Source organism: Apium graveolens, chromosome 8 (assembly GCF_009905375.1).
Source record: "Apium graveolens cultivar Ventura chromosome 8, ASM990537v1, whole genome shotgun sequence".
NCBI lineage: Eukaryota > Viridiplantae > Streptophyta > Magnoliopsida > Apiales > Apiaceae > Apium > Apium graveolens.
In genome coordinates this window covers 204771063-204843151 of record NC_133654.1, presented here as the reverse complement: position 1 = coordinate 204843151, position 72089 = coordinate 204771063, and the positions used below count along the sequence as shown (strand labels likewise).

At 34.7% G+C, this 72089-nt stretch overlaps 2 protein-coding genes, 2 non-coding genes and 1 pseudogene across 5 annotated transcripts; 2 read left to right on the top strand and 3 right to left on the bottom strand.

The window, feature by feature from the left end:
• Positions 1–18659: 18659 nt before the first annotated feature.
• LOC141677682 (actin-related protein 9) lies at positions 18660–39441 on the top strand. 2 transcript variants are annotated; one of them, XR_012557504.1, is made up of 20 exons: positions 18660–18804; positions 18878–18950; positions 19043–19161; positions 19249–19308; positions 19636–19701; positions 20806–20908; positions 22202–22410; positions 22484–22604; positions 30786–30850; positions 31394–31483; positions 32298–32348; positions 32747–32878; positions 33707–33796; positions 34307–34377; positions 34472–34671; positions 34753–34796; positions 34876–34925; positions 36413–36464; positions 38178–38223; positions 38391–38441. XR_012557504.1 is itself a non-coding variant. In XM_074483718.1 (20 exons), the coding sequence occupies exons 1-20, from the start codon at positions 18802–18804 to the stop codon at positions 39217–39219; spliced, it is 1788 nt and encodes a 595-aa protein (XP_074339819.1). In that variant the 5' UTR covers positions 18660–18801; the 3' UTR covers positions 39220–39441. The 2 variants fall into 2 exon arrangements, 1 of the variants encoding a protein (XP_074339819.1); XM_074483718.1 differs by lacking the exon at positions 36413–36464 and adding an exon at positions 39076–39441.
• Positions 39442–39627: 186 nt separating this feature from the next.
• LOC141681897 (U11 spliceosomal RNA) lies at positions 39628–39754 on the top strand. The gene has a single exon (XR_012559315.1). It is a non-coding gene; the product is annotated as a U11 spliceosomal RNA (small nuclear RNA).
• A 3795-nt stretch (positions 39755–43549) lies between these two features.
• LOC141678249 (enoyl-CoA delta isomerase 2, peroxisomal-like) lies at positions 43550–45693 on the bottom strand. Its single transcript, XM_074484515.1, has 2 exons — positions 45207–45693; positions 43550–43962 (listed from the first exon to the last, which is right to left on the bottom strand). Exons 1-2 carry the CDS (start codon positions 45659–45661, stop codon positions 43695–43697), a joined length of 723 nt encoding a protein of 240 aa, XP_074340616.1. The 5' UTR covers positions 45662–45693; the 3' UTR covers positions 43550–43694.
• Positions 45694–46582: 889 nt separating this feature from the next.
• Positions 46583–48139, bottom strand: LOC141680270 (CENP-B homolog protein 2-like; annotated as a pseudogene).
• Positions 48140–53554: 5415 nt separating this feature from the next.
• On the bottom strand, positions 53555–53661 carry LOC141682244 (small nucleolar RNA R71). Its single transcript, XR_012559646.1, has one exon. It is a non-coding gene; the product is annotated as a small nucleolar RNA R71 (small nucleolar RNA).
• Positions 53662–72089: the final 18428 nt, after the last annotated feature.

The window sequence follows — 72089 nt, the reverse complement described above, 5'->3', positions numbered from 1 at the left end:
ACATGCCGATATATGGATTTGCTGGAGTAGAATGTCCTGTGGAAGGGATAATCAAATTGCCAACCACCATAGGTACGGAGCCGAGGCAAGCAACGCAGATGCTGGATTTCGTGGTAGTAAAGGCTAGTTCAACTTATAATGCTATCATGGGGAGAACAGGGATACATGCCTTCAAGGCAGTCCCCTCTTCCTACCATTCAGTCATGAAGTTTCCCACCCGAAATGGGATTGGAGAAGAAAGAGGAGATCAAAAAATGGCTAGAAGCTGTTATGTGGCCTCTTTGAGGGCAGATGGAGTCGGGGGGCAAGTTCTTCCTATTGAAGATATGGATGTTCGAGAAAATGATGAGAATAGGGGAAGGCCAGCAGAAGAATTGGTCTCGGTTCCTTTAGACCCCGAGAATCCTGAGAGGACGACTTTCATTGGAGCCACATTAGAGGAGCCCCTTAGAGGAAAGTTAGTGAAATTTTTGCAAGAAAATAGTGATGTGTTTGCATGGTCAGCAGCTGATATGCCAGGCATAGACCCGGAGTTAATTACTCACAAGCTAAACGTAGATCCAAACCGGAAGACAGTGAAATAAAAGAAAAGAAATTTTGCCCCGGAAAGACAAGAGGCTATAAAGCAGGAAGTGGAAAAGCTCTTAGAGGCTGGTTTCATTGAGGAGATTCAATTTCCGGAGTGGTTAGCAAACCCTGTAATGGTGAAGAAGGCTAATGGAAAGTGGAGGATGTGTATAGACTTCACCGATCTGAATGATGCATGCCCCAAAGACTGTTTTCCGCTGCCTAGAATTGATACTTTGATTGATGCCACCGCTGGACATGAGATGCTGAGTTTCATGGATGGGTTTAGCGGATACAACCAGATCAAAATGCATAAGGATGACATTCCAAAGGTATCATTTATCACTGACTTTGGTGTTTTTTGTTATCTTGTTATGGCGTTTGGTCTCAAGAATGCAGGAGCCACCTATCAAAGGTTGGTGAATAGAATTTTTAAGGATCTTATTGGTAAGACTATGGAAGTCTATGTTGATGACATGTTAGTCAAGAGTCTAGTAAAGACTGATCATATAGCCCATTTAAGGGAAGCTTTTGAGGTCCTGAGGTACCACAAGATGATGTTGAATCCTACGAAGTGTGCTTTCGGAGTAGGATCTGGAAAATTCTTGGGACTGATGGTCTCAAAGAGGGGAATTGAGGCTAACCCGGATAAGATAAAGGCAATCCTGGACATGGAACCACCAAAAACTGTTAAGGATGTTCAGAAGCTTACAGGAAGGGTTGCTGCTTTAGGACGATTCATCTCCAAGTCAGGAGACAAGTGCTTGTCATTTTTCAAGTCACTAAAGAACATCAAAGACTTCGTATGGAGTGAGGAAAATCAGAAGGCATTTGAAGAGTTAAAGAAGTATATGGGCCAGGCCCCGTTGTTGGCCAAGCCAGTTCTGAATGAAGTTTTATTCTTGTACTTGGCTGTTTCAGAGAGCGCCTTGAGCGCGGTGTTGGTTAAGGAGGAACTGAAAGTCCAGAAACCCGTATACTATGTCAGCAAAATTTTGCATGGTGCTGAGTTGAATTATTCAGCCATTGAGAAATTCGCTTTAGCCTTGGTAATGGCTTCAAGAAAGCTGCGTCCTTATTTTCAAGCTCACCAAATTGAAGTGCTAACAAATCAGCCACTGAGAAATATCATTCACAGTCCCAAGGCAAGTGGGAGACTGATTAAGTGGGCAATAGAGTTGGGAGAGTTTGATCTCAAGTATAAGCCACGTACGGCCATAAAAGCCCAGGCACTAGCTGACTTCGTGGTGGAATGTACCATACCCAACCAAGAAGTCGGGGGGCAGGAAGATACCATACCTCAAGACAAGAGAGTCGACAATGGGGACAGGGAGAAGAATGACAAGGAGAAAGAATATTGGGTTCTCTATTTTGATGGAGCATCAAAAACAAATTCCAGTGGAGCAGGGTTGGTTTTGCAAAGCCCTGATGGGTTCTTAATTGAGTATGCTATGAAGTTAGATTTTCCAACCACAAACAATGAGGCTGAGTATGAAGCCCTAATAGCTGGCCTTGGTCTAGCTGGGACACTTAGAGTCAAAAACTTAAAGGTCCGTGGAGACTCGAAGCTGATCATATCCCAGGTAAAGGGAGAATTTGAGGCAAGGGATGATACGATGGCTAAGTATGCTCACCTAGTAAGGGCTGTGATGACCCAATTTAATGAATGCCATGTTGAACACATTCCAAGGGAAGAAAATGCTAAAGCAGATGCGCTATCAAAGTTTGCTTCATCTGAGATTGAAGAAAGTTCAGGAAGTGTGTACTTCCGTGTTTTGAAGACACGAAGCATAGATGTTAAGCTTGTGGCTCCCGTAGGCTTGGGGACATCGTGGATTGATCCCATCAAGGCTCACATTCAGACCGGTTGGTTGCCAAGCGATGCAATTGAGGCATGAAAGTTAACTATTCGAGCACTAAGGTACTCTTTGATAGATGGGATTCTATATAAAAGATCTTTCGTGGTTCCTTACTTGAGGTGTCTCAGGCCCGATGAGGCACGCTTAGCTCTTGAGGAAGTGCATGGAGGTATTTGTGGGCAACACTTGGGGGGCAGGGCCTTGGCTCATAAGATAACTCGTTTAGGCTTCTATTGGCCAGAAATGATGGCTGATGCCAAAGAATATGTAAAGAAGTGTGATCGCTGTCAGAAGCATGCACCAGTCGCTAGACAACCCCCCGAGATGCTGACCTCTATCAACTCACCTATTCCCTTTGCTATGTGGGGGATGGATATTCTAGGGCCTTTTCCTATGGCCACAGCACAAAGGAAGTTTCTGATTGTAGCCATTGATTATTTCACCAAGTGGATCGAAGCCAAACCTTTGGCCAAAATCACAACTAAGCAGGTTGCACAATTCCTGTGGGAAAACATTATGTGCCGATATGGAATTCCCCGTATCCTCGTCATTGACAATGGAACACAATTCAACAACGAGGAATTCAAGAAGTATTGCGAAGAAAATGAAATTGAGTTACGGTTCACCTCTGTGGCTCACCCGCAAGCCAATGGGCAAGCGGAGGTAGCAAATCGGATAATCCTGGATGGACTAAAGAAGAGGATCGAAAAGTCAAGAAATAATTGGGTGGATGAGATACTTCCCATATTATGGGCCTATAGGACTACCTGTAGAGTCACGACAAATGCAACTCCTTTCATGTTGGCATATGGGGCAGAAGCAGTAGTTCCCGTGGAGATATCACATTCCTCTCCAAGGATTCAGGCTTTTGATGAAAAAGAAAATGAAGAAGGGCAGAAGTTAGCCCTGGATTTAATCGATGAAGTGCGAGATAAAGCACATGCAAAGATAGTAGAATATCAGAAAAAAGCTTCATTCTACTACAACCTAAGGGTTAAAGAGAGGTTTTTCAAACAAGGTGACCTAGTCTTGAGAAAAATAGAGGCTTCTGGTGTCGGACAGAAAGGAAAGCTTGCCCCAAATTGGGAAGGGCCGTATAGAGTCAAGAGCGTTCAGGGTAGAGGAACCTACAAGCTGGAGACTATGGATGGTTTTGAAGTCCCGAGAACCTGGCACGCACAAAACCTGAAGGTTTACTACGTGTAAGATGGTCGAAGTACGATTCTCACTTGTCATTATGACAAGTAGGTTTAAAAGCACCTTGAAGCTTTGTTTGCATAGTATTTTTATTTTTTAGCTATTATAGATCGGGGTCGAACCCATATTATGTAAGGTTTTGGAAAACCAGACTTGAAATTGAAGAGTTCGAAATTATTTCAACCTATGGATGTTTGAGTTGTGATAATACTTGTGTGGCCCATTAAGCCAAGTTTGAATATTAAAGTATCGGAAAAATGAAGGAGAGAATGCAAATAAGGAAAGTAGCATAGCCCCGCAGGGTAATAAGTTTTAATACAAACAAAAGTCCAGACATAAATTAAGGATAAAATTACAGAATAGAAAAACTACTCCTCCATGCGGGAGCCTTCATTCTCTTTCTCCTTATCAGCGCCTTCAGCGTCCTTCGCAGGAGAAGCGGGAGGAGAAGCAGTGTTAGGATCCAAGATGCGATCATCTGGCTGAGGAGAGTCGAAGAGGGCGTCTATGCTGTCCTCTGACTCAGCCTGCTCAGGACTTATAAAGTCCTTAGGGTCGACTAAGCCCGGGTACTTCTCAAAAACAGCCTTCACGGCCGCATCCCATCCCTGAGTGAACTGTAGGGAATAAAGACCCTCATCATGAATCTCCATGAGATTCTTAAACTTGTCAGAATCCATGTAGTCATCAATGAGCTTATCCTTATCGCTCCTAAGTTTCACCAGCTCGGAATGAGCCTTAGCCAGCTCCTCTTTCTTCGTGTCCAGCTTCTTCTCTAGGACCTTGGCTCTCTCCTCCCACTTCTTCATCTCCTTTTCAAAAACATCAGAGTTACCCTTCCAAGATCTAGCCTGATGTAGGGCCGCCTGGAAATAGGTATTACTCTGCAAAGAAATATGTATGAGTTGGCGCAAATTCATTGGGATACAAGAAAAGTTGAAATTCACAAAAGGAAGAGAAGAAAAAAGAAAATTACCGCAGCTTGGGCTTGAGAACCCAGAAGCTCAATAGTCTCGACATCACTCCCCGTAACAATGTCAGTGAAATCGTGGGGAGTGATGGAATGATACGACCAATCCTTGGCATGTTTGGTGGATCCAACCACCGTATCGCTCCTCTTGAAGCCCCAGTTAGGCCTGAAGGAATGTGCCTTAAGTGGAGGATCCACATCGTCCCCCAGCTCGACCACCGGGACGTGGGGCTTAAGGAAAGTAGGACTGTCAGGTTTGCTCCTGGGATCCCTGTTTAACTTGGCCCTCTTCTGGCGGCCAGATTCCCCCTCCTTGGGCCTATTGACATTATTAATAGCCTCACAAGCTGAAAGGAAAAGCAGAAGGAATATTAAAATCCAGAAAAAAGAAAAAGTACGGTTAAAGAGAAGGAAAAATAATTTCGCAGGTATAAATTTACCCTTATCACTGGCCTGGGAGAGACCAACTTTCTTCAAAGAAAACTCCTCTAAAAGGGTCCAGGTGTCTGTTTTCCCATCGTCTGAAATTAAGGCTTGGTAGGCCACCTCCTCCTCATCAGTTAATCTGATGCTACCAGGACTACCATCTGATACTTTGCAAAATGGCCTACGGAAGAGTGTGGCCCAATCACCCCCAGCCCAGGTCAGCCTAACAAACTCATCCCTCCATTTAGGGTTGTTCTCGACTATAGAGTTACTATCAAAGATATGGGGAATTTTGGGCCGTTGGCGAATTAAAACCCAGCCCGGCTGACTCATGGAACTATTATAGAATTGGAAAACTTTCCTAAAGACTGCTACGGAAAGAGGGAAGCTATTCCTGAGACAAAGGACCATAAAACAGATAATGTTCCTCCAGGCGTTAGGAGGGAGTTGACAAGGGTTGATTCGTACATCGGCTAGTAAACGAGGAATAAATTCGTGAAATGGGAACCTAAGACCTGCGGTCAGGGCTCCTCGATAAATGAACAGGGTATCCCCCTCCCAATTACAGGTCCTATCCCCAGGGGCGGCTGGAGTGATCCTAAGGTGGGGTGGAAGTCTGTACAGGGTGTTCATAGACTCTATCCTACCATCTAACTCATGAAAAGTGTTACCATGATTATACGAATCTAACTCAGATAGAGAAGGATATTCATCACCTCTCGAGTTAATCATATCAATGAGGGAAGTATATGGAGATTGAATTTGAATGTTTGTACCTCTTTTAGAGACATTCATCTTCTGCAAATGAGCCAGGTCACGGTCCGCCATTGATATGCTTCGGTTGAAGGCTTGAAACCCAGAAATACTTGAAAATGGTGGAGCTGCGGTGGCTTTGGTAGCCGGAAATCGCCTTCTCAAAGGGAGAACTCTAGAGAAAATTGTGAGAGAAAATGAGAAGTGGGAAGTGAAGTGAGGGTTCTCACTCCACACTACACTTATATAGGCGAAAAGCTCGGAATACGAGGCGTTTTTAGGCCCATTTAGCCAGGCCCAACCTAGAGGCCCATCTACAAGAAGTATCATGAACAATCTAGAAGCTCCTGTGGAATTTAAAAAGTCAAAAATCGACCAGAACCTTAATATGGTTCGATCAGAGTCCTGATCGATGCAAAAGAGGATCCTGATCAATATCTTATTCGAACAGGAGGGAAGAAATCCCCTAAGATCGATCAGAGTCCTGATCGACACAGAAGAGAGTCTTGATCGATATCTTATTCGAACAGGAGGGAAGAAATCCCCTAAGATCGATCAGAGTCCTGATCGACGGAGAAGAGAGTCCTGATCGATATTCCATTCGATCAGAATGGTCGAGAGCCATTTAATTCGATCAGAGTCCTGATCGAAATCGATCAGGAATCCTGGTCCATTAAGCCCGTGTAGCAATCGACTAGGGTGTCACTTTGAAGGCCAATTCGGTCAGAATCCTGATCGAAATCGATCAGGAATCCTGTCGACCAGAGTGTAAGATCCTGAGCTAATTCGATCAGGATCCTGATCGATTTTGGCTGCATCATGATCGATTTTGGCTGCATCCTGATCGATTTTGTCTGCATCCTGATCGATTTTGAATGCATTCTGATCGATTTTAAGCCAGAAAATTAAGGATAAGTCCCGGGAAATTAGGGAAAAATCCAGAAAATTAAGGATAAGTCCCGGGAAATTAGGGAAAAATCCAGAAAATTAAGGATAAGTCCCGGGAAATTAGGGAAAAATCCAGAAAATTAAGGATAAGTCCCGGGAAATTAGGGAAAATCCAGAAAATTAAGGATAAGTCCCGGGAAATTAGGGAAAAATCCAGAAAATTAAGGATAAGTCCCGGGAAATTAGGGAAAAATCCAGAAAATTAAGGATAAGTCCCGGGAAATTAGGGAAAAATCCAGAAAATTAAGGATAAGACCCGGGAAATTAGGGAAAAATCCAGAAAATTAGGGAAAAATCCCAGAAAATAAGGGAAAAATCCCAGAAAATTAGGGAAAAATCCAGAAAATAAGGGAAAAATCCCGGAAATAAGGGAAAAATTCCTGGAAATTAAGATAATTCCTGAATAAAAGGAAAAATTCATTGTAAATGTGTAGGTCGCTCCACACTTTACGGAAAAACGAAACCACAAAAGTTGGGGGGCAAATGATAGGGATAAATAAATTATGATTGTATAATTAAATACTGCATTAATTGTACAAGCCGTGGGCTGCTAGGCCCAATAAAAAGATATATGACACTCAGACCAGAAAGGTTAAGCCTGATGGACCAGATCAGGCCTGATGGAATAAAAAAGGCCCAAAAGCCCTAATTATTAATTAATTTCGTAATTAATTAATAAGGGAAAAATCAGCTATTGAGAAAAGTCCCGATAAGGATATAAATCCTTATAGATTAGCCTCAAGGGGACCTAAAAGGATAAGGAATCAGCTTCCTACTTCCTAGGACTCCTAAGTCTATCCTAATTCAGAGGCTTGTCCACCAAGTCTCCTATACCAAGTCCAATTCAAGGACTCCCACATCTATATAAGGGGCCTCACCCCACAAATCAGAACTACGTTTTTTGGCTTGATTCTCTAATTCACAGAGATACGTAGGCATCTCGTAAAGGCAGAATTAAGCTACGATACACGAGAGCAGCCATTAAAGGCCTTGAGCTCCCGAATCTTAGTAATAAATACAGCAAATAATAACCTTCATTTTTTATCCACAACACTGGTGGAAACAACAATCCACCAGAAAGTTTTTAAATATACTTGTTCATTTACTTTGTGTTTGAATACTTGAATATTTCTTCTTCACACTTAGCATATTCATACACAGTTATATTTATATTTGTAAGAAGTTTTAAAGATTTGAAGAAACCAAGAATTACATTCACCCCCCCCCCATTCGGTAATTCTACTTGTTAGATTATTTGGGAATAACAATAATTGGTGCAGTAAGTAAAGTAAGATAAAACTGGTGCAATAATGTAAATGATAATGTTGAAAAGGAAAGGTACTGATATATACATATATATATATATATATCAAAGTTTGGTAGTACAAGCGTGAAAACGCTTCAACAAAAGTAAAAGGTACAACAGGCCTACCCACTAGGCAGCAAGTCTAGTCTTATACAAACCAAAAATCTGCCGAGACACACTACACACTAATATACATATAACAATTATCACAACAACTCTGTATTCTAGCTCCATGGAAACTATGGTCCCCCGATCTCCTCTAAAACCCATCTAGCCCACTCCACAAGAAAGTCAGGAGTGACATCCTCACTGGTGGCTCCATATAACCTGACAGCAGCTGCTCTCCAAAATACCTGAATCCTCTCTCTAAGCTCTCTCTCACCTCTCCCGATATCTCTGCTACACATGATATGCAGTAACTCCTGGATCTGTCCTTGTAGGTGTTGCTGCTCCAAAAGACAAACCTCAAACTGATGGTATGGAATAGGGCGTGGAGTAAATTGGAAAAATGCATCCGTAATTGAATGTTCAGTAGAGTCAGAACCAGCAGGAGGGGGTCCTCGAATAGGTGGTCTCATACTAGGGGGTGGAATAGCTCGCAGTGGTGCAGCCGTCACAATAGGAGGTAGTATAGCTAACACTGATTGAAGAGCAGGGCGTGGATCAGATGACGGTCCTCGAACTAAAGGCTCCGAATGATCAGATGGTACAAGAATGATAGGATCTGCCATCGCTGCTGTCTGAAAATCACATCGCTAGATAAGAATATCGAATCACAACACGAATAATATCAAAACCTACTATATAACCTCCTATCTTTCTATTTCTTACTCCTAATCCTAACCCTCTACCCATTCCCGACAATCTAGGCTTGTGTCAATGACTTATAATATGTAGCTCTGATACCAAACCTGTGATGCCCTCCAAACCCGGGTCAGAAGTTTGGGGTTCACAACACACACAATATATAAACTTGTTTATGAAAATAATATATGCAATGACCCTACTTAACACAACCATGGATTGTAACAAGTTAAAGTAAGATGAGTCACATTGGACGATTATTAAAATTTCATATTTAACAAGGTGACGTTAAGTACGATTAAAGTGTAACGGAATGATAATGTCCTTGTTCATAGATTTCCTGACCAACTCTCGTGTATCCTCCACCTCGAAACCACCAGGAAAGTTTAGGAACCCTACTTATGATTACTATTGTGTTGTGGAAATGAATTTCTGTATATATGCATGATGTCATGATTATCCTGAATTTTAATTATGAAATATTATAAGATGAGATTGATTATGATATAGTAAAGTATTGTATTATATATGTTAAGCTAGCGAGTAGCGTGATATATATATTTTTTAGATCGAGGGTCAGTCTGCATAATTTACTCAAAAACTCGGAAGTATTCCGGAGACATTTAGGATTAATAATTCCTTATCTATTATGTGATCCCTCCAAACCCGGGTCAGAAGTTTGGAGTTCACAACACACACATAATATATATATAAATCTATTTATGAAAATAATATATGCAATGACCCTACTTAACACAACCATGAATCGCAACAGGTTAAAGTATGCACACAAGCCACAACCTTATTTACATTACAAACGTACCAAATCCCAACTAGTTTAACTTACATCTGAAAATAAAACATTCTTACCAACTTTCAAACTCAAAAATAAAATAAAAGTCTTCAGCTAGCTTATTCCGTCTCAACCTGGAATCCTAGCTCGCACACTTGTTTGGGGATCCTCGCTACCAACAACTTCCTTCTTAACTGGAAAAGAACGTAAACAGATTCGCAAGAGTGAGCTAAGTAGCTCAGCAAGTCACAGTGACAATACTGAGATTAAACAATGATCAAATAAAATGTTATAAAGAATCAAGTTTCTTGTTAAGCAATGATTAGAATTGGATATTTACTTTTTATTTTAAAAATCAAGATTAGGCTGTTGATCAGTCACGCACTAATCCCGAGCAAGGCACACAACTCTGCTCTATATACTGGATCCAAGGCTCACATTGGCCTAATACGACCACGAATCTGGTCCACTTTTAGAAAATAATCCAATTCTATAAAAATAATAGAATAAATAATGTAAATTAATAAGTAAAATCATAAACAATATTCGTCTCAAAGTATATGGTGATTCGTAAACACCATAAAGGTATAACAAGGTAAGTATAAAGATTGGCTTCGAGCCTGTAAAAGAATCGGGTAATTGAAGAATGAGGGTTTAATGGTTACAAAGATTAGTCTTCTGATGTATAAGGTATGAATTTTCGTATGTTAAATAAATCCATGTTGGTAATCAGTGTATGGTATATATGTATTTTTGGAGTACTATCGTATATTTGTGGTTCGTATCTGGGAATTCAACAATCGATGGTTTACAAAGAATAAGGCTAATGGCTCAAAGATCAATAAGATGAATCAGGGTTTAGGGTTAAGTATTTCAAAGCACTTGCAATATAAAACAAAAACTATTTGGAATACTAAGTAACATATTTCAAGAAAGGTTCAGAACACTTGCCTTATCTCGGTTGACCTTCACTTTACTTGCGCTCGTCGGTCGATTCTTATCTACCGACTACTTGTTTTTCTTTTCTACGCCTCGCTTCCTCTGTTAGACATTACAAGTATCTATCAATACTTATTCTCATCTTATTATATTCGTTACAAGCTTCTATCTACCCTTCATTTCACCCGAATCCGACGTACGGATTGAAAGTTATGACAAAAATTGTCAAATAATATACACATAAGCATATTATACATCAATCAGATCACATATAGCACATAAAAAGTAAGGTATTTGATAAAAAAAACTTTTCAAAGAAGATTCGGGGTTAAAATGATTTTCTGGGTATTAAATACGAATTTTTGAACATTTTTCGGGATTAAAAGGGGTAACAGAATCATTTTATAAATAAATAACATGGTTCGAATACCCGAATATGACTTTAAAACCCTTTAATAATAATTATCGAGCCTTGAATATAATTTAGAATAATATTTTTAAAACTCAAAATTATTTTTCGGAATTTTAAATCAAATAAAACAATTAAATATAATTAAATAATTAATTAAAATCAATTAATAACTAATTAAATCAATTAATATTTAAAATATTTGACCAATTAAATAATTAATTATTGACTAAAATTAGTTAATTAAATAATTCTTTTTTTTTTGAATTAAAAATAATTTTCGGAATTAAAATAATGATTTTTGGAATTTTTAAATAATAAAAATTATTTTTTGAAATTAAAGTAAAAAGGAAATATAATTTTTGAAAGATTTTAAAAATGAAATCTTAATTTTACAAGTTTTGAAAACTTTAGGGCAATTTTTACAACATTTTACAACTATGGGGGCGAAATGGTAATTTACCATCTTCACCCCCTTAATCTCGCTGGCGGTCGCCATTAACGGCGACCCCGAGCTTTCCGGCCACCAGAAAACCCACCCAGAACCACACCAAAATTACAGGGGCTATTCCTTTTGCTTCCAGAAATACATCCATACAATCATTTTTATCAAACAACTCAGAATTTGGCCGGAAAATCTAATCAAACTTTCCTGCCGCCGTCGAGTTCTAAACTCCGGCGAGCTCGAACCCGTTATCCTCTGTTCTCCAAATTTATACCAATTGATTCCTCTGTAAACGATCTATCAACTGGTAACCTTCAATTCAACTAATAACCCTCAAATCAAAAACGCCCAAATTCAATTAAGAACATTCAAACTAATTATAAACCCTAATTTCAATTATCAATAATCAAACTCAAATTCGAACATGTTATTGAACTCCAAAACACTATTATGATATACCAAAATGACCAGGATAATTTCTCTACAACATGCAAGTATCAAATCATACAAACAACATTAAAATTAAAATTTCATAATTAAATCCAAATTAATTTGAAATTAAATAAAATTATAGAAAAATACCTAGTGATTCTGCAGTGAAACAAGTTGTGGAATCTGAAATTACTCTTCACAAGCTTTGTTTTGGTTACTCACACGTTTGATTTTGAGTTCGCTAACGCCTTCGTTTTTAGGTTTAATTCTGAAGAACAACTTGAATTCTAGGGTTTTTCTCTGAAAATTATATAATTTTACTGTTTAATTATGATAATTTGTACAAAATAAAATACGATAAGGGTTATTTATATTTACGGAATATTGGTACCCGTTGGATCATATCGGATATAAAAATAGAATATTTAATCATTAAGTAATAATAAAACTGATCCAATTCGGTACCGGTTTTAGGATAATTATCAAAACCGGGTTTTTTTCTAAATACAGTCTTGGTTTGGGCGCTTTGGTTACACGAATTACAAGAAGATAATATAATAGTTTAATCAAAATATCTCGTTTCTCGAAAATACGGGTTTTATCGATTTACCGAAACGATAATTGTATCGTAAAATTTGCGCCGGGAACCGCACAGGTAAAACCGTACTCTGGATCGAAAAGGTCAAAATACTGAATAATCAAATTAGGTTAGAAAGGAGTTTTCCCAAGACTTCCAGTTTGTAAAGACGTAAAAACAATTGAAGTTGAATGATTGCCGATTATTGAAAATAATTTATAATTAATCTGAAAATTAATTTATTAAATCTCTAAATCCTTTATAAAATCATATAACAACATATAAATTAATAGAAAAATATCAAAATTATTTATACTTTATTTAGACATTTAAAATTAAAATTCTCAAATTTTATCATATTTAAACATCCAAACACAGATACCAATTAACAGATAATTCACCAAAAATTCATATAATAATCACAAAATATTTATTTATTAAGAGAAATAATTACACTTCATATCCCGGATATTACATATTATATTATTAAGTAAATATTCCAAGGGACTTGATGCCCTCTTGCAGTTTATTAAATATCTCGAACTTTTATTAAATGATTTCCAAGAATCTTATTCACTCAACTTGTATATTATTTAGACAATTTCAAATATTCATTTAAAAGAGAAAATATTCATAACCGATTATTTAATTATTAATTTCAAATATTTAATATTTATTAACGATCTAATTGATTTTATTCAAACATAAATGAGTTGAGGAATATTATTTCAAATATTCATTTCAAAAGAGAATTATTCGAGATTTTATAATTTAATAATTATTATTTAATTATTAAATATTTATTAAAGATTTATATGATTAAAAATCATAAATCTTATTTTACAATATTTTCTGAATTCCTGAAAATCATTCAAGTACCTTCCAATCTTCGAAAAATATTATTTTTTCCTTATTTTAAATAATTTGACGATAATGTTAAAAGAAACTACCCCTTAAATATATATTTATTGACAACGGTCAACCCGCATTATCTACAGTACTTCCCAAAAAAATCCTGGAAGTACATATATATATAATGAGTTGTGCCTATCAATAAGCATTGCGCTTGGGGCACTCTGATATAATTCAAGTTCTGAGTATAGGATAGGATTCTTTAAAAAGACCGGGAGGGGTAGACTATAGTATTACGGGTATTAGGGAGACTACCAATGTCGTAGGATGAAGTACCATGCGTACTTAAGGACCTGCGAAATATGTGTATACCTAAATGGGACATATAGCTCGAATGCGGCAAGGGTGATAACCGGGATAGTAAATGTGTTGTCCTTCTACTAGTAGAAAAGGTTACAGATTTCTGTTATTTGACTGATCATTATATACGGTGGCTCCAATATCCATCCTATTTCTTCCAATTGGAATTGCTACGTAATACTGTAACTCAAGCCTATGTGTTGGGTTTAGTAAAAGTATTTGTAAGATAATCTAATAATAAAAGATGTCATTTTTGAAAAAGGTGTGTAACACCAAGAAAATTATTCTGGAAAATATATTATCATACAAGATAATATAATTCTTTATAGTCTTTTCATATTGTTGATTATTATGGCTTATCAATATAACTCACACTTGTTTTCTTTAAAAATGTCACAACACAGCAGTTAACCAAGATGTCGATCCGCAAGTTGACAGCCAGGAAGCGCGTTGGAAACACTCAGTTTTTCCGTGGACTGTTTGGTGCGATGCACAAGTAGAACTTATGAGTTGGTTCAGTTTTCAGTTGTTTTTTATTTGTCTTATATATAAGTATGACTTATGTAAGATATCCATGAACAAACATTTATATGGTCGTCGGTCTAATCTCGTATAGAGGTTACACCCGCGACATAACTTAATTACTTTTAAATTGTAATAACTATCATTTTGTGGATTTACAACTCTAGTAATGTATTGATTTCTTTTCCAAGAAAATAATCTATGATTGTGTATAAGATTAAGCGTGGGGTCGTAAATGTGTGAGTTAACTATATTATTGTGCAAGATAAGTGTTGAAATAGGATTCAAGATATCGTGACTTTCCAAATCCGTGACCCCGGATTTGGGGGCGTCACGGCCAAGTGAGGACAACGACATGATCATGCTGATAAGCATCATGTTGACAAGCTGCATGATCATGCTAAAATAAAAAAGATCTAGTAGTCGAGCGGGATTCTAGCGCATAAGCATACTCGAAACTGCATGATCATACTAGTTATATTAAATATTTTATTTTAATTAGGATTTGTTTTATTTTTTTCTAGGGTTTTATATCCCTATATAAAAATAATATGATGTAACCGATTAAGATATATTTTTTTTGACAAATGCAGAAAATTCTCATTAAATTGAATATAGTACAGTCGGGACAAACCCCCAACTGTCGATACAACCAGGTAATAAAACAAATAACATACTAAAAACAATTAGATGATTTGTTTCCTGATCGTTTAACACATAGAATTTAAAAATTCTTGAAATTAAAAACGAAATCAAAGACATCCCCAACTATCCAAATTGCAGCAGCATCTCTGAAAATAGCAACATCGCAATTGACCATATCACATAAAAACTATGGTTAGCCCAGTGTTCAGAAACACCAATCGCATAAAATGAGATTGGAGAAGCGGCACCCCAGCTATCTACATGCCGGACACCAGCTAAAGACATGCCGAAGGCACCCCAACTATCTACATGCCGGATACCAGCTATAGACATGCCGAAAGTATAAACCCATGAAAGATGAACAATCTTTAGTTGTGAAAGGTGATTTCTTGCAATAATCACCACCGTCCCAGATCCGATGCAGGCTTTGCAAATCACCAAAAATATCAATAAATTCGTCCTCAACAGATCCATCACCAGATAAACCCAAGCATGACTAAATAAAAATATAACAAACACTCCAAAAGGAGAGATAAAACACACACTACAAGAGGAGAGACACACAAACACCCAAAAAATTGGGTTTTATTGAAAGGAAATAAACGAGAATAATAGAGAATGAAGGGGTTGGGGCTTTCCACCGGAGAAAACTAGTGGAAGCCCCTCGATTTATTTGAAAATAGACAAACCCTAACAGAGAGGATGAAATAAGGGAGAAACCATGTTTTTTTTGACAAATGCAAACTTAATTTTACACCGATTAAGATATTTGATTAAATAAAAACCTTAAGAGTTTTCTCTTATTTTTCTTGTGGATTCAAAAATTATTTCTGATAGATTCGAGGCTTGCCAGGTGCATTAAAAGTGTTTTAGAATTTATCATTTGAGAGTCCTTGTGAGGATTATTATTTGCTTTTTTTTTTCCGCTTCCGTCCTGCGTGAAAATTCGACGAGGATTGACTCGTGAACATCTTTAGGAGGGTATTTTTTAATGTTTGCGTTAAGTTTGACATTATATGTTGTAAGATATCTTTACTTGTAATCTTTATTATTTTTAATAGTAGTGATATATCTTCTTCAAAAATAAAAAAAATTCTAAATGTTCTGACCTTCTGGACAATCTAGAGTCATCTTTTGCATCTTATTAATTGCATCATCGACTTGATTGGGTGTTGTAGCTTATTGAGTTTCTGTCCTAGCTTTCTATTTTCTAGTTACAGTTTTCATACAAGGCCTTCAAGCTTGTTATTTTTCTTCAGTAACATGTAATGGCATGTAATTTTCACCTGCATCATCTTTCTCATCTTTTGGCAGTTCATTGTCATATTCTTGAAAAATAGCGTTAATAAATTCTTCAATAACATGCTTATTTAAATTATATAATCTATATTTACTAGTTCAAAAATAATCAATGAATATTGCTTCATAAATTTAGCATCGCATTTGCCATCATTATCGATCATCTTGAGTTCAAAGAACTTATAAAGTCAAACATTTCGAAGCTAATGTTTGACCTCTTTTTTCTCAACAATTTATACGGTTTTTGTCTAAAATAGATCTGATATGGACTCTATTTAGAGCATATAACAAGTCATATTCACCGTTTGTACTAAGACTTCCTTAGCAGTTAAGTTTTTTTTGTAATGACGTATTCTTCCTTAAAAGTACTCTATTTTGTTGTCTATTTTGTTTTGGAGTTCTCAGAGCATTTCTGGTGGCGGTGTCACTTCTCCCCTTCCCACTTACATATTTTTGCCGCCTCACACTCAAATGTTTTTATAAAAAAAATGACCCCATTCATCCAATACTACAAGCCCACTTCCCATATTTTGTATGAACTATTATATTATTATTATAATATATATTTAATATAATGAATTTAACTTAAATTTTAAATTTAATTTATTAGTAAAACTATTTTAATAATTCTATTTTTATTTAAATTTAATTTTATTTAAATTTAATTTAATGTTAATTAAAACTTAATTTAATTTAATGTTTTAATTTTAAAAATATATATGCAAGTGGTGTGGGTCAATACAGATTAAAAAAAAGTAATCAAATGGGACAGTTTTACCAAACAGACCACCCATTTCACTTCAACTACGTACAATAAAGAGTCTCATTTCATATTTATTGTCATTTTGTGAGGCCCGAGAAAAGAGGTGGGATTGCGTTGTTCATGCTCTTAGATTTAAGAATTCACTGAGTGATTACTTTTTCTTTAGAAGAAGTAATAAAATATTTTTGAAGTTCGACTCTCTCACTCCTTATACCCCCTATAAAGTCTATTCTCAAACTATTTAAATAACTTATCAAATTCATTTAAAGCATAATGTTTAGTGCGCATAAATAATATTTGTGTAAATTTAATATCATTTATAATTACAACATTATATTTTCTTTTATCTCCAAGGCTCTTTCTTATAAAATTTTGGACCAAATAAATACTAGTGCGGAAGCTCTCATGAGATAATGAATATGAACGTTTCTTTATAATACTCCATAGTTTATAATCTGTCCAAGTGAAAAATATCTTGTCGTAATACATGAGGTATTGTTTAAGGGAAAGTTTTCTACTATTTTCTAATTAATATTTTTTATAAGCGTGTTATTTTATTTTATTTTTTATTTCAAAACAAACTTTTATTACGTCTCGGGGCAAATATTTAATATTCAGTTTTTGTTCTATCCGTCTGCACAAATTTGGTGAACGTTTCAAATTAAATTATTCTAACTAATTGAACGTGATTATTGAATTTAAGAACGTTGCAATTATGTTTGTTAATTCCAATTCTGTAATTAGTTTATAATTTAATTATAAATAATTTTCACAATTTAATTATGTTTAATTTTTTCAAAATCGTATTAGATTATTTGAAAAAGAAGAAGTTATATTGATTAATTAATTTATAAAAATTAATAAATAGGTTTTTTAAACAAAGAGCTCACAACTTTGAGGGGTGGTTACCCTAAATGTCACTTTGAGGTTAAAAATTGTCCCAAATATTAATTCTTAAAATAATGGCCCTAAATATCATCTCAAAACGGTACATAATATAACGTTTATGCAAAACACCCAAAACGGAATTTCGTCTACCGTTTTAGCACTTTGATTTTTTTTATATATGGGCAAACGGAACTTCGTGTACCGTTTTATCACTTTAATTTTTTTTATATGGACAAAACGTTAGATAAAACAGCTTTTTGGTACAAATGTATCAAAACGCCATATAAAATAACGTTTTTACCTTTATTTTTTTAAAAAAATAATAAACAAACACACTATATCTTGTAAATTATTAAATCATAAATTAATAAAAAAATATTTTAAATTATTTTCTAAAAACCAAAAGGGGATTGTTGGCCCTAAACCCTAGATTAAATTAGGGTTTAGGCTCTAGATTTTAGGGTCTAAAGGCCGTAAACCCAAAACCCTAAATCGGTGTAACATTTATAATTTCTTTTTAAATATTCCTAAAATCCAAAAGGGGATTGGTTAACCCTAAATGTTAAAAATTGTTAAATTATGGTATCGTTTATAAATTCTAAAAATATTAAATAAATATAAATATTGAAAAACGTAACATTAAATGATGTTTTCGGACCCATAAGTAATATATCAAAACAAGCTTAAAATAAGAAAACAAAACAAAAAATTACAGAAAATACAAAACATGACTTGAAGTCATGTTGCTATATTATTAAAGTCATGTTGTTATATTATTAAAAAAAAATAAGAGGTAAAACGGAAGACGATATTTCATTTTGTATATATTAAAAAACGAAACATTATATAACGTTATTTAGTGATATCTAGGTTTTTCCTCCCGCAATTTGGATATTAGTAACTTAAATAGTGACAACCTCGGCCTTTGTTCCAACTTTGAACACATTGGTACCTGAACGGCTCGCCCCACCCTTCTTAGATTTTTTCCGGTTCTAAACCTTATTTTCACTCCACAATTCCAGTTTACCGGTGCCTCGATTTTTAATAATGGTAAGAAACTTAATCTCAAATTTTGTGAATTTTACTTGACAAAATTAAGTTAATCAATTCTGTTGTTTGATAGGATTACCTAAAAACAGTAATTCCATCTCAACTCTTTGCTGAACGTGGCTCCAATCTCGTTGTCATCAATCCCGGTAATCTCCCTAAACCCTAACTCTCTCTCTCTCTCTCTCTCGTGTTTTATAATGATGTCAAATTTTTAATCTTAATTAATTGATGTTGTTAGGCTCTGCAAATATTAGAATTGGACTAGCTCAACAGGACGCTCCTATTACTATTCCGCATTGTGTTGCTCGTCGTACTACCGGAGCTAACTTGACTCCCAAAAGAAATGTCCAGGATCAAGTTAGGCTTTATCCCTTCCTTTGCTGCTTTTCTTAATCGAGCTTTTTCAAATTGTTTTGTGGTTTACAGTTTATTTGTGGAATGTAGATGCTTAATTCTCAAGTTACAACCACTCAGCATATGGAGCGTGAGAAGGCATATGATGAGGTAAGTTAATGCATTCTTGTTTTTCGGCCTTGTCATTCTGTCTATTGTATTGAATTCTCTTGGTAACTAATGTTTTGTAGTTAAATGTTGAAGTGCTGTTTGTATAAGCAGTACTGCTAATAAACGATTGCAGTATATTACTTGTAGTTAACTTTAATTAAAAATGTTCACCTTAATTCGAAGTATGAGATACTTACGTTTCACTTTAAGAAGCCAAAATGTGGTTCTTATGGAACATATGTGTGTAATTTTATAATGAGTAATGAAATTGTGCTTATTTGCTTTATTAACTTTTCTGTTTTATGTTTTCTGAATTTATTTCTGCAGATTGCATCATTATTGAAGATTCCATTTCTAGATGAAGAGCTTGGAAATAACTCTATGCCGCGAAAGGTACAACTTGGTTAATGGTCAGAACTGATATGTGGTTAATGTTGCATATTTTGTTATCGTCACTACTTTTGTACAATGTGCTAGTTTTATTGGTTTACCAAAAATTTGTAGCGTCATTGGTTGTATACTTGTATGTATATAATTAAGTAGAGTTGTGTGACCAGAAAGACCCACTGAAGCTGAAGGGAAAAAAATTTCAAGGTAGCCGTTAGATGTGAAATGTTGTATGAGTCAGAATGTTGGGTTCTAAGGCAAATGTGTAAAAGTTAGAAGTGGCAGAAAACGAGAATGTTGCGATGGAATTTTGTTTGTACCATGTTGGATAGAATACTCAATGGTGTACGCCTATTTCAAAGAAATTGAAGGAGGTTATATTTCGGTGGTTTGGTCATATCTGCAGGAAGCAGAATTGGCTCGAGTTTGGAGGGTGGAAAATAAATCGGTTGAGAGCGTTAGGAGGAGAGGATGAACCAGTGAAGTTAAAGCTACTCATGAAGGCCCTAAATCTTGATGAGAACATTCTTAGATAAGAGTTTTAGTAAAGAATTCCTAGCACATCATATTAGAGTAGTTTATTTCTCAGTAGGGTTGGTTGAGAATTTTTGCATGAGGGAGTACTGGAGTTGGTGGCAGGAATTGGTCCTTAGTAGTTTAATGGTGCTTTAGGCCTTATAGTTCCTTAGGTCTGTTTTTATGTACCATATATTTGCACTTTTGCATGCTTTTGTGTCATTTTTCATTTGTAATCATCTATGTATTACTATTTCATTTTTTTTATTATAGTTTAGTGTTCTTTAAGTTGGGTTTTTTGTGGAAATGACCTCTCCCACCCTTACCATCTTACCGAGTAGATTTAAGGTTTGTGTGCATCTACCTTTTACGGGCCCCAGACCCTTCTATACGAGTAGGATACACAGGGGTGTTTGGCTTATTTTTTATTTTTTTTACACTATTGTGTGCTTTTTCCTTTGAGCCTAGATCGAACTATGACCAAATTTTTATATAATTATCATATATCAAGCTGTAATGTGAGACTAATAAGGCTTAGAAGGTACTTGTGATTTTTTATGCACTACTATTAAATTGATGAAAATTATGGCGCAGATGGGTCGTGTTGATGGAGCTGCTCCGCAGGGTAACAAAAAAGAGACCGCATATACTTGGACTGATGTACTTGAAAAAAATCCTGAACCATCTTCTGTGCTAGGTGAAGTTAATCTTTTGTAGTTCTTATAATTCTAATTCTTTTGTATACCTTATATTTTAATTTGATATTAAAAAATTAGAGAGAGTATTTATGTTTTTATATCAACCATAATCTGAACATCAGTTTGTCACGTTCGTAATTCATTTTGTATGCATTGCATTATAATTTTATAATGGACAAAAATGTTATGTTGCAACTCAGGGGCGGAGACAGGCAGGTCTAGTGGGTCATTGGACCCCACTTGTTTTAAAAAAAAAATCTATATTCATATACATAATATAAATAGTAGAGCATCAAACAAAATGGGGCCATATCAGGACATTTGGGGGGCGTCAGTAAAAAATAATCAAACTCATCCTTAAATTAGGAGAGATATCAAGTATCAGATCAACACACGCAAACTATCCTTAAATTTTGGACCCCCCTTGACTAGGAGCCTGGCTCCGCCTCTGTTGCAACTAGCAAATTGTGCACTGAGAGAGGTGCTATACTGTTAAAACAGAAATTACTTTACTATATCAGATATTTAATATTCTGGTTTTTAAGACTTTCATTGGCGCTTATGATTGAATGATTGAAAGAGAACCAGGTTTTCTCTTGAATTACTTTACACCAAAAATCTCTACTTTTGCAAATTCTTGGAAGTGTCACTACTCACTTGCCTTTCTGAATGTAAAACTTTAAAAGGACAGTCATTTTATCTTCCACTACTTCTTCACAGATTAGTGTTTATAGTTACAAAGAGTACATTTACCTAGTTTATAGTTAGTACGAGGTTCATCTTAACTTTGTTTTCGTTGTAATTTGTCCTATTACAATAGAACTGTTTATAAAATAAAATTATTTGTAGTACAAAAGAGCTGTAAACCAAGTCTTGCTTATGTCCTCTACTCCTCGTCATATAAAATATTTGTTATGAGTAAAAGAGCCAAGAGACAAGGGAAGAGATATCCACGAGGCTCTGAAACATGATATCAGAGATGTTTAAAGTGTTTGAAATTGATTCCAGTTGCAATCTAAGCAAGATTAATCATCTTAGATCAAGGGTTTGAGTCTCAATGGTGGTATATGTGGGTGAGCATCTAAATTTCTCTAATTGACCTTAACGAAAAAATGGGAAAAAAACTATCAATCATGTTTTTGTTTTGTAGCTATTACCGAAAGTATCATATATGGAAGTGCCTGACTAGAGATACCATATATTACATGCATTCTTTAATATAATTCATGTCGTATTTTGTGATGCTACTATGGAATTACTTGTATTAAAGTAATATTGCTTGAATGTTGCAGAAAGTTCTTCTGATAAAGGTGAAGCAAGTGCATCACCAGTACAGCTGGAAAATGCTACTATTAGCGAGGTTCATCCAAGTGAACGGATGTACAGAGAATGTATTTATGGTGAAGAAGCTTTAAAAATATCACCCACTGAACCATATTGCCTACGCCGTCCAATTCGCAGGGGTCATCTTAATATATCTCAATACTATCCTATGCAGCAGGTAATGTTAGTTTGTTCCTACTATATTTTCTTGCTTGGAATTAAGATTGATGTACAATTTTATAATCAAATAGGTACTTGAAGATCTTCATGCTATCTGGGACTGGATATTAGTTGAGAAACTGCATATTCCTCAAAATGAGAGACACATGTATTCTGCTATGCTTGTAGTGCCAGAAACCTTTGACAATCGCGGTAATCACATGGTTATTGTTCTCACTACCTTCTAAAGCCTCTATTATATATTATCTCCCAATTTTAACCATGTACTTTAAAGATCTCTACCTCTCATTTTTGGAGTCATAAAAACCTTCTGAGATAAAATGACTAATTTTTTCATTAGTCAGTACTTTGGCAGTTAGATGAAATATGGCATTGTATTGTTGTATACTCACTCTGTCCAGTTTTATGGAGCCTCTTTCCATAGACGTATTTACGTATACTTTCAGAGCTAATATAATTGTCACTGTTAATTTCCTAGGTTAGAAGAAGGGATCATTTAAAGTATAAGTAACAGACTATTGGTAATAAATTGTATTGCTTTTAAAAGGTGACCAATTATTTTGGGCATCCATGAATTGTAGGCCATGCTTAAAATGGGATAAAGGATAGAATGTTGAAAAACATTCATTCGACTATTTTGCAGTTTTATAATAGTTTATAGCAGAGTATCTAAAGCTGCTCTATAGATTCTCGCTGCAGAACCTCTGCTGTACAGTAAATTACCAGTTACCAGGCTTTATGCTTTACATTATTTTGCCTTCCTATTAGTAAATCTGTGCATTCTCTTACAGTTTTTGTTAGGTCCCAATGTGTTTGTAGAAGGGGGGTTGAATACAAACAGTACCAAATAATCGAATTAAATGCGGAATAAAAAATGTGAAACAAAATTCAAGTTAAATAAAAATATTATTAAACTTGAAAGGTGTTACAACAACTGTATCGATTACAAGGAATTAATCTCAAATTAATTATCACAAATTTAGAATAAATTCGACATGAACTTTTTCTATTTTTGCAATAATTAGAATCAAATGTTAAACGCGATTTGAGATTAAGTTCTAGGGATTTTGATCCGCTAGATTGTTACACAAGAACAAGATAAATAATTCTAGTGGTTTGGATTTAACATTAACAAACTAGAATTTTGATCTTGATGTAAGCAGAGAAGAAAATAAAATGTTTCAAGGCGGCTGCTTTCTTTTTTTTGTTCTTGAATGAGTTCTTGTTTTTGAGTTGCTGCTTCTCTGCTTCTTTTTAATCAACAACCGAATGGAATTGAATTGGCATGACAATCCTATAGCTGGCAAGACTTTCGGTAGGACAATTGATTGAACTAGCAAGACAATCTGAATGAACTAGCATGACAATCAGAATGAACTAGCAAGACAATCCTTCTCCTAGTGTAACTTTCGGTGAGACTATTGAAAATGGCCTAGCATGACAATCGGTATGACAATCCTGATTGTCATGCTAGTTCATTTTCAATTGTCTTGCTGATTTAATGCAGATTTTAATCCAATTTAAATTCTGAAAATTCCTAAAATTAATTCAGAATTAATTAATCAATTAGTTCAATTAATAAATAAATTATTCTTCGCAGATATAATTTATTTTCTTAATTAAATTAGATGACTTAATTAATTAATAGAGAATTAATTCTAGTCTTGAGCAGCAACCATTCTTCTACAAATCTTCTGAAAATCACTGAAAATTATGAATCAATTCCACCACTTCAACGTTGACACTCGATGTACTGTCTGGTTCATGAGTGACTAACTTCCGTGACGTTTCTTCATGTCTTGACTTTGACGCTTTGATTTCTTCAGATTAAATCCTTGTAATTAATGATACTCTGACGAGATCTCTGTCACTTGATTAAATCCACGATCTTGATTTATATCACTGAGGCATGATCAACTTCTTGAACTTCTTCCAGTGAATTAACTCCTCAAGTCTGTAGATGAACCTTGTTTCTGAATCCTTTGACAGATATTACTTTGCGAGATCTCTCTGACGGTCGATCCACTATTTACTTATTACATTCTGATTTGAGTTGAGTTGAATCCTCGAATATACAAATAGGCTATGACATATGACTTACAATCTCCCCCTATTTGTTTGTTAGACAATAACACACAAATACCTAGAGGATAACTCAACTAACAAATAAGAAAAAGATATAAACATACATGCAAAGTAAATAGTAGAAAAGTTCTGGACTAGATTTAACATTTTCCAGATTCCAAGTAGATGTTCCTCTAGACTGAACATATCTTCAAGTAGTTCCATCTTCATTTGTACAACCACATTTCCTGTTGAGAAGCTCATATCTCTTGCTTCTCCCCCTATGAGAATCAACTGATTAAAGAAGATCACCTTCGTTTTACCACCTCTCCCGTACAATAGGATCCGCAGATAAAAACCAATGGTACTCCCCTAACAGCTTCTTCCCTTACTAGGAAATCACCTTGTGTTTACCACCTCTCCCATACAATAGGATCCGTAGTTAAAAACAACAATGGTGTGGTGTAGTGTACATATAGGATCTTTTTCTTCCTCCCTGCTATTTCTCCCCCTTAGTTGAGGAATCCTCCAAACTATTACTTAAGCTTTTATCTCCCCCTTAAAGAAGGAATGTATGCCGTCGTCTGAAGGAGTTCTCATATTCACTTGGTTGGAAAAGAAATAACAAGCAGTTTCTCTTTCTTCCTCACTGTGAGTGTGTGATTCTGTTTAGTGTACCTCACATGAGTTTCACTCTTCTCTCCACTCGTGTTTACACTCATTCTCACAAGTGTATCACTCTTCTCTCATAGCTCCATAATCCAGCTGTACCTGCAAGGAAAATCACCTTAGTCATCCTTAAGGAGGTCACAGGTGGTGCAATGGGAGTTCACAATTCCCCATCCTTGTTAAACTCGTCAGATGAATCTGAGTCATAATCTACAAGTTGCTAGTTTCCCTTTTAGGGTTCCAGATTTGAATTCTGGGAAGGTAAACAATGATTCAACGAATTTAGCATAACGATCAAGGTTCCCTTCTAATGTCTGTGAAGACATTTCCTTGTGACTCATCAGGTAATATCTGAATCATTGTCAACAAGTTGCCGATCTGCGCCTATGTCAGATCCACTATCCGCAGATGCATCCAGGGGATTTAAGCCTGGGGAGGTAGACACTGACCACTGACATATGGCTTTTGGATCAGTATCCTCTCCTAACACCTGTAAAGGCAATTGGTCCACTAACGAACCTTGAACAATCGAATCTGACCTTAAAATGGTCGAAACTCTTGTTTCCGTCAACTCATCCTTTGTGTGTGTAACCTCTCCTTGTGCATCAAGAATTGTTTATGTTTGAAGTGGTGACACTACATCGGATACCTTGGCCGACAGGCAAAATTCAATAGACTCACCCTGTTGAGAGAATGAATCTAGTAACTGTTTTTGTGCCTTTTCAGCCATTACATCTTTTTGAGAAGATGTATGGGGGCTAGCAGTTGTCTTGGTTTAAATACTATTCATCTATGTAGGAGACAGAGCTACTGGGTTGACTACAGAACCTTTCTTATGTGGTGCACTAGGCACTATCTCCCTCACGCTCATTCATACTACATTTAGTGGTAAGAGAGTGTTGGTTGGTTCTGTTTTTGTGTTTGTCTTTACAGTCTGGGATAGACGTTGTGGGTTTTCAACCTCATGACTGTTAATGAAAGAAAGTCATTGGAGACTGAACCTGTAACACAGAACATATGGTGATAGAGAGAAAATGATTTACAATAGTGATTTCAAAAGATTTTACACGAAATAAGAAATCACTAATGTAGAAAGAAGTTTGATTTTGTTTTTCAATATGAATGAGTTTTTGATAAAACATTGATCACTTAGGGTAAAGTCTAGGTAATTCTCATTCATGTCAAAAGCTTACAAATATCTGCAACATAATGTTAACAAGATATCATTGACCGATACTTGTCAAGTACTTTAGATACTAATTGTTATGTTGCATAAGCAATATACCACTGCACATATAAAACAATATGATTGTGCCTATTGATAAGATAGTTATTAATATGACGACTCTACTTATTCATATAAAATTATAACTTCTGTTAGAGTGCCATACCATGTCCTTGATGATTGCTTGAGCAGTATACTAGTTCATACCAACCTGAAGTGAGATTGTGAAGAAGAGATTGCATAGTCCAATAGATATGCAGCTGCAAAGTCCATGAACTGTGGTGCACTGACTTCCTCTTTTGACTCACCAAACAGGAGTACACTTGTACACATCTTACTAGAGTACAATTCCAAGTGTAATGTGCAGCAGGTGTCTGATATGTCGTAATATTCTCAAGTCTCGTCACTGGTGCTATATGTTAGATACTGCTTCCTGATAATAACCTAGCACAATATACAAAATTACAATGATAACATTCCCAGCTTGCAAATAGCCATATCCCTCAGATAAACCTTTGCTGTTATCTCCAAAGGTAACCATGGGGCCAGCTTTATCAATCCACATTTGATAGCAGGGCTCTATCTCCGGTCATATGTCTTGATGATCCACTGTCAAGAATCCACACTACCGGTTACACCTGTTTAATGCCCTGCACTACAAATGGATTAGACCTTCTTCGGAACCCAAACTTGGTTGGGCCCGGCATACTTGTAGAACTGTCCTTTGTCAGGCAAAACAACATTTTTAATTTTAATTGCCTCAACTTTCTCAATGACTGAACATTTGACCTTGTAAACAGCGTTAACAAATTTCTGCTTAAGCTTAGGCACAAATGTCTCCTTTCTAGCCTTAGAAGGACTAGCAGTCTTAGACCTATCATGCTTCTTGTTATTCACATGCTGACGAGGAGTAGTCTTATCATTAGACACATGCTTACCATTAAAATAAGCATACATCATATTAAAAGCACAAAACATACAATTAGCAACACCACATGCTTTATGAGAGTGATTAACAGCAGGCAATTTATGCATGGTAGACATGGCATTATTGTTATCCAACTCATGTGTGTCTGAGTTAGTCTCAGTTGCTTTCACAACTTTGACCGGAACTTTCGACTCACTTGACTTGGAAACAATCTTCTCATTAGCATGATCCTCAGCACGTATTTCTTCTTGAATAACAGAAGAGGTCGCATCAAATGGTTCAACAATTGATGCTTTATAGAGGGGTTCATCAACACCCTTAAGCACATGTGGTACTTCCCTCCCTTTAGCACATACATGAGGAGGGGAGTTTATGCCTAATTCTCCAATAGCAGCATTGTAATCATAACCTATTCCAGATGTTTGATTAACAGCTTGCTTACTGTAGAACTCTTTAGCCTTCGAACAAGAATTGAAGTAGGCTCTAACCTTAGTCTCAAGACCGGTGATCTTGTCTTTGAGAATAGTTTCGAGTTTTCTATAACAGTCAACTCTATTCTCTAGAAAAGATACCTGTTCTTTTAATTTGTCTTGATTAATGTGCACAAGTCTTAATTCATTGACCTCTTTCTCAAGGTCTGTGATCTGTAAACTTAACAGTTCATTATCACGACGTGCACAATCTAAGTTACCTCTTAGATGATAAACCATTTCAGCATCAGAAAGTTTTACCTCTTTTCTTGACGATGAAGCTTTTCCATCAATAGCCATAAGAGCAAGATTTCCTTCTTCTTCATCTTCACTATCAGTATCATCCCAGCTTCTTCCCTTTGCCAGATAAGCCTTTCAGAGTTCTTTCTTACTTGCTTTGGCTTCCTACATTCTGTGGCAAAGTGTCCCAACTCATTGCAGTTATAGCATTTAATGGTGCTCCGATCAACCATCCCTGTTTTGTACCCACCACTGCTGGTGTTAGAGGATGAAGATCCACCTTTCTGGAATTTGTTGTAGTTGGACTTGTACTTAAGCTTGGGATTCCTCCTGAATCTGACATGGGAGAATCTCTTGACAATTTGGGCCATTGATTCATCTTCCAATTGCTCCAGCTCTTCCAAGGAATAAAAATCATCACTTGATTGATTTGTAGTAGGAGGATCATATTCTGCTACTAACTCATTTTCCTCACCCTTGGAAAACCGTACCATTCTTTCTAACTGTTGAGATTGTTGTTGTTGTTGACCTTCAGCTACAAGTGCATTAGATGTGCTGACCATTCTATCCTTCCCGTAGACTTCCTTTTGTTGAATCTGCTCCAACTCATTGGTTTTTAACACTCCATAGAGCCTGTCCAAAGAAATCTCACTCAGATCTCTAGCTTCTCTAATGGCAGTGATTCTATGTTCAAGATGAGCTGGCAGTGTTAAAAGGAACTTTTTGTTGACCTCCCTGATTGAATAATACTTTCCATTGATGTTCAGGTTGTTGATCAACGCATTGTACCTCTCAAACACTTCAGTAATTCCTTCTCCTAGATTTGATTTGAAATGTTCATATTCAGAGGTTAGGATTTCCAACTTGTTCTCCCTAACTTCCTCTGTGCCTTCATTAATCACCTCAATAGTTTCCCACATGTGTTTGGAATTTTTACAGTTCATCACATGTCTGTTCATCAAGGGATCAAGGGAATCAATTAATATTAATTGAAGGCTGGCATCCAAGGAGGCTTCTTCCTTCTCAGCAGGAGTAAAATCTTCAGGCTCTTTTGGATAGGTTCTAGCTTCAGTAGTCACCACACCATCTATTATTACCTCCGGTTCAATAACCATCGGAGTTTTTATACCCTTCTTTAACAAGTTTGAATATTTGGGATTTGCAACTTGTAAGAATAATAGCATCTTCTTCTTCCACATGATATAATTCTCTTTATCAAATTGTGGAATTTTAACGGTTCCAACTTTATGTGAAGTCATTATGAATTTTTGAATAAATAAAAATTCAAGGAGTTGAAAAATCACAAAAGTCTAGGATCTTGATTTGTTCGTTAATCAGAAGGCTCTGATACCAATTGTTAGGTCCCAATGTGTTTGTAGAAGGGGGGTTGAATACAAACAGTACCAAATAATCGAATTAAATGCGGAATAAAAAATGTGAAACAAAATTCAAGTTAAATAAAAATATTATTAAACTTGAAAGGTGTTACAACAACTGTATCGATTACAAGGAATTAATCTCAAATTAATTATCACAAATTTAGAATAAATTCGACATGAACATTTTCTATTTTTGCAATAATTAGAATCAAATGCTAAACGCGATTTGAGATTAAGTTCTAGGGATTTTGATCCGCTAGATTGTTACACAAGAACAAGATAAATAATTCTAGTGGTTTGGATTTAACATTAACAAACTAGAATTTTGATCTTGATGTAAGCAGAGAAGAAAATAAAATGTTTCAAGGCGGCTGCTTTTTTTTTTTTTGTTCTTGAATGAGTTCTTGTTTTTGAGTTGCTGCTTCTCTGCTTCTTTTTAATCAACAACCGAATGAAATTGAATTGGCATGACAATCCTATAGCTGGCAAGACTTTCGGTAGGACAATTGATTGAACTAGCAAGACAATCTGAATGAACTAGCATGACAATCAGAATGAACTAGCAAGACAATCCTTCTCCTAGTGTAACTTTCGGTGAGACTATTGAAAATGGCCTAGCATGACAATCGGTATGACAATCCTGATTGTCATGCTAGTTCATTTTCAATTGTCTTGCTGATTTAATGCAGATTTTAATCCAATTTAAATTCTGAAAATTCCTAAAATTAATTCAGAATTAATTAATCAATTAGTTCAATTAATAAATAAATTATTCTTCGCAGATATAATTTATTTTCTTAATTAAATTAGATGACTTAATTAATTAATAGAGAATTAATTCTAGTCTTGAGCAGCAACCATTCTTCTACAAATCTTCTGAAAATCACTGAAAATTATGAATCAATTCCACCACTTCAACGTTGACACTCGATGTACTGTCTGGTTCATGAGTGACTAACTTCCGTGACGTTTCTTCATGTCTTGACTTTGACGCTTTGATTTTCTTCAGATTAAATCCTTGTAATTAATGATACTCTGACGAGATCTCTGTCACTTGATTAAATCCACGATCTTGATTTATATCACTGAGGCATGATCAACTTCTTGAACTTCTTCCAGTGAATTAACTCCTCAAGTCTGTAGATGAACCTTGTTTCTGAATCCTTTGACAGATATTACTTTGCGAGATCTCTCTGACGGTCGATCCACTATTTACTTATTACATTCTGATTTGAGTTGAGTTGAATCCTCGAATATACAAATAGGCTATGACATATGACTTACAGTTTTCTATGTGAAGCTTCTCCAATATTGTATGCTATATGATGTAGTGAGTTCATTACTATGCACATTTTCATTTACATAATAACAATTGCTTAACTTTTTTCTGGTGCTTAGAAGTAAAGGAGTTGTTGTCTATTGTACTACGGGACTTGCGCTTCAGCACAGGGGTAGTTCACCAGGTTGGAATAGTTCCTTCAGTTGTCTAATATATCTTCGTCTCTGTATCTTATGCACAAAAAGGTTCTATTATATAAATAAGTTTCATTTAAAGACTAAATACTGACCTTTGTAGTCATACTAGATGTGTGCATTGCTTGTATGATCATTACTCATTAGTGCTTTAAGATAACATCTTTTCTGTTGTCGAAATTATGGATTTTTTTATTGCTTTTCTGGTAAGACCGTGATCAGTACAATTTAGCAGCTGAATAACGATCATATTAATCATGTAAACAAGTTATGCAGATTAATATGAAATAGTTCAGACTACAGATGCATAGGGGTATATACTCCTTGAGACCTTATTGTTCACCTACCAACCCTTGTTATTTCCATGAATATATACCATGCTGTAGTACTGTTGTATTTTGAAAAAGTTCTTTATATAAACATACATGGATATAATCTTTCCTGATCTCCTTGTTAAATTTATTGTTCCATATGTTTTGTGATATGTTTATGCTCTTTTAATAAATGTTATTATTGTGAACCGCTTGACCCAGGAAGGTCTTGCTGCTGTATTTGGGCATGGGTTATCAACGGCATGTGTTGTGAGTATGGGTGCTCAGGTGACTTCAGTTATCTGTGTCGAGGTAAGATAAAATTATTGTTCTAAATACTTGTTCTTCAAATTCCTTGTGGACTTCTACAAGGTTTCTGATAGGTAAAGATGGAAATTCGAATTTGGTTCATGTTTGCTGAATTCATTTTAGAATAAAACTTCTGCAGTCCACAATCATAATTTCTTGCTGACTTCATTCTAAAATAAACTTCTGCAATCTGCAGTCCACAATCACAATTTCTGACATATACAATCAGCATTCAGCACTGTTAACACCACGTTAATTAGTATAATCTATGTTACTTGGACTCTTTCATTTTACCTTCAAGTACCTGTGTCGGACCCTCCACACCGAAACATGGACACTCGGGTTTCGACACTTATTATAGGCCAAAAACATGTATATTTTTTAAATGTTTCCGAGTCCGATACTTGGACTCGTGTCCATGTCGGACACTTTTGACCGAGTCCGAGTAACATAGAGTATAATCATGTATTCACATTCATACTAGGTATTGATATCGCTGTCACACTTTTATACAGAGACACAACCAGTTAAACATAAAAGTGGTACCTGACTTGTTTGATGTATCCCCCAGTAACTTGTAATAGGGAGTAGGGAGTAGGGACCATATTGATAATGTCAGTATTATTTACCTTTTATATGTCATTGCTGGTACACATATTTACAGTACATCCTTGTTGCTTAACAAAATTTGTCTTATATAGATAACAAAATGAATAAAGTTTGGTAAGTATTGAGAATTTCAAACATGATAGGCCCACCAACATTTCAGTTTGTAGATTAATCTTCCGTCTCATTATTATATAATATTCCTTTTCAGGATGGAGTTGCTCTGCCTAATACACAAATGATCTTAAATTATGGTGGAGAGGTGAATTATTTTTTCTTTGTTCTTCAGCCTCGTCACATCACTATTGTTTTATTAGATAACACGAAATTATTTATTTATCTGTTGTCATAACATTTTCAATAGTAAATTTGATAGAAGTATCTGCAACTATCATTATCTCTTATTGGATAATTGAATGAGGCACTTAAATAATATCTAATTATGTCTGTTCACTAAAGTATCTGTAAATAGCATATTCTCTTATTTAATAACTGATCGAGGCATGTACTAAATTTTAATGGAATCAGTGCACTAAATTAGATTTGTTTCCTCCCCCCTCCACCTCTATTTTTAAAGTTCATTTCTTTCCTCAGTTTCTTTGTCAAGCATTTAATATTTGTGAGCGTGACTGAATATATATAACAATTGCACTTTTTAAGGATATATCAAGATGCCTTCTCTGGACTCAGAGACATCATCAGTCATGGCCACCCATTCGTACTGACACTCTCATGAAGCCTGTAGATTTGTTGATGTTGAACAGACTTAAAGAGTCCTATTGTGAGATCAGGGTGAGTATGACTTGATTACTCCTTTATATTATTGTTGAATCAGCCTTGCAGATATATTTTGGTTATTTTATGAGCAATTTCCAAACTTGTGCATTTGAAGAATCTTGAAGGAAAACTTAGTAATCGGATCTATTTTAGGCAAACTTTAATAGAATCAGAGGGTTTTTTAATGGGCATTACAAATTGTTGTATATGAACTCTGTTGCTAATAGTTCTCTTGTAGTAAAATAGAAATTATAAACACGACACCTGTACATATTTATTTATGTGTCTGCACCATAACATATAAAAATATTTTTTGTTACTACAGCAGTAAGTAAGTTTATACAGATCCTTTAATTCAAATGAAGCGTGAAGCCTGGAATACCACAATAACAGGGTGGCCGAGTGGCTCCCTCATATAGCCTTCACAAAACCCACAAGGGGTAATAAGTGTAAACCCACTAGGAGTCAATCCGAACACAAAACACACAAACCAGCACTCATCTCTGAGCCAATGCATGAATGAAAGCCTGAATAATCTTGCGAGATGAATTATGAACTACGCTAATCAAGGGAAACCCGCTGCAACATTTAATTGTTGATAATGGGTGTTGAACCCTCAACCTGTTAATACTCAAGCATTCCCATTTGCAAGACCACCCCTCAAAAGTGCACACCTTTGTATTATTTAGTTTTAAGCTGCCTTGAAACTTTTATCCCTAATATCATTTTTTTCACTGGGAAAACCTTCTGATAATGTTTCGTAAATTGGATTGGTTTGGTAGATGGTAGCTATCACCCTGTTATGGATGTGTAGATATAATTATTTTGTTCTTTTTTCTGCAGGAAGGGGAGGTTGAAGCTGTTTCTACAGTTCATTCATATGAAGATGGCATGCCAGCTGGGTCGCACAAGACGAAACTAACTGCCCTTAATGTATATACATACTTTTAATATAATTTATTGGTTTAATGTTAAGTTAACTAATGTTTGTGTTGTACCTACTGAATTTGACATGATGAATTACTTTTTAAGATGTATGCTTCTGGAGACACTATGAACCTTCTGAGTTCTGTTAACTAAAGTCGAATATATATTGATTAACTAACCAAGTGCGACAATACTCAAAACTGTCCATCTTATATATGCTGAACCATTTTAACAGAATAAGAAAAGTTAAATTATTTGCTACTCTGCTACTGTTATTCTCCCTCTTTCACCGGTGTTTTTCATTGTCATATCCTGTTTCTTTAGTATCGCATTATTATATATTAATGTACTTTCCATTGGATGACCATCTGTGTGTATCAGGTAAATCTTGGTAATATATTGTATGTTACCTTTGCATTGTAAGTGCTAATGCTTATTGTAATATTTCATATAATCATTGCATTGGAATGTATTTAGTATACAGTGTTAACATAATGCATGATAATTTATGTATAGGTTGCCCCTATGGGTCTGTTCTACCCAACGCTTTTAGTTCCAGATGTGTATCCTTCGCCACCACGGTCTTGGTAAGTGATTATCTTCACTTATTTCATTGTTGCTATCATTCACTTTAATTGTTGAAAATGAATAGCCTTTTTTATACTAATGATTTTACTTTAGGTTTGGTGATCACGAGGATATGCTGGAAGACACATGGCATATGGAGTTTCCCAGGAGAACAGACATGTCAGATGGATTTTACCCTGGTGTAAGTGGTGGAATGCCTATGTGGGATAGCTTCCCCATATTTCAAAACAAATCCAAGAAGGAATATAAATTTGGTCTGGCAGATGCTATCTCCAAAAGCATTCTTTCTGCTGGTACTTGAAACATCTGATATTTTCAACAGTGTTCCAAAGTAATTTACAGATCTAACGAATCTATATGATTTAAAACTGCAGGGCGCATAGACCTTCAGAGAAGATTGTTCTGTAGCATGCAACTGGTGAGTTTTAGCTGCACGCAAGTATGTGAATATAAAATTTTAGTAGCTAACAGAAATTATCTTTTTTTGGTGCTTTTAGATTGGTGGAGTGGCTTTAACAAATGGTCTTATTTCTGCTGTAGAGGAAAGGTGTGTTTTAACTCCCATTCCTTTCAATTTTGAATTTATAAATGCACTTTTATCAAAATTTTTTTATAGAAATTGATGCAAAATGCAGCAAGTAGTAGTGACATGTCAAGACTTCTATCAGAGTACCATCAAAGTAAAATTGATTCCTGGAACATTAGCTTTCCTACAAAGCATAGAAATTTAGCATCTGAGAAATGTCGTGTGCCTGGCTTCTTCCTCTTTTATGAAATATAAGTTAAATCCTAGTGCAGGTGGTTCTAATAGCCACTGATGTTTTCGAAGACTTGCCAAATTTTCTTGTCTAAATTAATTTGGTACAATTAAAAAAGAATTAACAGATGTTTTCACACATGAAATTATAGTATAGTATTTGTATAATTTATGAAATCACTAAAGCAATAACTACATCGACAAACTCGTCTTCTGTCATATTAATTATTAATCACTAACCGAAATGCCAGGTGTACCAACAGAAGTTTTAGATCTGCTTGGCCCACACCTATGTCACACTTTGATATGTAAGCAAGCGTCTATATCATGATTATATACAATGTATACCTTCTCCTCTGTAAAACCTAATTCTGCCTCTTCATCCTTGATAAACCCCAGCTTTTAACTTTTGTATTTACTTTTAGTTAGCTAAGCAGTATGACTAAAAAAATTGGACTTGTGATGGATTGGTATAAATTGTAGGCTGCTCTGCCAATATACATTTGTGCGCATTAGCACCAAGCATGGTAAATCATATACCAAACAAAGAATTAATAAATTTAGTGTGCATGTTACGCCGGCTACAACTACTAATTGATAGGCGTAATATATTGTACCTTGCTGTAAAGTTCTTGGCCAATTAAAATCAAGAAGTTCACCATAAAAATTTGGAATGCACTTGATGATTGTTCTTCGAATAGGTACCGTAGCACTAACTTTTAAGCATTGGGACCAGAATAAGATTTGTTTTCTTATGTCTGGCTACATATTTAGTCCATGTTTCATAAACAATCTTGTCAACCTCTTTTTTGGAGGAATGGTGAAGACAGCTTTGTTTTAACAGAGGATCACGTTGGTAATTGTTTTGTTCTTAAATAAAGGTTTGAAAAGGGATTAAGGTTTTTATATCAGTATATAATTATAATAAATACGTTAGATTATATATCCACGTGTGACCGTGTCGTATCTTTCGTGGTTGTGGGTTTTTAAACTAGATCAGCAAAACTATTATGGTGATTGGCTAAGCAACAAAATCAGAATATTATCCTTGCAACACCCGTTTGAGCTCTAGTTGTCTTATTTTTTCCTAAAGATTTTTGTAGTACTCATATCTTTCTTAAGGGAAGAACCGATACCTTTCATTAAGCTGTGTATTCAAGTCCAACTCACGTCGAGAACCGATATCATCAGACTTTTAAAAAATGCACTATTTTTTATACAATTTCTTAGACATCAGACACTCAGAAGTCTCTCTGTGGACATTTGTATTACTACAGGTCCATTATATCAGAAGATTAACAATCGGGAATTGTTTTCTTGAGATGTGAGGTATATGGCCATTAAATAGATTTTATTCATCCCTCATTTATATTCACCTGTTTATCCCTCAGACCTTTCTTTCTATATGATATTCTATGGAAATTATCTAGCAATGGTATGTTTAGTTTTTGTTTGTTGATCAATGCAACTTTTTCATGTCAAAAAAACAAGACCAATGCAACTTTTGAAATGTCCTACAATCACACTACAACCCTGTTAGGCTTAAATTAAAAATATTTACTTGGGAGTATCACTTAAAGTGCAACTTATTCGCTTTAGGTGAAAAGTGGTATTTCTAACTTTAAGTAGAATGTATCTTTTTGGGGGTGATGGCCCTATATAACCCAATTAAAAAAGAAGCTATCCTAAATGAACGCAAATCATGGCCCAATATGCCTCGAGGATACACTAAAGCGTGTGCAGCATCCGCCGGATACGTCGTATTTTCCGCCGCATCACCTAAAAGACTCTAGAATAGATTCGTATCTACTAATATAATGAACTAACTTCCGTATACGAAGTTGTACTCTCAACAAATTTTTTTATCACGTCCTTCATCTAGTTGTTATTTTTGCAAGGGTCTCCGATGTGTGTATGTGTTGAACCCTCGTTCATGTTTCCTGTTAAAGATTGAATGGGGTTTTTGGGGTTTTGGTGGAGAAGAGAGTGTAATTTTTTTGGTAAAAAAATATTTTTGTAGGAATTTTAGTAGTGCTGTACAAGCTGGGCAGCGACTTGTTTGATGGAATGCACTGAAGAGCACACAGTGTGTGGTGCATGCACCATCGTAGTATTGAAAGTATACTCAGACACTCATGTCTGTGTTTGTATGTTGGACTACCAAAAGTTTTTATAGACTTTTAAAGATATGTAACATCGTCTAACGTAACAGGAGGGTAGATAGGGCCAGAAAACTAACTTTGGGTATACAGGGCCATAGCTTATCAAAATCAGGTATTCTGGACCTTTTCTCTATGTTTGGCTAATCTTAAAGTGAATTAATAAAACATTTTGATAAAAAAAAGATAAACTTTATATTGTTTAACATAAAATAAAAGTATAGAACACGATTAAATACAAAAAATAAAACATGAGTTAAAAGTAGACTTAATTATATAGAGTTTGATGGGATAAGAGAAATAAGTTAAAAAAAATGTACCTCAAAGGTACTTCAATTTTTTGAACTAAAAGTAACTTTAAGTTCAAAAAATTAAGTGTATACAAACAGCCCCTGACTGACTTAAAGTGGGTTCTAAATTTTTTCAACCAACTCCAAACAACCCACATTTTCAGTCTTAATCGTAATATTTTCACTGATTTAAAGTGATCAAGTCATCTTAAGTTCCCCTTTGCATTTGTACCCTGTTATTAGGTTCTGCTGTCTTGTTGTGTCTGTAAATGTTTCTTGGCCTCTAGTTCTAACTTGGCTTCTTCAAGTTCTGAGACTGAAAGGGACGGGAATCTTAGTTTTAGTTGATCAACTTGCATTAACAAAATCCAGAAACATTAGGCAAAGGTGACTATGGAGTACCCAGTAATTGTCAGTCAATCTCATTTGTAGCTTTGTATTCTATGTATTTATAGCTTATTAGTCTCACTGAGAATAAGACAATACTAACCTACTTGAACCCTTCCACTACCCTTTACATGTATTGTCACCGGGGAATAATATAACCCCTTAACTTGTTTAGAAACGTGATTAATATATGATTTATGTCGCAGAGTCTTGCAAGCTATACCTTCAAATGAAGCAATTGATACTGTTGAGGTTAGTTTGCACTCATACCCTCTCTCATCTTCTCTGTCTCTTAACAACTTATTGAGTTTGATTATCTATTTCCTTGTTGAGTTATTGCTTAACAACTTATTTTATTTTATTTACTGTAAATATATACCTTGGCGGATATGTGAACAATTTGATATGTTTTTGGATAGGTTCTGCAATCAAGAACGGATCCATCATATGTGTCGTGGAAAGGCGGAGCGGTAAGCAACCCACTTCCTTTTACCAATAATTTATTTCATATGCTACATTTTATAATGTGCTTAGGTGTCTAATTTGGACTCGTAACCATATCTTAATTATTAGTAGTAAGTAATTCTAAAGGCATTACTATTGATGTTGGGCTCTGCAATCATTTACAGTGAGTAGTGACTTTTGGCGTTTCTAATGTGCCTCTTTCTTAAAAAGAAGTTGCAAGTTGGTTCTGTTGTTACTTCATCCTTAAATACGCGGCAGAATCATTGAACATCTGTGAAGCACGGGTGCGGGGATTCGTGGTGCGGGGATATGATGATTTGGAAAATTTAAAAATATGGGGATTCGGGTGCGGGGGGATACGGAAATTTAAAAATTAAAATATATATATATATATATATGTATATATTAAAAAGTCATTACCATGAATATTTACTATTGAATCTGGGTAATTTTTTTAAAAGAAATAAATTTGGTTCTTATTGATAAAAATTAATCACTTAAAATAAAAAAATTAAAGTTAAAAATCAATACAAATACAAGTGATTATCTAAAAGCTAAGAGATCTGCCGGAATGTATGAGCTCAGAGCTTCAACTTTTTGTGTTACTAATTGTCTGTGCATCTGTCTTGTCAATTGCAGATACTAGGTGTTCTTGACTTCAGTCGAGATGCTTGGATACATCGGGAGGACTGGATCAAAAATGGGATTCACCCTGGAAGTGGCAGAAAGTATAAGGACTCCTATTATCTTCAAGCACAAGTAATGTGTTACATGAATAATTAGAGGTGATCTCTTAGTTCCTTGTGAAAGTATTTACCGTTTACCATATTATTGTTGGTAAATAGCGGGGAAACCAAGTGTAGTGTAGTGTAGCGAGGATGGTTTATCAAACAGTGGGAAACCATGGAGATCATAGCATTGACTGTTAGTCTTGTTAAGTAACCTTCAAATATTTAATGAGTTGCCTACTTTAATATGATATGGTGCCTGATATATTTCGTAAAATACATCTTTTCACAAATGAAGCTAGCAACTGTTGATACAATGAAAGTGTAATGAAAATGCCCCCCAAAAAATTGTCAGTTGAGAGAAGTAAAAGTTCAGTGACTATAAGTGTACCACATCGAGGAAAATAAAAGAGACACGGGGAAGGAGTTGTATATGATAGATCGCGCCGAGTAAGTTGAAAATTAAAAGGGTCGGTTGGCTAAATATGCCACGCTCTCCCTAGAAGGGGAGTGCTGTATGGCTATCAAGACATATGGCCGACATAATTTGTGGAACCCAATAGGGTTGGCTCGCTTTGGCCGACCCTCTTATTCTAGTACAAAAGTTTCAATTTTACGTCAAAATAATAAAATTTGCTGATATAAGATTATTTTATTCAGTTGTAAAATAGTCAATGTTTAACAAATTGTTTATGAGTTCTAATTTGATTTTATAATAATTGCAAAATAGTTATTATAAAACATGTGTTCTAAAAATTCTACATTAATTTTTCAAAAATATTTAACTGATCTATTTTTTGAAATTTGATTAATATTTATAAATTATTTTTTAATTATATAATTCATAATAAATAAGGTAAATATATTAAATATTAATAAAATATTTAAATATATCTGATTTTTGTTCTGAGTTATCGATTATGGTACTAGTACCGATTACCGATTTTTACAATCATGTTATAAAGTAAATAAATAATCATACATTATAAGTGGTTTTTCAGAATGGATATTCAGAGTTCTTTTTTCTTATTTTCGTACTTTTTTTTGCTCAGTGTTTTTCAATTTTGGCCTCATTAAATGCAGCTAATATTTTTCACATAACTAAAAAATTTAGTAGGGATAGTTTTGTAAAATTATCTAACTAAACATTTATTCCCTCTCTCTCATTTTACTTATCACATTTCCTTTTATAAAAGTTAAATTGATCAATTTTTGACCGATAATTAAACATTACTCTTATATTATTTTAAAAAACTAAAAATTATATATTAAAGTAGATTAAATCTACTTTTGGATGATGTAATTTTTTTATTTTATTTAATTATAAAATATTAATAAACTTCAATCAAATTTTAGTCAATTTGAGTGGATCAAAGTCAAATGTGAAAATGAGATGGAGGGAGTAATAAATGTAAAAATTGGTATTTGTGCAAGCTTCTAAAAAATAATTATAATGAGACAGAGTAGTATCATTTTCTTGAAACAGAAAAAAAAACTGTTTTTCTTGAATTAAAACTTCAAAGTCTTAACAATAAAAAAAAATACTCCAAAAAATAACGTAAATTAGATCAGCCATGGTTCATGAAACAATCAACACTGTTGCAGTCCTATGAATAAAAGTTCACTAAGCTATTTAAACTCTTTAAACATGTTCTTAAATCTAAGAATAAAGAATATGACTCAAAATGAAGCTTCAAGAGATTTTCATAGCAAGTCCAACAGTGTTCTAATAAGTTCATTATAAATATTATAAAATATTAACTATTAATAATTTAAGACATATTTTTGAATTTCAACTCCAATAATGATTCCTTATTTTTGTTCCTTATTATTATAATAATAATAAATTTGAATTATATGTGAAGGAAGGGAGAGAAAAAAACTAAAAAAAAAAAGAGAAATCAATATTTTATTGATAAAAATGATATAAGGGATGAGTTGTGGTTCCAAAAAAAATAAGGTATGAGAGAAGTGTCTTAGTGATATAAGGAACCACTAAGACACTTTGATGAGTTGTGGTTCCTAAAAAATAAGCTATGAAAGAAGTGTCTTAGGGGTCATTTGTCAAATCTGAATCATTTATATCTGAATGATTAATATTTCTGAATAATCTGAATCAATCAAAAATCTGAATATTGAATGAATAATATTGTTTGGTCAACAATTTTCTTTTTGTGATTTCTAAATGACAAAATTTTGGCATCAACTCCTATATAATAAATTTTAGGAAACTTACAAAAGTTATTTTTTGGTTATATAATTTTTTAACATTTATAAATATTTATAATGACTAAGAAATAAAAAATTATAATTTATTACATATATTGTACTATACTATACCATTATAAGCATAACAACCTCTATTATTTGTTAGTTGTTAGATCGGTTGTTCAGCACATTATAGTAATTAACTACAATTAAATATTAACTCATGTAAATGTGCTGCAGTATAAATAACATTTTATAATCATAGGTTCAAGATTCGAATCCCGCCAATAACATAATTTGGTTAACATTTATAATATTTGTTGTATATTCTTTATTTTCTAAAATGTTTTAAAAGATTAGTTATGAATAGTGTACATCAAGATATTAGATAATAAATTTAAATTTTAATTAAAGAATATTCGCAAAATCAATTGGTTTTATTTTTTGTTAGATTATTTGTTATTGATGTTAAAAATACGTTATTTCATTAAATTAGGAACTGAAAGAATTATTTATCAAGTAATTTATTTTATTATATATAAATTTATGATAGCACGTACAAAATTGAAAAAGAAACATGGGTAAAAAGGAAAGCAGCATCATTCATGAACGATTCTGTTACAATTTTCTACATGAATGATTAAGAAAATTATGAATCATTCATATTAACAAAATTATTAAACAAATGAACTGAAGATAAGAATCGGTCAGGATGTTCATTCATGAGTGTTCAGGGCTAAACAAATGGGGCCTTAGTGATATAAGGAACGACTAGAACACTTTTGAAGTGCAAATTTATGTCATATTCTTTATATTTGGACTTAAGAGAATGGTTTAAGAAAGTTGTTGAACTTGCTCTTAAAGGCTCTTTAAAACTCCAAGAGCCACTTAATTTATATTTTATTAATAAAATTTGAATACCTACCAATAATGAAACAATCTTTGGTCATAGTGGAATTGATTTATTAATCTATACTTTACTATAATAACTGGAATGAGGTATAATTTGTAGTTTGGTTAACCCCTCATTTTGGTTATCCCTTTTATCTTGACCGTCAGATCTTTTTCATCAAATAATTAGAACCGTTAGATCAAAAACTAAAAAAATGCATTATACAAGTTCTCAGGTTCGAATCCGTCAACAACAAACATTTATATTATTATTTACAAAGAAACATATAAGTTCTCAGGTTCGAATTCCGTTAACAAAAAACATTTATATTATTATTTATAAAGATACATATAAATTTTCAGGTTTGAATTTCAGTAACAACAAACATTTACATAGATCTCATCAATCATATACTATTTAAATTATTTGAACTTAACTTGAAATTATACATAATTAAAGTATAATTATTTAATTATTATATAGTATTTAATTATTTATATAGAATTTTAATAAAATTACATAAAATAGAAATAGAAATAAAAATATATAAATATTTAACCAAGACCCGTGCATCACACGGGCCGTAAGCTAGTAAATTATAAATAAAGAGTTAATATAAAGAGTATTGTTGAAATTTGACATATTAACCTATGTAATAACTGAGTCACTTTTTTAATATTAGTTTGAAAAATGAGTTGGGACACTTTTGGAGATGCTTAAAGAGTTTGTTATTAAAACAATGAACAAATATAAGATTAACATTTGACCAAATAAGTAGGTTCACCTCAGAAATAATCATCAACAGGGTAGTATAGTGTTCAAACCATCAACAGGGTAGTATAGTGTTCAAACTTGAATCCAAATTTAGCATTTGACTAATCAAGTTTATTTATCTATAAAACAATCATAAACAGAGTAAAGGACTACTCTAATATAAACCATTTTAGAATAGAAACTAGAAATTAAAAATTAAATAATTTTTAAAAAAAAGTAACTTCAAAATATAACATATATGTTATACAAATCAATCGAGAAAAATAGAAATCGAATTTTAGAAAAACTTACCGTTTTACGAAAAAAATCAAATTAAAAACGAAAGAGAAAAACTGAAATTAGGTATGTGAGGGTATAGATTAGTTAAGTGTTGTGCTTTAAGGAAGACTATTAAATTAGAATGATCTAATGTCTTAAATTAGTTTCTAGTTTTTATTTTAATTTTAATTTCTATTTGATCATTCCCAAATCATTCCCCAATATTCCCCAATAGTACAATAAATTGCCAATCTGCCATGAAACTTCAATTCCAATTAATCATATAACAACATTGTGAACACCTCATGCCAACTTGTAAGTTGTAAGCTGTAACATTATTTTCACCTAACACATCGTGAGCACCCATATAACTTAATTAAAGTCCGGTAGAGTAAAGATCAAAGCCGTGATGTGGCCAAATCTTTGCCAACCAATCCCACAATGTCACATAGTTCTGGATACAACGACTTTCTTATCTCGCCATACACTACACCATCCCATTTCCTCTTCCCCAATTTCTCCGCCAGCTGCACTGCCGCCTCCACCGTCTTCTCCGCGTTGTCGTATGCTGAGTCTATTATACCCATTGCCACCGCATCCTCTGCCTTCAACTTCATTCCGTTTAACAACACGTTCCTCCTTGCTGCTGGAGATGCCACCTTGCTCCTATATAACATCAACAATTGACAGTTTCCTTTATAATTCAATCACAAATTAACATTAATCTAGCTATATATTCATTTGTTTTCGGACTTGTTAACCACAATTTGAATAGATACATGCATAATGTCTTCAGTCAGAATGGAACTCTCGTGATTTACTACTACATTTTCTAGTAATTGAAGTAGCAAATTACAAGCTGTATCAATATTAAGACTTGAATCTCGACTAGAACCTTAAGTAAATTACTAGCATCTTTATTCTCAAACCCCGAATAGAAAACTAACGTTGTAAATCTCTCACATCTTGTAAATTGATAGTTGCAAATTCAATCACTACAGTCAAATTCCTCTAAATTGCTATCATTATCCATCTAGTTTAAAACCTCTAACATTTATTAACCCACAAGGTTTATCCGTCTAATGGAGACCGAAACCTCCAACCCCAACTCGAAATTCTGGAAAATTCCAATTAGTACCATTTCAATTCCTAAATCTCCACATTTACTAAATCGCTTTATCACCACCGAGTCTCGAACCTCAACAATTACTACTAAATTACTAGGTATATTCGTCTTAAACTCAAACCCCCAACTTCACCTGAAATTCTTACAAACCAAAATTAGCCCCATTCCAATTCCTAAATTTCAACATCTACTAAATCATCATCGAATCAATTAAAACCCCAACTCGAAACTATCGCTAACAAAACTAATTACTAGCATCTTGATTCTCAGCCCCCTAACTAAAAGCTAGGGTTGTAAATCTCTCGCATCTTGTAAATTGGTAGTTGGAATTTCAATCTCTTCACTAAATTGTAACTAACTGGCAATTATCCGTCTAGTTTTAAACCTCCACTTTTAATAACTCACAAAGATTATCCATCTAATTGAGACCAAAACCTCCAACCTCAAATAGAAATTCTTGCGAATTACAATTAGCTATCATTTCAAGTCCTAAATCTCCGCATCTACTAAATCGCTATAATCATTCATCTCTACTGAGTCTCAAACCTCAACCAATATAAAGTTACTAGGTATATCCATCAAATTGAAACCGAAACCGAAACCCCCAATTTCAACCCGAAATTCTTGAAAACCAAAATTAGCCCCATTCCAATTCCCAAATCTCAACATCAACTAAACCATCATTGAATCAGTTAAAACCCCAACAGGAAACTCTCGCAGACAATATCCAAATCAAAACAACAAAACTCGAATCCACCAAAATAATAAATAAAAAATGAAATACCTGAAAAGAACACTAAAATAATCAGGAAGAGGCAAGCCAATATCAACCTCACTCATATACATAACACCACGATCACCTCTCATAAAAACATGATCATGGCTCAACGCCAACAACATCCCAGCCGCAGCAGCATGCCCCGTTACAGCAGCTATTGTAGGCATAGGCATCTCTATCAACTCCTTCACAACCGGCCTGAACAGCTGCACCATTTCTTTAAGCTTTGCATGGGCCTCATCAGCTGAGTTAGAGACCTTCTGAGCCCACTCTAGATCAAACCCGTTTGAGAAAAACTTGCCCTCAGCTAAGGTGACGAGAGCTGAGCCGCGTGTGGATTGAGACTTGACTTGAGAGAGATGAGATCGGAGGGTGGAGATTACAGTAGGGTTTAGACGGTGTTGGTCGTCGCCGGTTAGGGTTATGAGGAATAGGTTTCCACGTTTCTCTAAACTACACATTTTGATGAAATGATGACTGTTGCAAAATAATATTGTTTGGAGGATTAAAAACCTGCAAATAGGGTCCCAGTTGTTATCCTTTTTTGAAAAATGTGATTTTTATTATTTCGTTGATGTTTACTAGAAATATTATTATTATTATTTTATTAAACTTAAACTTTACCAACAGAGAAAAAATGATAAAAATAGCCGATTTTTGAAAAAATTTAACAAAAATAGTCATTCCGAAAAAGTGGCCAATTTTGGCCGATTGAATATTCCACTGTCAGTTGGGTATCCCAATTTGTATAAGATACTCCACTGGTAGTTGGGTATTTCATATATGGGATACTCCACTGCCAGTTGGGTATCTTGTATAAATTGGATACTCCACTGACAGTTGGGTATCCCATCGGCTAAAGTTGACCAACTTTTCAGAAATTGGTTATTTTTGTCAATTTTGTGTAAAAATAAGCTAAATTTGTCCTTCACCCACCAACAGAGGTATAGTATGGAGAATCTAGGTTTTTGTTTTTCTTTTTTTTCACAAAATGGATGTTTTTTAGTGTTAAAACGCTACTATACTTTTTTTTTTAATTTTACAGGACAATGGATTTTCAATTCTGTCAATATCCGTGGGCGGACGCTAACCGTATATATGTATAGTAATATTTTATATACTACAGTAGAACCTCGATAAATGAATGTTCGATAAATGAATAAACTGGTCTAATGAATAAATTTCTTCGGTCCCAACTTGGTCTAATGGGCTTAACGAATAATTTCGCTTAATGCATTAACGAATAAATACAAATGAAGTCTTTATAGGCCCTATGTAAATATAAATGAATAATCATTATATTTCAAATAATATATATTTATTTATATAATATATCATGAATACATTTCATTCAATGAGTAATTTTCAAACACATTAATAAGTCATATTTTTTCGAAAAATGCCTCCGAAGTTGATTGTTTCTTTCCTCCCCCAAAATGCATCTGATCCTTGATTTTGTGTAAAGCATGCACCACTTCTGGAATATTTTGATCATGTTGCAGCATGTAATTTTTTATAGTGACAATAGCTTGAAAAGCTTCTCTCGAGGATACTTGTGGTATAGTGATGATATCATCGGGTTCGGGATCATTTGCCTCACCATTTAGTACAACTTCAATGATTTCTTCGTCCGTAGGAGAATCCATAACCGCATTATTCTCTTCAGGATAGTTCAGAAGATGTTCAACATTCATCACATTTCTATAGTTCAATTTAGAAAGGAGTTTAGTTAAATCTTGGATCTCTTGTTCTAGCTGACCATCTTCTACTTCAGGAACATCAACTTCTTCTGATCGAATTTTACAGTGGTGAAAACAGTTTGCTATTGTTTTTGTTGTCACATCAAAACTCCAAGCCATGGTAGCAAAATTAATAGCATCCAAAATATTTATTTTTTCAAGATTTGGTGAGTCAGCCTCAAGCATCTGCAAAATGCTAGAATAGAAATGACGTCGATAATGAACTTTGAATGCTCTAATAATCCCGGCATCACATGGTTGAATTTTAGAAGTTGTGTTAGGGGGCAAAAAATATAACTCCATATTTCTCAAGCCTTCAACAATCTTTGGATATGTCGGACAATTGTCTACTAGCAAGAAAACCTTTCTACCATTCATTCTCTTGTCAAACCAATGACAATATTCTTGAAAAAGCAAACCAGTCATCCAAGCTTTCTTATTAAATCGATACTCGCAATTAAGATTATTCATATTCACATTCTTAAAGCATCTAGGTTTTGCATACTTACCAATAACCCAAAGAGGCACTTTATCAGACATGTCACCGTTACAGCAAACATCAATAGTGATTCTCTCCTTATCTTTCTTCCGCCCTTCAAGCTGCTTCGTGGCAAGTGAATGGTCAGCCTCCAACCGATAAAATAATTCGGTTTCATCCATATTGTATATATCTTTAAGGTTGAATTGGTCTAGTTTTGACCGTATCTCGGGTAAAGCATTTGCAATATCCTCCATGTTAACTGAACCACTCTCACCAAATCGTCGGTAAGACTTGATTGAATATCTTGCCTTAAAACGTTCGAGTCATCCACTAGAAAAGCTAAATTCTGAGTTTGTTTCTCCATACATTTTCTGCATAAACTCTTTTGCTTTACCCTGGATCATTTCTCCTGACATATTCACCTTCTCTTGTTTTTGAAGAAACCATTCATATAAAGCTTTCTTTAGTACAGGATATTTAGCTGACTTGTGCCTCTTAACATTGCTATTTTTCATCTCATCAGACAAATATTCCGACGATCTTTTGAGAGTATTTGATATTGTGGTTTGGCTAGTAACCAAATCAAAATTTTCTTTCACCCATGCTTGCATATCTTTTTGGCTAATACTTGGATGCTCCTTATGCTCACACATGGCTCTCCTTATCTGATCTGTTAAAGTATTTTTTGTTACTGGTTTTGCTTGCTCGTTGGAAGCCATTATAGTAGATTGAACACCAAAATAGTAATATGATTGTGTTATAAAGATACAGTGAGAATTTAGAATTATATATAACTTGGTATGAGGTATTGAGTAGACATCTTAATTCTAACTATCATGCATGTACACAGTAGTCTCAATACATGGTACAGTGCACTTTATCTACTCCATGCATGCATATACAACTAATCTAGAATTCTAAAAATATAAATGTAATTAAAGTTTGCATAAAAGTTATAACTACCAGGTACATTTGAACTTAATATATACAAAATGATATAATTACAAAAAAAAGTCTAAAAATATCATCTAAATGAATTATTATTCATTTATCGATAAATAAATATTATATTCATTAATCGATAAATAAATAATCTCGCCAAATGAATATTTTTTTTTGGTCCCAAAGGTATTCATTTATCGAGGTTCTTTTGTAACTAGTTTACGAATCCGCGCTTCGCAGCGATCTTCTAAAATAATATTTCATTTTTTAAAATTTTTGTATTTCTAATCAGATCTTGGTCATTCTAAATTATTGAATAATCAATAAATATTATAAATCATAGAATTTAAAAAAAGCCTTTCTCTCGTTAAACATGTTTACTCTAATAAGCCGTTTGCTCATTATTCATAAATCTAATAATATAAAATTATATTATTTATTAGTTAATAACCAATATAATGTTTTTTCTATTTAATAATTTAAAAATGTGAGAAAATTACAAAAATAGATTGAAACGACATGAGAGGCGACACCTCACCGGGTTCATGTTCTCATTTACATAAGTACATATGAAATAATAATTTTAAATAATATTGAAAAAACATATTTATAAATACTTGTCCTTGAAATATTTCATAGATTACAAATTGAAGAAATTTTTTAGGAAAATATAATGCAGTACGTTGATTTTAGGAGAAATTGTATAAAAAAGAAATTTTGGATATGGGAAGTTAATTTAAAGAGAAAGTGGAATTTTTAGAAAAATATTAAGATGGTAAGTTGATTTTAAAAATTTTAATGAAAAAATTGGAGATGGGAAGTTAATTTAAAGAGAAAGAAAATTTTTTAGGAGAATATTAAGATGGTAAGTTGATTTTAAAATTTTTAATGAAAGATATTGCAGAAACTTTAGGAGAGATAGAAAATTAATTTGAAAAGAAAGAATAAATTTTAGGAGAATATTAAGATGGTAAGTTGATTTTTAAAATTTTAATGAAAGATCTTGTAGAAATTTTAGGAAATTATTACGAATGATGATAATATATTTAGGAGAATATAAGGTAATTATAAAGATCTTGTAGAAACTTTAGGAGATGGATAATTAATTAAAATGAAAAAAGAAGCTTCAGGAGAATATTAAGATGCTAAGTTGATTTTAAAAATTTTAGTGAAAGATCTTGTAGAAATTTTAAGAAAATATTACGAATGATGATAATATATTTAGGAGAATATAAGGTAATTATAATTTTTGATATTTTTTAACTCAAATAATTGAAAAAATTAGAAAAATAGAATGAGGCGATTTGAGATGCGCCACCTAAACGCCCCCGTCTTCTCCTTTATATAAGTACTAGTTTCATTTTTATAATAAATTTTATATTTTGATAATTATTATATCTTGCTTATTATAACTATCTTGGTGTTTATCATTAATTTTTTAATATATAAATTGAAAATAAAAATATTTATACACACATTATTTTTCGATTTTTTTTTTATTAATGTCTTAACAAACATAATGTTGTGCATATGTTGTATACTTGATGATTTCATGAACAAAATACCTTGGTAGATTTTACTTAGTGAAAATGTAGCACTCGACGGATAAGGATTATAGTCCCGACGAATAACTCATTTTAGTCCTGACGGATGATGACTTATTATCCATCGAGTGAGTAGCTTATGTAACAATAGGTTTGTAGCACATTTCTGCATGCACATTATTTAGAATCTGTAGTAGTACATAAATCATGTCGACTTTAACTAATTATGCAGAATAGGTTGATTAATTGTACATAGATGATGTCTTGTAATTCTGCATAAATGAAATGGAGTCAAGTGCCTAATTGCTACCCGACAGATAAACAACAATGAATTCGATGGATGATCAACAACCCGACGGATGATCAATAACTCGACGGATGATCATAAACCCGACAGATAAAGAATTCAAATATTTGTTGACAGTGACAACACAGTCACATGCGTCAAGTGTATGCAAATGGAATGTGGTAGCCTATTCAACTGGGTTTTCGAGAACAAAGAAGCATTGCCATTTCCATGCTATTATGAAGATATTCAAAGATGCTGGAATAGAGTAATGAAGTAGCATTGTATTAGACTTGATAGTTTTTGTTTTATTATCCTGTCTTATTACTTTGTAATCTGGGTGATATATAAACCAATAAGCAGCAATAGAATATTAACTAAGAAACTCAGTTAGAAAGAGAGAAACATTTGTAAGCTATATTCTTAGCATTTCTCTCATTCTTAGTTGTTATCATTTGTAAGCAGCTGTGAGTTTTTTGCACACAGAGTTCTCTCGATATATATTATATATCTCTGGTGGAATCATTCAAATCCACCAGAAAGTTTTTAAAGACTCTTGTTTTTAATTACTTGTGTTTTGATTCGTTTCAAGTATCTATTCCGCATTCTGCTAATCAATTCGCACTTATATATATATATTTGAGTTAGAACATTTTTTATTCAAGAATTTCATTCAACCTCCCTTCTGTAATTCTTGTTACATTGTTAAGGGACTAACACATAAGTATTGATATTATAACACATGAATTTAAATAATTGATATCTTTTATATTAAATAAATTATAAATGTTTATTAGAAATTCTAAAATAAAATTGAGTTGAAATGATAATTAAAAATTAGATTTCAATATTAATATTTTTAATTGTAAATTCTTACGCTAACTTAAGTTTTAAATATAAAATATTATTACATGGAATTAAAAATAAATATAAAAAATTATTAACACCTACTTTAATAAAGAAAAATATTTTATTTGTAAATATATTTATAAATAATATATGGATTATTTTTGTTTTTCAAGTTTGACTCAGGAAGTGCCCCTACCTCCTATTTTGCATAGGTATTTGGAGTTCCCAATCATTTCTAATAGCTCTATTTTGTCGAACCAAACAAATCTCTCACTTATCACTTCCCAGGTATTTCAAATATCCGGGTAAATATGTGTCAACCAAACGACCTCTTATATTCTAAATTTACTAGGACCGGAGTATTCATGAATTTAATGCGAAAGTAAATGGTAGGGAATAAAAATAATCTTAATTAATATCGCATTAATTAGGTCTGATTTGATCCGAAAGAGAAGTCCAGTTAATAGTATGGTAATTAATATTATATTAATAATGCTCTAAAGGCTCAAAGTTATGGTCTAATTAAGACCCAATTAAGTTAAAAGACTTGGACCGGTTGATAAGTGGATTTTATATCTACTTGGAACGCTTCATTGGAGGCTTAAGTTGGTATTTTGGACTCAAGTTGTTGGTATTTTTTATGTGTTTCTGCGTTATTGCATTTCAGACATCAGTTAAATGAAGAAAGGAGTTTTTCAAAGAAATATGCTGAAAAGATATCAGAATTGGAAGCCTAGGTCATTCTAAAGTTGCAGAGAATCTCGTAAGCTTCGCGTGGGCAGTTGAATCGCCTAATTCTGACGAGCAGAACTCAAGATACGACCAAAAGAAGAATTGTGAGAATTTTTCCAGAATGTCAGCGCGGGCGCGCTGCGCCGCTGAAAACACTATTCCAGCACGGCCACGCCCTGTAGCAGCGCGCCCGCACCCGGTTTCTGCACCAGAATCCTGATTTTAGTAGAAATTGAAGATTTTGAGAGTTCTGGTCATACTGGAGCCTATATATACCAATAAAAAGACGTTTTTAACAACAAGGAGACCTGAGAGAGCAATAAGAAGACCTAGAGAGCACGGGACGACTACGAAGAAGAAGACTTTTATTTTCTTTAATATAGTTAATACTTGAATGCTTGTTTTCGATTTATCTTCGAACCCTAGTACTCTTATATTGTTTATTATCATGCTTTCATCGGAACCCACGTTGATGATGAGTCCGATTATGGGCTAATCGTTATCATGGGGTTCTAACGGATTTACTTATGGATTTCTATAGTTAATTTTTTCAATATCTTGGTGTGTGGTGATTGATTGATATCCTAGTACTCGTTGTGCTTATTCGTCTTATATGTGTAGCTAACATATAAGATAGTGTGTTAATCTTTATTGAAGCGAGAGTGAATATAGAGGGTTAGAACTTGCCATGCTAGCATAGGTTCATGTGTTATTGTTATGCATGATTCGTAGGTAATTTTAACCATCTTACTTGCCCTATGTAATCACGGTAGATAACTTGCGCATTAAACCGTTATGTTTTCAATTCTTATAGACATATAAGGATTATGCATAATTGGTGTCTATTCAGCTTCTATCTCTTTTGTGGATGTCTTGTAATAGGGTATTCGTACAACGAAAGTTGGCGTTTACTAGTTTCGTATTATCTAATTAGTGTCATCACCATTACATGCTAAGGTTAAGAACAAAAAGGCTATTGAATGAAGTATTTAATGAAGTTAGGATCCCATGTTTGTCATATATATTAATTCAACCATTATTGTTCTCTTAGTTATAATTGTTAGTTTAATTCTTAGTTATAAAAAATCTCAACTTTTTATTTGTCTTAGCATTTGATAAAAACCATATCATTGTTGCATATGTGCATATTCTTAAATTAACCAAAGAGTATATGTGGGAACGAATCTGATTTATATCTTATACTACTTGCGAACGCACATACTTGCGTGAATTTTAACGCGTGTTTTCGCCCTAACAAGTTTTTAGCGTCGCTGCCGGGGACTCGGTGTTAATTTTTAGTTTATGTGCTTGTCATCAGTGGTCGTTAAAGTTCACTAACTCGGACTCTTTTACGTTCACGGTTTACTTGTTGTGTTTCAGGTACTCATTACAATGGGAGATCCAATAGCACGAACGAAAGCCTTGATGGATTTTTCTCAACCCAAGATCAATGACATTCAATCTAGCATTGTCAGGCCAGCTATCACAGCTAATACCTTTGAGATCAAGCCTAGCATAATTCAGATGGTACATAATTCAGTTCAGTTTGGGGTGCTGCAACGGAAGATCCCAATACGCACATTAGGGATTTCATAGAGATCTGCGACACCTTCAAGTTCAACGGTGTTTCTGAAGATGCTGTGAAGCTGAGACTATTCCCATTTTCTCTGAGGGACAAGGCTAAGAGTTGGTTACACTCTCTACCAACTGATTCAATTATTACTTGGGAGGATCTTGCTCAAAAGTTTCTCACTAAATTCTTCCCTATGGCAAAGACAGCTGCAATCATGAATGCTTTTACTCAATTTGCGCAGTAATCAGGAGAATCTTTATATGAAGCTTGAGAGCGCTACAAGGAGATGCTTAGGAAGTGTCCTCATCATGGAATTCCTGATTGGATGATCATCAATTATTTTTATAATGGTTTGGGAGCACAGTCCAGACCCATGCTCGATATAGCATCAGGTGGAGCATTAAGAGCTATGAGGAAGCTTATGATCTAATTGAACTGATGGATGCTAATGAATATCAGTATCCACCCCAGAGATTGCCACGGGGCAAGGTAGCAGGATTTCTTGAAGTGGATACAGCTACGGCTATCACTACTCAACTAAAAGATTTGTCTATGAAGATCGATTCTCTGGCTAACTATGGTGTTAATCAGATGACCAGAGTTTGTGAGCTGTGTGCAGGTTCGCATGCGACGGAGCAATGCGCTATATCTAGTGAATTGGCTCAGTTTGTGAGCAACTTTCAAAGATCGCAGCAACCAGTTCCAGACACTTATCATCCTTACAACTGGAATCATCCTAACTTCAGATGGAGCAACAATCATAATGCGATGCAACAACCGATCCAGCAGTTTGGAGAAAAATAATTCATCCCTCCTGGTTTTCAGAAACAAATTGTACCAAGACAATAACTCCAACTTCAACAACAAACTCATGATGCAGGTCAATCTTCAAATGAAAAATCTGAATTGGAGGAGTTGAGGCTTATGTGCAAAAATCAGGCTCTTATATGCCAAAGCCAGGATGTTTCTATCAAGACTCTGGAGAACCAGATAGGAAAAATTGCTAACGTCTTATTGAATCGACTATCAGGAACGCTTTCTAGTGATATGGAAGTTCCAGGCAAGAGGGAAGCAGAAGAGCAGGTTAAGGCAATTACATTGAGGTCTGGGAAGGTTGCAAGCCCTGAAAAATCTCAAGTTCCAAAATCTGAAGTTTTGGATAAAAAAGATGTGCAGAAGGAAGCAGAAGTGGAATCAAGGAAGAAAACTATGGAACGCACTCCTCCTGAGGGTAATACAGGGGAGAAACAGGACTATCCTCCACCTCCTTTTCCTAAAAGGTTACAGAAGCAGAAGTTGGATAAACAATTTGCTAAGTTTCTGGTGGTGTTCAAGAAACTTCATATCAATATACCTTTCGCTGAAACTCTAGAACAGATGCCTAGCTATGCAAAATTTATGAAAGGCATTTTATATCGGAAAGTGAAGCTCGATGACTTAGAGACCGTTGTTCTTACGGAGGAATGCAGTGATGTTCTGCAACAAAAGTTGCCTCTGAAGCTTAAAGATCCTGGAAGTTTCACTATTTCTTGCACTATTAGAAACTTGTCGTTTAACAAATGTTTATGTGATTTGGGAGCTAGCATCAATCTGATGCCCTTGTCTATCTTCAAGAAGCTTAGTCTGCCTGATCCGAAACCAACATACATGTCATTGCAACTAGCTGATCGTTCCATCGCTTATCCACGAGGTATTGTGGAGGATGTCTTGGTCAAAGTGGATAAACTCATCTTCCCTGCTGACTTTGTAATTCTTGATTTTGAGGAAGATAAGAAGATTCCCATCATCTTGGGAAGACCATTCTTGGCTACAGGCCGAACTATGATCGATGTGCAAAAAGGAGAGCTTACGATGAAGGTTCATGATCAGACGGTCACTTTTAATGTGTTCAAGGTAATAAAGTTACCCACAGCTAAAGAGGAATGCTTTAAAGTAGAGATAGTCGATTCTGTAGTGAATTCGAAACTTGAGAAATTGCCAAAGTTATATACTTTAGAGAGATCCTTAATGGGGAAATAAGTTATTAATGACAAAGAAGGAGCATAGCAACTGCAGGTTTTGAATGCACCTTCGTGGAATAGGAATTTGGATATATGCCATTCGATTCTCTGGGGTTAGCAAAGCTGAAAATTTCTCAGAAGCATCTCAAGCCGTCTATTGAAGATGCTCCCACACTTGAGCTTAACTCACTACCAGATCACTTGAGTTTTGTATTTTTAGGTGCACCTCCTGACAATGGGTTGGAATATATCTATGATAATCTAAAGGGTGACTGGTCGGTTCCTCCCGTGCTTATAGATGGTTCCTCTCGTGCACCACAGATAATTGATAGGTTTGGTCTTGGTGATGCGCGGTATAGAAGGTTGATTCGGCGTATGGAGGCCATGCACGACATTCACCATCATTTTGCTGCAGATTTGACACAGGCTTTGGGCACTATTTTCACAAAGTCTTATAGGGTTGTTTTTTTATCTAGATCATGATCATACTTATTTCTTGTTGAGATTTAATCACTTGGTTATATTTAGAATTTGTGGTATTCTCGTAATGACAAAAAGAACACTAAATTGTTAAACTGGAGAAAGACTTGGATTTCATTGCTTGTTGTGAATAAGGCTAGGCGTCAAATGGCTAGTAGTCGGCTCATATTTTTATGAGTAGTCTAGGGTTGAATGAGATGGAGCGAAACGCACTCATTCAGAAATTGTTGAAAAAAAGGAGAAAAAAAGGGAAAAAAAGAAAAAGAAAAGAATATGTGTTTATGCATAATTGATCAAGAGTGAGCTCTTTAATACTCGAGTTATTAAGTTCTAGGGGACTTTGTGCCTAGTGACCTAAGGCTTTGATAGTCTAGGATCCGCTAACCTAACGCTCGCTACATGGGTATTATTGCATTAGTCTTTTGGGGACCTCATTCATTGCACGATCAAATAAGCATATGTGCTATGTGTTCAATAATAGCATGAATCCTTATATAACTCTAGTAGAAAGGAGGTGTTGTGAGTCATTATGCGTTTAACGTCTATTCTGTTTAAAAACTTGTGATTGTTTCGATGATAGATAAGTTATGGTTATTGATCTAGTGTCGAGAGTTTATATGTTAAGCATCCACACACGCATGTTTCTGGTTTGTGAGTTGGTTTGTGGGATTTATTCGAGCTCTGTTTTGAGTCATTGCATTCTTAGAGGCATTGGCTTATTCATTTGGTTATGGTTATTCTGAGGGGATCGATAGCATTATCATTTAGTTACATTCACATAGTTGTATGCATGCATTAGGTTTGTTTTGTAGTTTTGAGTTTATTTATGCTTGAGGACAAACATCGATTCAAGTTTGGTGGTGTGATAAGTGGATTTTATATCTACTTGGAACACTTTATTATAGGCTTAAGTTGGTGTTTTAGACTCAAGTTGTTGGTATTTTTAATGTGTTTTTGCGTTATTGCATTTCAGGCATCAGTTAAATGAAGAAAGGAGCTTTGCAAAGAAATATGCTGAAAATAGATCAGAATTGGAAGCCTAGGATATTCTAAAGTTGTATAGAATCTCATTAGCTTCGCGTGGGCAGTTAAATCGTCCAATTTTGATGAGCAGAACTCAAGATACGGCCAAAAGAAAAATTGTCAGAATTTTTCCCGAATGTCAGCGCGGCCGCGCCAGAACCAGCGCGCCCGCGCCGCTGAAAACACTATTCCAACGCGGCCGCGCCCTGTATCAGCGCGCCTGTGCCCGGTTTCTGCACCAGAATCCTGATTTTAGTAGAAATTAAAGATTTTGAGAGTTCTGGTCATCCTGGAGCATATATATACCAATAAAAAGACGTTTTTTAACAACAAGGAAACCTGGGAGAGCAATAAGAAGACCTAGAGAGCACGAGACGGATACGAAGAAGAAGACTTTTGGTTTCTTTAATATAGTTGATACTTGTATGTTTGTTTTCAATTTGTCTTCGAACCCTAGTACCCTTATATTGTTTATTATCATGCTTTTATCGGAACCCACGTTGATGATGAGTCCGATTATGGGCTAATCGTTATCGTGGGGTTTTAACGGATTTACTTATGGATTTCTATAATTAATTTGTTCAATATCTTGGTGTGTGGTGATTTATTGATATCCTAGTTTTGGTTGTGCTTATTCGTCTTATGTGCGTAGCTAACATATAAGATAGCGTGTTAATCTCGATTGAAGCGATAGTGAATATAGATGTTTAGAACTTGCCATGCTAGCATAGGTTCATGTGTTATTGTTATGCATGATTCGTAGGTAATTTTAACAATCTTACTTGCCCTATGTAATCACGATAGATAACTTGCGCATTAAATCGTTATGTTTTCAATTCTTATAGACATATAAGGACTAAGCATAATTGGTGTCTATTCAGCTTCTATCTCTTTTATAGATGTCTAGTAGTAGGATATTCGTACAATGAAAGTTGGCGTGTACTAGTTTCGTGTTATCTGATTAGTGTCATCACCATTACATGCTAAGGTTAAGAATAAAAAGGCTATTGAATGAAGTATTTAATGAAGTTAGGATCACATGTTTGTTATATATATTAATTTAACCATTCTTGTTCTCTTAGTTATAATTGTTAGTTTAATTCTTAGTTATAAACAATCTCAACTTGTTATTTGTCTTAGAATTGGATAATAACCATATCATTGTTGCATAGGTGCATAATCTTAAATTAACCAAAGAGTCTCTGTGGGAACGAATCTGATTTATATCTTATACTACTTGCGAATGCGTATACTTGGGTGAATTTTAGCGCGTATTTTCTCCCTAACATCGGTACTTTAGCTAGATAAGGCCCACAAACCATAAATTTATTATCAAATTCGTGGGTAATAAACCATCCAAAATTACAGTTGAAAAAATAAGTCAGAGTTAGACTCAAACTCTTAAAAGAGTAGTATCCAAGTAACACAATCCTATAAGGAAGCAAATTCCTATTTTCTAGGACTTCCTAAGCCCAATCAAACATGGAGTGTTAGGTCCCAATATGTTTGTAGAAGGGGGTTGAATACAAACTATACCATTTAATCGAATAAAATGCGAAATAAAAAGGTGAAATAAAATTCAAGTTAAATAAAACTTTTATTAAACTTGAAAGGTGTTACAACAACGGTATTTGTTACATGGGATTAATCTCAAATCAATTATTACAAATCTAGAATAAATTCGATATGAACTTTTTCTATTTTTGCGATAATTATAATCAAATGCTAAATGCGATTTGAGATTAAGTTCTAGGGATTTTGATCCGCTAGATTGTTACACAAGAACAAGATAAATTATTCTAGTGGTTTGGATTTAACTTTACAATCTAGAATTTTGATCTTGAATAAAGCAGATGAAAAATGAAATGTTTTGCTTTTGTTTCTGCTGTGTTCTTGACTTGTGTGTTCTGTTGAAAATGATATGCTTTCTGTTGTTTAAGTAAACAAAACAATCCAGTTGAATCAGCAAGACTTTCGGCAAGACAATCAAATGAACTGGCATGACAATTCATTTGAACTGGTAGGACTTTCGGTGAGACTATCCTTTTGAACTAGCAAGACAATCCCAATAGCTAGCAAGACAATCAGAATGAATTAGCAAGACTTTCGGTATGACTATCAATTGTCATACCGATTGTCATAGTAGTTCAAATCATATTGTCTTACTGAATTATTAATAGATTTTAATCTAATAAAAATTCTGAAAATCCTTAATATTAATTATGAATTAATTAATCAATTAATTCAATTAATCAATAAATTAATCTTTGTAGATATAATTTATTTTCTTAATTAAATTATATGACTTAATTAATTAATAGAGAATTAATACTAATCTTGAGCAGCAACCATTCTTCTGAAAATCTTCTGAAAATCACTGTCAATTATGAATCAATTCCACCACTTCAATGTTGACACTCGATGTACTGTCTGGTTCATGAGTGACTAACTTTTGTGACGTTTCTTCAAGCCTTGACCTTGATACTCTTGATTTTCTTCAGACTAAATCCTTGTAATTAATTGATACCCTGACGAGATCTCTGACACTTGATTAAATCCACAATCTTGATTTATATCACTGAGGCTTGATCAATTTCTTGAGCTTCTTCCAGTGAATTAAGTCTTCAAGTCTGTAGATGAATAATGTTTCTTAACCCTTTGACAAATGTTACTTTGTGAGATCTCTCTGATGATAGATCCATTATTTACTTATTACATTTTTATTTGAGTTGAGTTAAATCCTCGAATAAACAAATAGGCTATAACATATGCCTTTCAATCTCCCCCTATTTGCTTGTTAGACAATAACAACAAATACATAGAGGATAACTCAACTAATAAATAAGAAAAAGATATAAACAATAATGCAAAGTAAATAGCAGAAAAGTTCTGGATTATATTTAACATTTTCCAGATTCCAAAAGAAATTTACAAGTGTATACAAGATAGATGTTCCTCTAGCCTGAACATATAACTACATTAGTCTATCTTGATTCATAAAGCTCTAATCATATTACATTGAGTTTTGAGCTAATTGAATTCAGTTGTCTTCTCTTCTGACTTTACCTTCTTCTAAATCTTGAAGCAACTCCTTGTCAAAGACACGATCCTTTTCTGAAGTGAAGCTTGCTGGTCTGACTGGTTGAACTCCAACTGACTTCAGCTTATTCTTGAACTGATTGTACCTTTTAATATTCTTTTCACAATAAGCCTGAATCAAATCAGCAGCTTGAGTCTTCAACATGGATGAGTATCCAACAGTTCTTAAATGATGTTCCATCCAGACCAGATGCTTAGCTGAGTAGTCTTTAAGAGATTGTGCATCTAGCTGACAGATTTGAAGACAATCAGACTTAAAGAATCTCACCTGATGAGGATTGTTGACCACTTGAGGACTAGCCCTGCTGGCAAACTCTTTGAGCCTTTCTCGAAGAACTTCATTCAATTCTGAGCTTCTTTTTACTTTGTTGAGAAGAACCCAAATCTCTGACAAAGAACGATTCTCAAACAGATGAAGTGACACCTTGAAAGATCCTTCGCTTTGACAATATACAAATATGCTCATTGCATTTAGAGATCTTTCAAAAGCAGCTGTGATCCTTGAGACTTCAGTCTTGATAGCATTCATGTACATGTCATTGTTAGGATTTGAGATTTCCAGCTTGTCAAGAAGATGTAGGAACTGCCTATCATTGTTAGTGCTCAGCTGAGGCATATCAAGTACTTTCCTAGCCTCATCCCATTTTTCACCAATCTTCAGCCTTACATCTCTTCTCCTTTCTTTGGCTTTAATGTCATGAAGACGCTGCTTTTCAAGAGTTTTTGTTCATTCAATGCTTTTCCTCATGTCAATGATCTGGGATACCTTTTTGAGTTCAGCTTCTTTTCTTTTCAAGTCTGACTGCTGTTGCTGAAACTCTTTCTCAAAGATAGGATCCACTGTAGCTTCCTCTTCCCATTCTCCAAAATCACTTTCCTCTTCAGCTTCAAATAAACCATCTTTATCTTCCAAGACTGGTTCGGTGGGAAGGTCAAAAATATCAAAGTCATCCTGTTCTCCACTGTAGTAGACATCATCAGCCTTTCCTTTATCTCCAGCAGAGGTATCTTTTTCTTTTCCCTTTCCACTACTCCCTTTCTTCTCCCCCTTAGTTGAGGGATCCTCTACTGACTTTCCTTTAGAACCTCCATGTCCTCCATCACCTCCAGAGCCTGAGCCTCCACCAGACGGCCCTTCAAAGTAAGTTCTTTGTTCTTCATTAGGGCAGTGAGAATTCTTGATCATGAAATACAAGTGTTTCATCCCTTCATTGAGATATTCCATGCCTGTTTCTATCTTTAGAAATCTGGAGGAGTCCAGTGAATGATTCATTTCAACCAGGTCTTCAAGAGAAGTCATTCTTGTATGTAGAGAGCAGAAGTTAGAAATGTCATCAGCTGATAAAGTTGGAGTTTCCTGAATGGAATTGAGCTTTGGTATGACAGTGGTCTTGAGATCTGAGATATCATTCCTGATGAGTGCCAGCTGATTGTTGACAGAGGTGGAAGAAGAAGACCATTCAACCACTTGTGCTTTGAATGTTTGAGCTTCAGCTTGGCTTTTAGCAAGTTCTTCTTTTAAAGCAACAATTTGAGCTAACAGGTTTTCAGTGTCTGTGTCTGTGTGTGCTCTCACCTGAATTTCACTCGTGTTTGGTTCACTCACCTCACGTGCTTGTGTTTCTCTCAATATAATTGCTCGTGAGGAGTCTTCCTGTTGCTGTTCTTCTGTACCTGCAATTAAAATCACCCTAGCCTCTTCAAGAGAGGTCAGTGGTGGTGCAATGGGAATTTGCGAGTCCCGATCCTCAGTCAAACCTATCATTTTATGTGAAATAGATGTCTGAATTGCTTCAAGGATAGATTGACCGAGTTGCCCTCCACTTTCTCCAGATAAATCTGCGAGTGGAAAATCCCGTGAGGGAGCCAGAGGTGTTAGATCTGGGAGGGGAGAAAATGACTCTATTAAAGGTGGATGAGAGTCAGATTTTCCCTCAGAAGCATGTGACTGCTCTTCGGCCGTAACTATGGCAGGCACTGTAACCGACTCTATGTGCACTCATCGCTCTGTGTCTTGAGTAACATCTGTGGGTATGTATGGTTCTATTGTGAGTAATGGAATTGTGCTTGACTCAGTACAGGATGCCATGGCCCTATGGCGAATTTCAATAGATTCATCCTGTTGAGAGGATGTTTCTAGTAACTGTTCAGTGGCCATTTCAAAGTCCATGTCCTGTTGGGAGGACAAGGATGGGCTTTCAGATGCCTCAGTAAATGTTCTTATTTTCTTCGGAGGAGGCAGAGCTGAGGGTTCATTCACATCCACCAATACACTACTTCCTATTAACCTTCTGGGTAACATTTTAGACAGTGGGGGAGAGGTTGAGATAGGTTGTGACTCTGTGTTTGGCTCTATGACCTGGTATTGAAGCTGTGGTTCTACAACTTCATGGTCAGTCCTATCAACCACTGGGGGTCTTTCAACAGAAGTAGGAATGAAGTGAGAGTGAGGAATTACTACCTATAATGGAAGAGCATCTGATGTTGGAGGAGCCTGGGTGGCTTGAACCACTGGAGGTTGAGCTTGCTGTTCATGACCGGGAAGATTGAAAATAGGTAAGGGAATATAAGTGGCCATGAAAGCAGATACAAGTACTGGAACTTGCATGAATTTGAAGGTTGTGTCTTGGCGGGTGTAAATCTTTTTGCTTACAGGAGGGGGTTCGGTTACTGCGGAGTTAGCAAAAAGGGCTTTGTGCTCAGGTGTGAGAAGATGATCTGCTATAAGCATGAGAAAATGAGCATAGGAACACGAGACCCTACGATTTGTAGAATGATCACGTAAAGCAGTAGTGAGACGTCTCAATAGAATGGGTAAAAGTAGTTTGCCAAAATTGATCCTTTGATTAAAAACAACCGCAAGACCAATATACTGCAGAGTGGAAGTGATGTTGTGAAAGTTGGATTTAGTGCAGTTGGCAAACACTTTAGAAAGTGTATCGAAGAAAATGTCCCATTCAGACACCAAATTGGATTTTGAAAGTTTGGTTAAATTGATCACCCCCTGATAGTGAATAGCATGGAAAAAGTTTGAAATATCATTTTCAGAGGGCAAATTACAGAAATTGTCCATAGGAAAATTTAAAGCTCGATTAACGACTATTTCATCAACCACATACTGTGTGTTTGCCACGGTGAATGAAAACGATTTAAAATCATCGGCCACAGTAGAGGTTGTGCAAAGCAGTCTTAGCAGATCAACATTTAAAATCACATTTGATTTAATAGCAGAGCTAACAATCGAATGGTCATTTAAAAATCTAATTCATGGCTTAATTTTTTCTACATCACATTTATCCGGATTAAAATAACCAACAAGATTATGCGAAATAATTTGGAAATTGAGAGCCATTTAAAAATAATAATAAGACACACACTTTCAGAAGTTTAAGAATAATATTAAGAAAATTCGAATTAATTAAATTAATTTAATAATTCGAATTAAATTAATTATAATCGAAAAATTTAGATAGAAATGTATCTCGTTAAAATTCTTAACTCGCAATAACAAATCTGAAAAACTGCACAAGACACAAAATAATAATAAATAACACAAGAAAAACACACAAAACAAAACAAAAGTTAATACCCAATTATAAATAATCACACACAGATTTAAAGAACGAGAAACACGATTCGAAAACGAAAAAAAGTTTTGAAAAAAAAATTTGGCAGCACTTCCTCACTGTATGTATACACACGTATGTATATGTAACAGTGAAGTGTGCTGAGTAAAAACTCGAGCAAAAGAAATACTAATGGCGGTTGAGATGGTTCGAAGAGAGAGAGAGAAGAGAAACAGTTGAGTTTTGAAACGAAGAGAGAAAGAGAGACTGTTGAATTTTTTTTTAAAAAAATAGAACTGAACTGATGAAAATAAAACAGACACAAAAACGATTAAGTAGTATAATTGGTATGACAATCCGGGATTGTCATACCAGCTTAAAGACAGAAAAAAATAAAAGAAATAAAATTAATAAACACTAAATATATATAACTGGTATGACAATCTGATAGTCATACCGATTATCATATCAGTATAAAATAAAAGAAAAAAAATATATATATATATATAAGGTTTATAACTGGTAAGACAATTGATAGTCATACCGATTGTCTTGCCAGTATAAAACTATACTGATAACCAAAATAACACAATTATATACTGAAATGACTTTCAGCAAGACAGTTTCAATTGTCTTGCCGATTGTCATTCTGGAAATAAAACAATTATAAACAGAATTAGTATGTACATATTTATATATATATATATATATATATATATATGTACTGAAATGATTTTCAGCAAGACAATTTTAATTGTCTTGCCGATTGTCATTCCAGTAGAAAGACAATTATATACTTACAGAAAATATTTATAAAAACAAAGACAATATTTCAGAATTAATTATTTTTATTCCAAAAATAGATTTTTGTTGAATTTTAGCAAATAAAATTCATAGAAAAATATTTTTAGAGAAAATAAAATATTTTGAGATATTTGAAATTAACAAGTAGAGTAAATAAAACAGATAAGATAATATAAATTACATAGAATTAAGCAAGAAATATGATAAAATGATAAAATAAATTTGTAAATTCATTCAAGAACAGATCTCAGATATTAACTAGATTAATCACTAAAACTATTCAACATACCCAATTTACCAACTAATCTGGTAAATGTGGATTCATCAAGTGGTTTAGTGAAAATATCTGCTATTTGTTCTTCTGTTGGAACAAAAAATAGTTCAACAGTACCATTCATGACGTGCTCTCTAATAAAATGATACCTGATGTCAATGTGCTTTGTCCTCGAGTGCTGCACAGGGTTGTTGGTGATGGCTATTGCACTTGTATTGTCACATAAAATAGGAATTTTGTTCAATACAGAGCCATAGTCTCGTAGCTGGTTCCTAATCCATAAGATCTGAGCACAGCAGCTTCCCGCAGTAATATATTCAGCCTCGGCCGTTGAGTTGGAAACTGTTTGCTGTTTCTTGTTGTACCATGAGACTAGTCTGCTACCTAGGAATTGACAACTCCCTGAGGTGCTTTTCCTATCAACAACACTTCCTGCATAATCTGAATCTGTATATCCAACAAGGTTAAAACCAGATTCTTTAGGGTACCAAATACCTAGATTTGGTGTTCCCTTAAGATATCTTAAGATTCGTTTAACAGCAACGAGATGAATATCTCTAGGATCCGCTTGGAACCTTGCACATAAGCATGTAGTATACATAATATCTGGTCTACTTGTATTAAGATAGAGTAACGAGACAATCATACCTCTGTAGCTTGTGACATCTACCTTAATAGAGTTTTCACATGGTCCAAGCTTGACAGCTGTAGTTGATGGAGTCCTTGCTGATGCAGAATCCTCTAGATTGTACTTTTTGAGGAGTTCCTTGAGATACTTGGATTGATAAATAAATGTTCCATCTAACCTTTGATTTACTTGTAATCCAAAAAAGAACTTCAGCTCTCCCATCATGCTCATTTCAAACTTGTTGTGCATTAATTTAGCGAATCTCTTACAGAGATTATCATTAGTAGACCCAAATATTATATCATCCACATAGACTTGGACTAATATAGTATCATTCTTATGTTTTTTAGAAATGTCTATGACACCTCTAATAAAGCTATTTTCAATAAGAAATTCAGAGAGAGTGTCATACCATTTTCTCGGAGACTGTTTGAGTCCATAGATAGCCTTGAAAAGAAAGAAGACAAAATCCAAATGATCTGGATCTTCAAAACCAGGAGGTTGCTCTACATATACCTCTTTATCCAGCTTTCCATTCAGAAAGGCGCTCTTGACATCCATTTGATAAACTTTAAAGTTTGAGAATGCTGCGAATGCCAGAAATATCCTGATGGCCTCAAGTGTAGCCACTGGAGCATAGGTTTCATCATAATCAATGCCTTCAGCTTGAGAATACCCTTTTGCTACCAGTCTTGCCTTGTTTCTTGTAACCACACCATCTTCATCTAGTTTATTCCTGAATACCCACCTAGTACCAACAGCTTTCTTGTGTGTAGGTCTAGGTACCAGTTTCCAGACTTGTTGACTTTAAAACTGATTGAGCTCATCTTGCATAGCAATCACCCAATCTGGATCAGTTAGTGCTTCTTCAATCTTCTTAGGTTCCATCTCAGAAAGAGCCAAAGTTTCCATCACTATTACCTTGAGTATCATCATGATTAACAGGTTCTTCACCAGCAACAACCTCAGGTTCTTGACCATGTTCTGATTCTGAATCTGACATATCATCAAACTTCAGTTTCTCAGAAGGATCTTCAGTTTGGATACTAGGGAGTTTAGTGTCATCAAATGTAACATTGACACTTTCAGTTACTTTGTGTTGATCAATGATATACACTCTGTATGATCTTCTTCCATATCCAACAAAAATACCCTCATATGCCTTTGCCTCGAATTTACCACGACGATCATCTCCATCCTTGAGCACGAAGCATCTGGCACCAAATACATGAAAGTATTTGATAGAAGGTTTCTGTTCATTCAAAATCTCATAAGGAGTTTTCATGAAGTCTTTGTTGATTAGAGTTCGATTCTGAGTATAACATGCAGTATTGACAGCTTCAACCCAAAAGTACATTGGAAGACCTGATTCACTTAACATCGTTCTTGCAGCTTCAATCAATGTACGATTCTTCCTTTCTACAACTCCATTTTGCTGAGGGGTTCCAGGAGCTGAAAATTGTCTGGTAATCCCTTTGTCTGTACAGAATCCATTGAGAAGTGAATTCTTGAATTCTGTTCCATTATCTGACCTTATTGCTCTAACAGGGACATTAGAATCTAACTCGATCAACTTGATATGATCAATCACAACTTGTGGTGTTTCATCCTTAGAGTGAAGAAATAAAACCCATGTATACTTGGAATAGTCATCAACTATCACAAGACAGTAACACTTCTTTGATATCGAAAGGACATTAACTGGTCCAAATAAATCCATGTGCAATAATTGCAAAACACCAGTTATGAAAGATGTGTCAGTGCTTCTGTGACTTGCTTTCTTTGACTTTTCTTTCTGGAAAGCCTCACATAGTCCTTCTGGGGAGAATTCCAGTTGAGGCAGACATATGACCAATTCTCTTTTGACAAGAGAATTCATTGTTTTGAAATTGAGATGAGAAAGTCTCTTGTGCCATAGCCAACTCTCATCTGACGATGCCTTTGCATAGAAACAATTGACTTCAGGATTGCTTCCAGAGTTCATGTCAACTACGAACAGATTTCCTTTCCGGATTCCCATCAAGGAGGGTTTTTCACTTTTCTTGTGCAGAATCTGACACTTCAGCTTGTCGAATAAAACATTGTAGCCGTTGTCACAGAACTGACTAATGCTAAGCAGATTGTGTTCAAGTCCTTGCACAACATACACATTTTCAATGATAACATTTCCAGCTAGCAAACAACCATATCCCTCCGTTAAACCTTTGCTGTTATCTCCAAAGGTAACCCCTGGGCCAGCTTTCTCAACCACATTTGATAGCAGGGCTCTATCTCCGGTCATATGTCTTGACGATCCGCTGTCAAGAATCCACACTACCGGTTGTACCTGTTTAATGCCCTGCAATACAAATGGATTAGACTTTCTTCGGAACCCAAGCTTGGCTGGGTCCGGCATATTTGTAAAATTGGCCTTTATCAGGCAAAACAACATTCTTCATTTTAATATTCTCAACTTTCTCAATGACTGGACATTTGACCTTGTGAACAGCCTTGACAAATTTCTGTTTAGGCTTAGGCACAAATGTCTCCTTTCTAGCTTTAGGAGGACTAGCAGTCTTAGACCTATCATGCTTTCTATTATTCACATGCTAACGAGGAGTAGTCTTATCATTAGAAACATGCTTACCATTAAAATAAGCATACATCAGATTAAAAGCACAAGACATACAATCAGGAACACCACGTGCTTTATGAGAGGGATTAACAATAGGCAACTTATGCATGGTAGACATGGCATTTGTGTTATCCAACTCATGTGTGTCTGAGTTAGTCTCAGTTGCTTTCACAACCTTGACTGGAACTTTTGACACACTTGACTTGGAGACAGCTTTCTCATTAGCATTATCTTCAGCACGAATTTCTTCTTGAATAATAAATGAGGTCTCATGAAATGGTTCAACAATTGATTCTTTATAGAGGGGTTCATCAACACCCTTAAGCACATGTGGTACTTCCCTGCCTTTAGCACAGACATGAGGAGGGGAGTTTATGCCTAATTTTCCAATAGCAGCATTGTAATCATAACCTATTCCAGATGTTTGATTAACATCTTGCTTATTGTAAAACTCTTTGGACTTCGAACAAGAATTAAAGTAAGCTTTAACCTTAGCCTCAAGACCGGTGATCTTGTCTTTGGGAATAGTTTCAAGTTGTCTATAACAGTCAACTCTATTCTCTAGAAAAGATACTTGTTCTTTTAATTTATCTTGATTAATGTGCACAAGTCTTAATTCACTGACCTCTTTCTCAAGGTCTTTGATTTGTTGATTTAACAATTCATTATCACGACGAGCACAATCTAAGGAACCTCCTAGATGATAAACTAATTCAGCATCAGTAAATTTTACCTCTTTTCTTGACGATGAGGTGTTTGCATCACTAGCCATGAGAGCAAGATTCCCAACTTCTTCATCTTCACTGTCAGTATCATCCCAGCTTCTTCCCTTTGCCAGGTAAGCCCTTTCAGATTTACTCTTCTGATTAGAATCGTAAGAGTTCTTCCTAACTTGTTTCGGCATCCTGCATTCTGTGGCAAAGTGTCCCAACTCATTGCAGTTGAAGCATCGAATGGTGCTTCGATCAACCATCCCTGTTTTATACCCACCACTGCTGGTGTTAGAGGATGAAGATCCACCTTTCTGGAATCTGTTGTAGTTGGACTTGTACTTGAACTTGGGATTCCTTTTGAATCTGACATTTGAGAATCTCTTGACAATCAGGGCTATTGACTCATCCTCCAATTGCTCCAGTTCTTCCAAGGAATAAAAATCATCTCCTGATTGATTTTTAGTAGGAGGATCAAATTCTGCTACTATCACATTTTCTTCAACCTTGGAAGACTGTATCATTCTTTCTGACTGTTGATATTGTTGTTGATATTGTGGTTGTTGTTGTTGTTCATCAGCTACTAGAGCAGTAGACGTGCTGACCACTCTTCCTTTTCCGTAAACTTCCTTCTGCTGAATCTGCTCCAACTCATAAGTCTTTAACACACCATAGAGCCTTTCCAAAGAAATCTCACTCAGATCTCTTGCTTCTCTTATGGCAGTGATTCTATGTTCGAGATGAGTTGGCAGTGTTAAAAGGAACTTTTTGTTGACCTCCCTGATGGAATAGTATTTACCATTAATGTTCAGGTTGTTGATCAATGCATTGTACCTCTCAAACACTTCAGTGATTCTTTCTCCTGGATTGGATTTAAAGTATTCATACTCAGAGGTTAGGATTTCTAATTTGTTCTCCCTAACTTCCTCTGTGCATTCATTAATAACCTCAATAGTTTCCCAGATATGTTTGGAATCTTTACAATTCATCACATGTCTATTCATCAAGGGATCAAGGGAATCTACTAAAATTAATTGAAGGCTAGCATCCAGGGAGGCTTCTTCTTTTTCAGCAGGAGAAAAAGCCTCAGGATCTTTCACATAAGTTCTTGCTTTGGTAATCACCACATCATTTTCTATTACCTCTGGTTCAATAACCATCAGAATTTTAGGACCCTTCTTTAACACTTCCAGATATTTGGGATTAGCAACTTGTAAAAACAATAGCATCTTCTTCTTCCACATGATATAATTTTCTTTATCAAATAGTGGAATTTTAACGGTTCCAACTTTTTGTGAAGTCATTATGAATTTTTGAATAAATAAAAATTCAAGGAGTGAAAGAAACACAAAAGTCTAGGATCTTGATTTGTTCGTTAATCAGAAGGCTCTGATACCAATTGTTAGGTCCCAATATGTTTGTAGAAGGGGGGTTGAATACAAACTATACCGTTTAATCGAATAAAATACGGAATAAAAAGGTGAAACAAAATTCAAGTTAAATAAAACTTTTATTAAACTTGAAAGGTGTTACAACAACGGTATATGTTACAAGGGATTAATCTCAAATCAATTATTACAAATCTAGAATAAATTCGACATGAACATTTTCTATTTTTGCGATAATTAGAATCAAATGCTAAATGCGATTTGAGATTAAGTTCTAGGGATTTTGACCGCTAGATTGTTACACAAGAACAAGATAAATAATTCTAGTGGTTTGGATTTAACTTTACAATCTAGAATTTTGATCTTGAATAAAGCAGATGAAAAATGAAATGTTTTGCTTTTGTTTCTGCTGTGTTCTTGACTTGTGTGTTCTGTTGAAAATGATCTGCTTTCTGTTGTTTAAGTAAACAAAACAATCCAGTTGAATCAGCAAGACTTTCGGCAAGACAATCAAATGAACTGGCATGACAATTCATTTGAACTGGTAGGACTTTCGGTGAGACTATCCTTTTGAACTAGCAAGACAATCCCAATAGCTAGCAAGACAATCAGAATGAACTAGCAAGACTTTCGGTATGACTATCAATTGTCATACCGATTGTCATAGTAGTTCAAATCATATGGTCTTACTGAATTATTAATAGATTTTAATCTAATAAAAATTCTGAAAATCCTTAATATTATTTCTGAATTAATTAATCAATTAATTCAATTAATCAATAAATTAATCTTTGCAGATATAATTTATTTTCTTAATTAAATTATATGACTTAATTAATTAATAGAGAATTAATACTAATCTTGAGCAGCAACCATTCTTCTGAAAATCTTCTGAAAATCACTATCAATTATGAATCAATTCCACCACTTCAATGTTGATACTCGATGTACTGTCTGGTTCATGAGTGACTAACTTCCGTGACGTTTCTTCAAGCCTTGACCTTGATACTCTTGATTTTCTTCAGACTAAATCCTTGTAATTAATTGATACCCTGACGAGATCTCTGAGACTTGATTAAATCCACAATCTTGATTTATATCACTGAGGCTTGATCAATTTCTTGAGCTTCTTCCAGTGAATTAAGTCTTCAAGTTTGTAGATGAATAATGTTTCTTAACCCTTTGACATATGTTACTTTGTGAGATCTCTCTGACGATAGATCCACTATTTACTTATTACATTCTTATTTGAGTTGAGTTAAATCCTCGAATAAACAAATAGGCTATAACATATGCCTTTCATGGAGACTTGTTCACCAAGTCTCCTAACCCTAAAACACAGGCTCCTAACGCTATAAAAGGGGTCTCATCCCATAAATCAGAGATACGTTTTGGAGCACAGCTCTAAGCGTCACAAAGTCGGGAAGGCTCTACAAGCATGAGACCATCACCTAAAACGACATTTTAGACTTAATCCTCGAAGAATAACGAATAAGTCACTATGTCCTTGGTGAGTCCTTGCTGCCATAGCTCTGTGGGCATCATCAATAACTTCATTTTGGCTTGAACGTAGGCATCTTGTGAGGGCAGATTCAAGCCACGAAACACAAGCACATCCATTGAAAGCTCGAAACTCTAAAATCCTAGCATTAATTACACACCATAAATACATTTCTGATTTTTATCAAGTGGGACGAAGACGACAACCGGGGATTTATTTCTCAAATTAAATAGGGCTTGTTGAAAAGGCATAATAGCCCAAAATTTGACATAAATTCATATTATAGGATGTTAAAAATTTTCTATGGACCTTAATCCTAATCATAGTTCCTGGTCCTCAATCATGGTCGTGGATCCCAGTCGATTTGCTTCGACTAGAGGTTTCAAAAATGACCCATAATTTGACCTCATTCATGGTCGAATTCTAGATCGTGGATCCTGGTCCTTAATTCAAGTCCAACAATTCTCGTTTCAAGTCCCGTCGACCCCGATCGAGGTTGAACATCACCGGTCTTAAATGGCAAGATAGTTTTGAAGTAAAATTTTTAGGATGTATTTCTCTCTTATATATATACAGGAAAAATAAAAAACCGAAAAAAGAGAATATAAAATTACAACTAAGAGAATATATTTTGGTCTAATTACGACACATTTAAG

Coding starts and splice junctions, on each gene's coding strand:
- LOC141678249 (XM_074484515.1), bottom strand. CDS start 45,661: ATGTGTAGTTTAGAGAAACGTGGAAACCTATTCCTCATAACCCTAACC. Junction 43,963..45,206: donor TATTTTAGTGTTCTTTTCAG/GTATTTCATTTT, acceptor GATGTTATATAG/GAGCAAGGTGGCATCTCCAG.
- LOC141677682 (XM_074483718.1), top strand. Junction 19,309..19,635: donor GTGAGAAGGCATATGATGAG/GTAAGTTAATGC, acceptor TTATTTCTGCAG/ATTGCATCATTATTGAAGAT. Junction 22,411..22,483: donor AATACTATCCTATGCAGCAG/GTAATGTTAGTT, acceptor ATAATCAAATAG/GTACTTGAAGATCTTCATGC.